The 72,089-nt window shown below is 38.3% G+C and overlaps 1 protein-coding gene across 4 annotated transcripts; it reads right to left on the reverse strand.

Annotated features, from left to right (window-relative positions):
- Positions 1-9,679: 9,679 nt before the first annotated feature.
- On the reverse strand, positions 9,680-51,939 carry LOC309876083 (cysteine-rich venom protein-like; the record flags this gene model as incomplete). Of its 4 annotated transcripts, none has more annotated exons than XM_082755990.1 (10): positions 9,680-10,612; positions 11,275-11,363; positions 11,898-11,992; positions 13,166-13,311; positions 15,206-15,293; positions 15,815-15,934; positions 17,319-17,369; positions 17,707-17,768; positions 20,930-21,075; positions 51,886-51,939. In XM_082755990.1, 8 exons carry the CDS (start codon positions 17,764-17,766, stop codon positions 10,485-10,487), a joined length of 777 nt encoding a protein of 258 aa, XP_082612116.1. In that variant the 3' UTR covers positions 9,680-10,484. The 4 variants fall into 4 exon arrangements, with proteins under 4 accessions (XP_082612116.1, XP_082612115.1, XP_082612113.1 ...); XM_082755989.1 differs by lacking the exon at positions 51,886-51,939 and adding an exon at positions 32,288-32,341; XM_082755987.1 differs by lacking the exon at positions 51,886-51,939 and having other exon boundaries at positions 20,930-21,104.
- Positions 51,940-72,089: the final 20,150 nt, after the last annotated feature.

Below are 72,089 nucleotides of genomic sequence, written 5' to 3' on the forward strand. Positions count from 1 at the left end.
AATTATTGCCACAAGCAAAACAGATAGCCTAGGGAGATTAATGTAATTTATTGTTTATTATTAGCAGACTACAGCAGTGAGGAAATTAAAAACACCTTCTCCATCTACCCTACTCTATGACCTCCCCACCAGTGGTGCAGGGGAACAGAGAATGAGGGTTGCAGTCAGTCTATAGCACTCTGTCTCTACCACTCCTTCATGGTCACTCTCTGCTCCTGCTCCATGTGGGGTCCCTCACATGGGATGCTGTCCTTCCAGAACTGTGCCTTTGGGGCTGTCCACAGGCAGCAGCTCTTCAAGAACTGCCCCAGTGTGGCTCCGTACCACAGGTTCCATCCCCCAGGAGCAAACTGCTCCAGCACAGGTCCCCAGTGGACGGCAGCTTCCCCCCCCAGACCCCCTGCTCCTGCGGGGGCTCTCCATGGGCCGCAGCCTCCTCAGGCTACAACCACCTGCTCCACTGGGGACTCCTCCATGGGCTGCAGTGTGGAGATCTGCTCCATGTGGGACCCACGGGCTGCAGGGGGACAACCTGCTCCACCAGGAGCCTCTCCACAGGCCTCATGGGAACTGCTGTGTGCCTGGAGCCCTCCTTCTGTACTGGGCTTGGGGGTTACAGGGCTGGTTCTCCCACATTTTCTCACCTTTCTCTGCCAGCCACTGTAGCATAACAGTTTTTTTCTCTTTCTTAAAACTGTTCTCCCAGAGACCCAACCAGCATCATTCATGGCTTGGCTCTGGCCAGCAGTGGATCTCTTTTGGAACCATCTTGAGCTGGCTCTAACCTGACATGGGGGCAGCTGCTGGGCTATGATTACAGAGGCCACCCTTTCAATCCCCCTGCCACCAAGCCTTTGCCATGTAAACCTAGTACATGTGTTGAAAATTTGTAATCCAATTCAAAATTCATTGACCATTTTCCAAGTCAACAGCTTCTCATAACTGTATTCTATACAAATTATATAGGGGATATTTCTATATCACTCAGTTACTTGGCTGAATTAAGGCTGAATATGAATCCTCAAGGTAGTTTAAGTCAGGTGTGTCTGGACTACAAAGCCTTACTTATACTACTGTATCTTATTGTGTCAGTTTGTATGCTTAAGGGCATGTACAATGTGAGGATAGCAACTAGAATTTATTTATTGCAGGCTTTTTCTTTGCTTGGTTTTGTTCCTACATGAATTGGTGTTTAAAACATCTTCTGGATATCAGGATTACAATATGAGTCATTTTCAGGTATATTATTCCATGGTTCATCGTACTGTGGGCTATGTATGCCTTAGTCATGTATTCAGGAGAGTTTGTTTGCCTTCTATTGGATATCAGAGCAGGGAACTGAAAGTTTATAAAACATGATTTGCCTGATTTCCTACTGGAAAGTGTATGAGCACTACCCAGAATTAATATGAATTTCTAGGGTCTAGCACTCTTCTCCCTTGTCCAAATAAAATCTGGGTTCTTCAAAATATGGGTAAGTTTTTGCTTCAAGGACTGGAAGAGGACTTATAACTACAACTAAGGCAGGAGGCAAGTTACCTAGGTCCTAGGATTTTCTGTTGGACCTTGTGGAATGGGATTTGGTTTGCAGATTAAAATACCGAACTGTAAGTGTCTATACGTGGATATGATCTGAGCATCTAATCTCCTATCACAATTAATGGAAAGCTCTGTCAATGTTCTCAGTGAAGCCTTCTGAGCTTTTAGGTGTATACAGAGTTTGTGAATTCACTGTCTCACTCAGAGACATCTAGAGCTAACTTTGATACACCAGAATGTCCTGTCTGTCCTTCTGCTGCTTTTCCAGAAGCACATAGTTTTTCTGTATATTCTGCAAAGCACCCATAGGCCCTATGTGCAGATCTTTGCCAATCCAGACTATCACATGGTAGGGATACCTCTGTTTAAGAAAAAAAATATTGATTTTCCTACGAACTGTTCCACAAAATTAGTGATTTCTCACTCTTCTAGTAAAGACCCTCAGCATGACTAAACTGGCTGCAGATGTCTAAAGTAAATCAAGATGGATCCCACACCCCATATTGATATTCCTGACATTTTAATATGTTAGCTCATTTGCATTGGTTGACCCAGATGCTGCTTGGTGCATCTTAGCTTACAGGTGTCTTCAGCACCTAGCCCATACAATCTTACTTATTAACTGCTAGTGGGTGGACTAGCTGGCAATACTATGGCTCAACAGGGGATATGTTAATCTAAGTGTTTGTTGTTAGTTCCTTAAATCCAGCAAAAAGGTAGTGCATCTACTGTGGCAGAATGAGCCTTCTGCTACCACCCACTAACAGTAAGGCAGGTCCGATGTTACTGATCACAAAGTGAACAAAGGCAGATTGGGCTCAAGGGAGATGCTTTTTGCAGAAGATGAGATCAGGTTCAGACACTGAGCTGCTTGGGGCGATGCATTATTAAATGCTATCTACTGATATGCTACTTTTGTAGAAGCTGATTAATGACATTTTATTTTATTATTCTTTATCTTTTATCTTCACCTTGTTTCACAGATGTAACTGGCAGTTCACGGCAATAACCAAAGACCCGTGGCACTCATTAGGTTGTGGCTGCTCCTCAGAAGTGCCATCAGGCATGCAATTCCTATTCACAATTTTGTTAATGATGCTGGTTAACATGTGTGTTACTGTTCAAGCTACTTAGACAGAATGGTCTTGTCAGTCTTAAACTAACTTATCTTTTAGTTATCATTTCCTTTGACACAGTCCTCTGATATACTGAGAGATAAATACAAGGCAGACTCTGTAATGTGTTCCCCCGGCAGTAAAATCTTAGCAGTAATGTTGTAGAAGGGTTTAATCTAACGAGTGTTTCTTTTGACCTGTTTTATATTTTATTAGAGAGTTAAAGCTGCAGGTCTTAAGGCACACTGAAACTAGAAACAAATTCTTTCTGAGTTGTTCCATGCTCCTTGGGAATTTTTTTGTCTTTGTGTGAAAGTGGGTGCTTAATCCTACCAGCACAGGACTGGTAGAGGATACAGCTAAATCAAATACCTTCAACTGCCTGAGATCCTGTTTTGTACCACTTTTGGGGTTGTGATTTGAGGAGAGGAGTAATCCCCTCTAAACAAAAACTAACCCAGCAAATAAAATGAATTTTTTTCTGCTGAATTATCTCAGCATGGGTTATTGAAAATTGACTATTGAAAAGTTAAAAGGATAAATTCAAAACAAAATGAACACAAAGAAGTCTATGTCCTGAGTGTGCAAGTATCTGAACCCAGTCAACCCAGGGTAAGCCGAAGCTGGCAATGAATAACTACCCACCGTCACTCCTCAGGTGTGTGATCTTTGCGTGTCCAGTAAAAAATAGGAGGCAATATGTCTCTTTTTCATTGTGGGTTTTGTTACTTCATGTTTATTACAGGATAAGAGCATGCACATGAGCAATTTCTGAAGAACATTTGATTTGGAAAGACTGTTGCAATAGGAATAGGATAATCTTCCCCTTATATTTATATGCTTAGGTCTTTATTCATACTGAGAAGTACCTCGAGAAGTACCCTGAGAGGGGTACTGAGAGGTACCTGAGAAGTACCTCGAGAAGAGTGTAAGCCTTCGATTGCATCCCTACCAACTCAATATTGACACTTCACCCTGGAAAGATCAGACAGCTGTCTTACTTTAGTTCCCAGGAAACTAATGGCTTTTATGGTGTTATTTAGTAGGTCATCTTATGAATTTTTCTTTTGCATGTACCTACTAGTTGCATGACAGCATTGTGCTTGCTAACAAAATCACTTTGCTGGTTTGGTAACTGACAAAGCAGCCAGAGCTACAGTGGTTTTCCATCATGAAGCATCAAGTGAAAATCAACCTGAGAACTACAGCCACCCACGTAAATTAAGTTCTGTTTCTTGAATTAGTTGCAAGGCTGAGATTCCTATGTGAGGGAAACCAAGGCAGAAGCCACATTGGCATTACAGAGTGGGATTGCAGAAGACCACTGAGGAAAGGCTTAACTTTCTCTGTCTTACAAAGGGCACTGAATGACTAGAAATTCTAGATTACATCTGAAAAAATACCCATGAGCTAGGCAAGACATAATATCAGAGCTTAACAGCTATGACAGGCTGAGGGAGTCGGGGGCGTTCAGCTTGGAGAGGAGAAGGCTCTGGGGAGAATTTACAGTGGCCTTCCAGTGCCTAAAGGGGCCTGCAGAGAAATGGGGAAGGACTCTTTGGCAGGGGGCATAGGGATAGGAAAAGGTGAGATGACTTTAACCACCTCTCTCCCACAAAGCTAATTTCTGCCTCTTTGCAGCCCCTTAGTTGTAAAAAAAAAGACTTGATATTGAGCTTTATGTTGAATTGTGCTAAGGAGCTGACCCAGATTAAAAACATACATATATTTATAGGGTATTTTTTATCATAGACCAGCTCCCCAATTCTTGACCTCCTCAAACATCCGGTATAGCAGAAATAACAAAATTTAAGGAAAAATGACAGAAATTGTTTGGTACAACACTGCTTCTAAAAGTCAAACCCAGGAAGATAGGGCTGAAGTATATTATAGACAGGGTAATAAGTATATTTACATCAAGGGACACTCCCTACCATTCGAGTCTGAAAGAGGTTGGTAAGACATTTATTCTTAACATAGCAAGATGCTCGTTTGTGAGGAGGCTGGGAACCAGATAAAAGGATTCTAACAAAAGGCTTCAGAGGGTAATATATACCTGGGGGAAATAGCCTTATCCACCTCTGATTGCTCTCTGCCATGCCAAGGGGCATCTGTAACCCTTACCCATGCCAAAACACAGAGGGTGGGGCAAGATTAAAACATGTCAGACCTTGTTTCCTTTTAAACTGAATTAGGCCACTCCTCACTCAGTCTTTGTTTGCAATTTGCATCTAATTTGGAGACACTTACCTCTCTCCTAAAATAGCATGCTGGGAACCTGGGTGCTAGACAGAAGGCTGCAGGTGCTAAGATGGGATCTCAGGAAGTAAAACACCAGGTTCTGCAGCATTTCTGGGGCCAGCTGAGGTCACTGAAGATCTCTGATAAAAGCCTGAGTACACACCCATTGTTTTCTTATGTGACTGTAAAATGGTAAGATGTTAATCTAAAAATGTGTAAAACTATCTTTAGATTGTTTCTCTTTTCTTTAAAGTTTTTCTTTCTTGCTTGTTCAGCACACTGATGCAGCAGAGCAGACAGGTACATAAGCAGTCAGGAAATCCACCTGAGAATGGCATAGAAAGAGTTACAACAATATTCATTTTTGATTGCATATAATTTATCTAAATGCTTGTATTTGGCTAATTATTAGTTAGGAAATTAATGAAGGTTATCTCCTTATAGGTGGAAAAGGCATGTTTCTGCTCAGATGATTAAGTTGCAAAATACAACAGTCATGATTTTTTTAAGGGCACTCTATTTTTTGATGACGTCTTTACTCTTGCAGAGCAGAATTTAAAATGTGGCTGATGCATAACATGACTGGACAGTTTGGCACTAGATATAACATGGTATGTAGAGGATGATGAGCTCAGAGTAAATCTGTTTGATAAAACCATTTTTTTGTATGATGAGGTAAAATCAAGACAAACAGTATGGAGGGACAAATCAGAACTGGAAGAAAAAAATGGATGGGAAAAATAAAAAATAGATATTTCTTTGTCTTGTGTAAGCTGATGATTCCAATTAATTTTTTTGAGTTTTCATGAGTATGTGAGAAAAGGTTAAGCCAAATCTACATGTTCCTACAAAACTGCAGCCAAAAATGCACTAAAAATCAATGCATTTCCCCAATGTAGTGATCAAAATCAGAAGTTTGAGAATTGTAAATACAACTTCATTATGGTGCTATACTCACAATCTTTGTTAGCTCACTGTAGCCTCCCTTTATAGTTATCATCGAGTTAGATTTAATTGAGGACCAGAAGGCTTTATCTACCATGCAATTTCAGCTACTTGTGAAAGCATTTCAAAAAGCTGTCCTTCCATTCAGTACATAGGATTTTCTTCAAGACCGTATTTGAATACTATGGAAGTTACGGCATTTTGGTCAATGCATTCATGTATTCTTGCTTATCAGGATGTTGATAATGACTGGAAAGCCTACGTTTCTTGCCTTACTCAAACATTACTATGTTTATTTTGAAAAAGAGGGAAAATTTGGTATATTAAAAATAGTGTGCAGGATGTTAAATTTCATTAGCATATTTTAAAAAAGTAAGGTTAGTGAACTTTATTATCCAATGACGATGCGTCTCTTGCATTAAGTATATTTTTGCCTTTGTGATACATGAAAGACCATCCTTTGCTGAAAGCTGTCAGGCAGATTAAAAAAATAGTTTCCTCTATTTTTCTATTCTTCTCTGAAGAAAGCACGGAAAGGAATGCACTGAAGGCATTACATTATCAGAAGTCTGTTTTCAACATTTTAGAATTTTATGAGATTTGTTGTTTTGTTGTGCCTGCTCTCAAAGATATAGCGTTCCTTATATCAAGCCCACTTGATTGTCTATTTCCTAGCTCTGTTGTACTGTGTGGAGTTTTTTCCTTAGATTTTAGTTGCAAAGAAATAAAGAGGTGCAGGAAAAATGAAATAAAAATAAAAGCTTATTAATGTGAAAATAGTCTTGAAAAAGATAATGTGGGGTCTCTTTTCTCTTGTTGTTTATTATGCCTGATATAGTTTGGAAGTTATAACAGGTCTAGCCAGTCTTTGGAGTGCATTGTCATTTACCTAAAATTTACTTCTCATAAATGTATTGCATGTGTTGTTAAACACTATTTTCCTGCCACCTGCCAGGTTATGGAAAGATAGCTCCTTGATGAAGGCATTATTTAAAAAATAGGGATTCTTCTTGGATATATTTTACTCCAATGAATTTATACTTTGTTTCAACTACCTTTCATGGAGAACAATTTTTATTTTGATGCATGCACAATATCTTTTTCTTGAATGTGGGGAAGAATTGTTGCATTATGCAGCCTAAGAGAGTCTAAGTGAGAGGCAGTCCTCAGTTTCAGGAGGGATTTTTCAAACCTGCTGCACATAACATGATTTCAACACAGTTTTGCATCCTCACCTTTGAAATGTTGTAACACTTCAAAGTGTCAAATCAATCAAGGCTTAGGCACACATTTGAAGGCTTACTGCACGTTTTTGCTTTGCAGGCTTCAAGAACATTTCTTCAAATTCTACAAATAAGTGAATCAAGGCCTACAGCACGAAAGGTTGTAAAATATATTCATCTTGCAGTTTTCAGAAGACTACGTGCATTCTGAGAATATCTAACATTATCATAATGAAAGATGATTCATTTTCAAAATGGCATTAAAGTTTCTGTTTCAGTGCTAAAAGGATGTTATGACTGTTGAATATAAAATATATAGAGAAAGCAAAATCACAGAATTTTTCAGCCTGTCTGCCATTAAAGGACTTTATTTTTGTAATGGTGGGATGCAGGATACTGCTTAGCTGAACTGTGCCTATGATAAGTTTCTGTCCATTACACCATTGCACAAGTGAGAGAATTGTTGTAGCTGGAATATGTCTTACTCTCTAAACTGTGTACTTGTCCACAATGAGCCAAAAAGGTCTATGATATGGGGCATACTTCAGGCACTGTTGTCCTAGAGCAGCCAGATGCTGGCAGAGAACTCCATCCGAAGTAGGTGAAGAAGAGGATGGGAAATACATGTAACCCCTTTCCATTGCTCCTTCCATGGCAGTTCCTTGTCTGCTCTGGATCCCTTGTAGAGACAGGAAGGGTTTTGAGGGTGCCACCTTGAAAGATGAAACTCCCCAAGAATGGGGTGTGGTAGGAGAAAGGCATGATCTGACATGGAGTCTGTAGTCGCTGCAAGGATCAGAGACAATGCACGCAGCCGCACAATCATTATGATGTATCTGTTATAATGGCTTTTAAGTCTTTTACTAGCACCAAACAAAAACAAATTAATGTCTCTGTATCCTAGCTCTGGAAGTCATAGGTTTCTTGCTCCTAGGTTTTTTTTTTATACCATCACTAATCTATCTACTAGTATTACCTCTCCAGATTTTGCCTCTTTTAAGTACCACTTATTTATTTTATACCAAACTGTAATGGTTTAAAATTCTGGTAAATTTCATAGAACAGAACTGGCTCTTAATGTGTTTTGGATGGAATCTGGGAACTTGGAGCTTATTTTTGTCCTAAAGAATGCCTTAAATGTGCTTATGGTAAATGAGAACGTAGGTCTGATTCTCTTGTACCCAAGGAAGTAATTCGGTGAAGGTTTTCCATATTGTGGGTGTTCTTAAGCCATGATTGTGACTTGAGGCTAGGAAAGGTTGTGGGCATTACTTGTGAGAACTGTGTAATTAGCTCCTGATTTGAGTATTGTCAGTCTGTGAGGACACCCAGCGGCTAGAGGTCTTGGTCCCAGCTCCCTCTACAGGAACATCATAGTTGTGTGTGTTCAACAGCATGTATGTGTTGTGTCTTATTACGTTATTTTGAACCACATCTCCCTAGTTTGTAAAGATCTTTTATGGGTTTGTCAAACATGCTACCAACGTCAAGACAACCTCCTCTAGATCTAATTCCTTGTTAAAGAAGAAAGTTGCACTGGTTGGCAAGATTAGCTTGTGACAAAGCTATGCTAGTATTTTATGCTCTACTGACTACAAAATGACTGGTAAACAATTTGGTCCATTATCTTCCTGGATATCTAAATTATGCTTATTGACCTTTTGTTCCATGGGCTCTCAGAGGTGAGATGAATGAAGGTTGATTTTTACCTCACTACACTACTTTTATTTCCTGTTATGAGTGACCAAGAAATCATTTCTTGTGTTTTGGCTTAAGACAGAAGGGAATAGGTCTCTAGTCCCCCTACTAAAAGTAAACTGACTTTGAGTGGGGTGTAACTGGTCTACCCTATTCCATGACAACCACTGGATTATACGTTGCATTGTCATCATTTTTATTTGGATCTGTGCTAACAATTTGAGAGTGCAGGCGCTCATGTACAGTGCTCATACCTATATCCCAGCATTGCTTAATTTGCTGGTAGAGAGGTACCCAAATGAGAGGGCAGTACAACATGGAGTGAAAAAGTGGTGGAAATGAATGAGGAAAAAAAATATCAGAAGAAACAACAAAACAATAAGCTCTTTGAATTGTGAAACCAGGCTTTGAACTTAGAGCTCACCTTTCAGTACTAGCAGAAATGCCACTGAAATTAATGAGTCAGAAATACGTACTGAAATTGCCACTACAATCAGTGAGTCAGGAATGTGTGCTGAAATTCTTGTGCCAAAATCTCTGGGACTTGAAATCTTAATTATGACAGGAGCTTCCTTATTAAAAGAGCATTGGAAGGTGAAACTGCTGTAAGGTAAGGCTAAAATAACACGTAGTCCTATTGTTGACTCTGCGGCAGAACACTTGCTTCCCAAAGGTCACAGAAGCAGGTATTGCATGTTATTTGTAGAAGCATCCATTCTCTCTGAAAGAGATTCTGAAGAAAAGCTGTTTGTCTGACTGCTCTTTTTGACTAGGAAACCTCCAGTTTCTCACATTAGTGGTTTCTGCTTTTTTTGCTAAAGAATTGAGTTCCTTTCAAGACTTCATACAGTCAAAAAGTTGATGGAAGTGAACTGTGTTTCATGGTAATAAAAAAGAATGAAAACCAAAATGAATTGGTGAGTGAGAAATTAACAATTTAATGATTGATACAGCAAAAGCAGTCATTCAAAAAATAACTTTGGAGGACACACTTACTTGTCATTAAAAGGAAAATTTTCAAACACAAGAACCATCCCCTTCAACAATTTCTTTTTGTGAATTAAACCATTTTATTGAGCTGCTCTTTCTGATTGTAGAGCAGGTTTGGTTATCTGTATTTATGCTAAGTGTAATCTTACATTATAAAAAGGATCATTAATAATAATGAACTATATATATATATATATTTTTAAGTAATAGATGTAACTTTTTTAAAGTACAAAGTAAGTCAGCAAAAGACACAATACATTACAAACCAGAATAGCATTAGTGGAAGCTGCTCTGCTCTCCTAATTTGTTTTATTTTACCTTACTTTGAGAATTACATATTTCAGGTAATGTCATTTATCTTCTGGTCCAGTTTACAATACATAAATTGAAAATGTTGATAAAGTTAAGATTAGTTCCATTAGTATGCTAAGAACATAAAAAACCATGGACCTTTATGGAACACAGTGCTCCTTTAGTAACATTTTCGGAAAACAAAGATGTGAGAAGCTGATCACTATATATGTCTGATATCCAAATGCCAAATTTCAATTAACACCTCCACTACACTTCCAGAGCATTATGTGAATAGAATATAACATTGGCCTGTAGCTCTTCCTCATATGTATCACCGTACTGAAGTCAGTCTTTCTGCATGCATGGGGAATGTAGGATATACTTTGCTTTTGTGAAAGAAGTTATGAAGGAAATGGATGTGTAGGAAGTGATGAGCTTTTTATTTTATTTCAGTTTTGCATTGGCAAGAAGCTGGGCAGTTCTGCTTAACAAAGTTATTGGCACATCCATAATCTTTTTCCAATTGAGGACAATTGGAATAAAGATCCTGAAACTTGCAAGGGTTGCCTGAAAATGAATAAAAACACAAAATCACAAATTGGACATAAAAATCTACAGTGTTACCTTTCAGAATAATTTTTCATTGATATTTCTTTAATCTCTCATTTTTTCCTCTTTGCTGTTTACTCCACAGCAGCAGCCAAGATTTTGACCACACCTACAGTATTCCTAGCTCTTTTCAAGGTTTGAACTTACAAGCTATTTTGACCTCATTGCAGTCAATAGATCTTCTTACACTAAGAAATACTTGTGAGAGCTTCCGTATGGAGATCTAGACATTGTCATCTTTTAAGGTCATATGAATATCTTGATATATCCCTGTGGGTCCAAAAAGTGGAGGGTATCTGCATCCCAATGTACATAAAACCAGCTACCATTTAACATTTGCCCACCCTTCTCACAGACTCCTTTTTTGGTTTCACTCCACAAGTTGTCCCACATAGGTAAAGCACCTAATGTGAGGAAGCCTGGGACTGCAATTGTTCTTCCATAAAACAGATGATAAATAGTAATAATATGGCAACCTATACAGCATGAGATTAATAGCTTTTCATTTGGCCTAACATTTGAACAAATCATTTTAAAACTCCCATTTGCGTAAAATAATCAGTTTTTTTTTTTAGAATGTCAACTTTACCTGTGTCACAATTAAAATGCTTAAAACTTACTGCATAATCCGTTGTCACAAGCATTAGGGCAGTCACCACAGGGTTTTCCTTCTTTGTAGGGTGTCTTCATTAAATCTACCCTATTCCCCCTGAAACATAACCATTACTAACATAAACTATAAACTGATTATAACATATCTGAGAGTAAAACTTAATTATATGGATGCATACATATATAAATATATGCTGAATCTTTATTTATAGGTCAAGCTATTGATATATATTAGAATGTGAATATGGAAATTAATTTTAGACAAAGTTTATAAAACCTCATTCTGCCTTAAGATCCTTCCCCCTCCCCCCCAGATAGTATTATGGTACCATTATGCCTTTCTGAACCAATGTTTCAAGGAGAATATGGAAAATATTTATCTGTGATCTACTATGATGAGAATTAGGGTTTGGGGCAAATTAAATTTAATCTGAAAATCAGTGTCAGCATTATGTTTTATGCTTTTACTTGCTTGAGGATTCTTTTGAAAGGTATGTTTCTGTCCATATTCTTACTATGTTCCTAAGACCTGTTCCTGCACTGTGAGTGATGCATTGTGTTACAAATTTCCTATGTCCTGTCTTATTTTGATAATATAATAAGAACTTCCAGTAGCAGAATCAATACATACGCAGGGCAGTACTGGCACACATAAAAGTACTGATAGGTACTTTTAGGACAGTAAGCAACTGCACATCCAATTTGGTAAGACTTGTACCAAACCACCTGCAGATATAAGAATAAAGATAATTGGAGAATGAAAAACAAATAGAATTGAAAATAATTGAAGTAAGTTATGCATTAAAGAAACATTTGCAACCAAGTTAAGTTCTTTATATCTAACCTTTATAGTAAATATTAGTCCCAACTTGTTGGTAAAGCATTTCTTTTTACCTGCTTTCACCCCTCAATCAAATAACATTTTTGGGTATAATTACAAAATTTTATCTCATATATACATACATATATATATATATAAAGTTTTAAGCTAAACTGTCTTGATGTAGTGTATTTTCATTTAATTACAACTGTTGAAAAAGATGCTGTAAACACAAAAGATGGTGTAAAATTTTGTATATGTAGTTGAACAGAGGAAGTTATCATAAGCCACTTTCCAACTGGGAACTCTCTGAAGTAATGGAACTCCATAGATCATAGCATAAGTATATATATATCCTTCCTGATAATTCAATAACCCTATTCTTCCAGTGTCTGAGAAATTTACAAAAGTTAAACAAACAAATGTTTTTTCCCATTTTATCTTCCTGAAGTTTTGAAATACTTGCATCTTTACTCCGTGTGCAAAAATAGTTGTGTGTCATGTCATATATGTGACTAAGTGTGTGCATGGTTGGAGACTTTGCTGAAGGGAAACAAAACCAAAGGTGATGTTGGCAGAATACCAATCCATATAGGAAGAACAGTAGAGCAGAATGCACAACAAATATTTACAAATTTTAAAAGATCAAAATTACTGAGCTTTCTCTCAGTGAACAAACTACTCAATATCTGCCATCAGAGTAGACTGGGTGGGGGGCACCATGACACGTCTCATGACAACCAGCCTTGGTTTCTGTGGAGTGGGGTGGTTTTGACGGCTATAGCTGTTTTAACTCCTTCTGTAAATCTATTCCAGATTCTCCATTTGCTGCACATGAACTCACTTAATACTTAACCGGATTTGGTGTAATCTAGCAATTTAAACTAAAGCATCGACTTCTAGTATATTTTAAGAAAAAATTGAAATGACACTTAGCCTTTTAAATTCTGTCTTTTGTTGGTGTAACTTTCGTATCTCTATTGTACTTGTTGTATTTGAATATGATGAGAGGGTAAATATTGCTTGGCTGACATGGATTTTTATTTGTTCAGCATAGAATATAAAGAGGTTGCATCTACCTGAGTGTAATGGCCAATCACAGCACCTTCTGTTGTTGCTCCTACTCCATATTTGAAATCTTTCACCTCATTGTACCAGGCCTGAATAGCATCTGACCATGAGGAAGGGGCAGTTGACATGTAGAGATTTTCACCACAATCTACATCTGAAAAGAAAAAGGTACTGAGAAATGAAGAAAACATGCACATGTGAGAACAAGTAAAAGTTGCTGTGAGATCCCTGGCAGCTTTCATTCCAGAAGGGATGGCAGGGATTTTTTTTCTGGTTCCATGACACCACCTTTTGTCAATTCTGAAGTCATCTGGCTGATTTAAAGCACGGCCAACCTGTTTGGCTGGTACTTTCATTGCTGACAGACCCTGTAGGTGTCAGTAGATACACATGCAAATGTGCACTATAACAGATTCATGACTGTATTTTTGATATTTGGAAGGTGGCATCTCTAATCATCATTCAGTTCACAGTCCTGTAATCTTGGGAAAATCACAATAATTCAAACTTTACTTGTGGTACACACTAAGGTGTCTACTGTGTCATGTGTATTTGCCTATTGTTTTTATTCAGGTCTAGTGCCCTGACCAACCTTCCTATACATGCATAACTTCTCATGTGGGGTTCACTTTAGCAAGAACCATTGGATTCATTTTTTTTTTTCTAGACAAAAAGCATGAGAACTGAAGGTCAGTCCACATTTTATACAGAAGCCAGCAGTAAATACCACACTGGGCAGTGATCACAGCTATTGCTAATGTGGTGTAGCTGTAACCTCAATATCCAATGACTGAAGTGTCATTGATGACACTTCAGAGTGTCATGAGCCTCCCAGATAGTTGTACATTGAAGCAAGGTGCCAGGGGACTTAAAAGTTTTGAATCTTGTCTTAGTATCTATGCACCTTACCACCTTAGGTTTTGGACCTTCACTCTCTTCCCCGTCCATCCCAGACAGTTAAATCCAGCCCTTGCAAGCTGGTTTAGGCAGAAAATTGGATCAAGATTTTCTTCTTTCTAATGGAGATACTGAAAGTGTATATTTTCTCACTATTTATTTATTTGTTTATTTCAGCCACTGAAGAAAATTGGATATGCTCATGTAAAACTGATGCAACTGAGATGAGAAAAGGACTGAATTCTTCTTACTTACTGGACAGATTTACATCTAGAAATCTATTTTTGTCCTATGCACTAATAAAAACATATTGAATGTAAATGATATCTCAAATGCTTAGTCAAATAATTTAAAAGATAAATTAAAACAAAAATAAAAATCTCAAAAATTGTTCAGTGCTTTCCATCAACTTAAAAGTTTGATAAGGAAAGTAGTGCTTGAGGAAGGCAATTAGTGGGAAATGCAAGACCAGAAATTTTACACGCTTTTTTTTTTTTTTTTTTTTTTTTCCTCAGAGACTGGTAATTTAACACAAATTTGATAACTAAATGAATTGGTGACAATATATCATAAAATTTCCATTGGACTTACCCAAAAATACTTGTACCAAAAAAGTGTAAGAGCTGTTTTGGGTAAAAGCTTTTTCTGAACAAAATCTAGAGCAAAAAAATCTAGAAAACAAATGTACAGCTTTAAGTTTCAGTCCATAAAATCCTAAAGATTAGGATGAATGAACCATGTCTTAGAAGATTTTTTTTTTTTTCCATTTGATTACATTTAATGTACAGGAATATGCACTGACCAATTCTGGTTTATGTCACATACTTAGTGGACATTTTCAGTTAGAAATGTGAATCACATCACCATGTTATGAAATCACAATTATAAAAATAAAGTTATACCAAAAAAAGTACATGAAATAATTACATTATAATATATATTATATTATAAGCTATTATAAAATTATAACATATATTTAGCTCAGTATGTAGTCATATCTCAGAAGATATGAATCTACAAAGATGAGAATAAGTAAATGAATTATTTCAGCTTCATTTTGATATCAGCTAATTTAGAAATCCCATGCTCCCAAATTGCTTACTTTAATATTGTATATGACATCATTCAGTGAGCAGTCATTCTTTACTTACTGGTTCTCCTTTGGCTTGGAGGACTGTGATTGAGAGAACATTGATTTGCCCAGTTTTGAGCGTTAGTTGCAGCTGCAAGGTTCCATTCCTTCATAAAAGAAGAAAGAATGTAAGAAGAAAATCTGAGTCATTCATGCATTAAGCACTGATGAACCCCTCTTGAAGGAACAAAACTTGGAAACTACACTTTGAATCAGAAAATTGTATGCAAACCCCTATTTTTAGCAGGGGTGGTGGTGCTGGGAGTAGAAATGGATTTACTGTGCACCCAGGAATTGACTAGAAACCGTGAAGAATGACAAAGAATATATCAGAAGTGAATGAACAATGTTGTGGCTCCTCCTTTTCCTCCCTTTTCTTTCTCCTCCAAAAGAAAGACACATTACTGTTTATACACCGCAAAATCTTCCAACCCTTTTTTTTTTTTTTTTTTTTTTTTTCCCATCTGTGCAATTTTATATTTCTCCTGGTGGTTGCTGTGCTAGGTCCCTAGGAAAGGCTTGGAGGGTGCATTTGTTGCTAAATAAAATAAATTGACCTTTTATACAGTTCTGTAGCTCTCATGCAGTCCATTCCTCAGTGACGATAGATTTACAGCACACAACTTACCATCCTCAACATGTTGCTGGCAGTTGGGTTTACTCCTCTCCTGAGCGTATTATGTTTGTCAACAATTAGCTTTTGCTGATCAACATTTGTAGTTAACAAAGCAGGGAAAGCGTCAGGTACCTACATTGAAAGCAAAAGTTCAATATATATATGTATATTTATGTGAATGTGACTAATACTGTATACTGTCTAGGAAATATTAAAATACCAAAAGACTAATATCAATGAAGGAGTTGATCCTTGTGACAGAGGAAGTACTTTGTCTCCTAAGTTTTCTAGGGGTGCTCCCATGCAAAGTAGCACTTTGTGTGGTTAGCAGTAATAAAAATACCACTGGTTCCTATCTGCCAGCCCTCTGGATTGGCTAGAATATCCTGGAAGATCTCTTGTACCATTTGTACTTCATAATGTTTTGGGGAAACAGGATCTAAAAATCATATGAACACATGACTCTATATACAATGTGTTCCTCTTCTTCAGCATTTTAAACTAGCCCTTTGATGGCTTTTGCGTTTGATTGTTTATTTATTTATTTATTTTCTGTTTAACCACAGGATCATCACAGACCTCTTCTGGTATTTTATCAGGCAATCCTAGAGCATAAAACATACTGTGTTAATATTTTTCATGCTGTAGATTTTCTTCCACTCTTGCTATAACTGATGGTATTTCTCATATATTATTATGTTTTCTATATATTAATATGTTTTCTAATTAAAAATAGCCATATGAACAACTCTGACTCTTCTTTACAATCCTTGCCATTAGTCTTCTAGATAGCATCATGGAAAGCAGAAATTAAAAATTTCCATCATATTTTTTAGGCTGTTCTGTATTATGTGTTATGATGTCTTACTTGCTTATGCTGTTTCTGTCATACAGCACTTCATACTCACCAGTGACTAACTTGATGAGGTAACTAGTGAACTGAGCCCATGGATGAACACCCACAATGTGTTTATTATTGATGATATTTTTAGCGGTATAATAGCACTGCCAATAGTTGTAACAAAAGCTCCTTTGTATGTATTTATTTTCACTGATCAAGATAATCCAATCATATTCAATATTATCTTTCCAGCATCTAGTAGTTCTTCTAGACACCAAAATTTAAAAGACATTTCCTATTAATGTTTTTTATTTATATTCTATTAAATCTCGTTCAGCCATAAGGTTTTGATCCTGTGATAACTTACTCTTTTGTTTAACTCCAGAGGGACTAATCATGAACAAAGCACATCATTTGCTCTCTCCACTTCATGTAGTTAAAAAAAGTTTTAGTGTTTACATAGCTTTTAGAGAAGCAAGATTTGTAGAAAGAAGTAGTAGTTTTAGTTGAGCTGTTACAGATAGGAAAAACATAGTCAAGCCTTCAGTCACATCTATATCTCTGAAGTAGAAATATCAAACTTCCAACTTCAGATTAAGCGTGGGTGGGGAGGAACTGCTAAGTGGGTGTTGAGTATGTTAGTCCATTTAGCCACTTGAGGGATATCAGTGATACCTGTTGAGAGGATGGGACTGTGAGCAAAGGGAGAGGCACATAGCTCAGGTCCTGTGGGATGAGAAACGGAGATTGTTAAGCAGTTGTTGTCTTTAAAATCGAGGGGAATTAACTGGAAGAGGGCTGGATCTTTGGAAAGTGTGTGGGAGATTCCAGGACATGCAGTTCTTGATGATCCAGCTCCTAGGTGATGACAAGCCTATGCAAGCATGGATGCACTCTGCTGCTTTGAAAATTTGACTTTGAGGATAAATGCTTTCCAGATCCTATATATCTCATCAGACTTTTTCTGCATATGATTGGTGTGTAGAGGAAAAAAATAATTCAGTCAGATCTGTAGTCCCTCAGGCCCCATCCAGATTTTCCCAGTACAAAGAACATATCCTACCTGTCCAGTGGATGGAGACAGCACAGCTGCAAGACACAGGAACACTATTGGCAGAATCATCTCTGAAAAGAGAAAACAGGATTTTTATGTTTTTCTTCTTTTTACGGAGCTTTTATTTCTCTGAACATATAACATATTTTTCTCCTGTGTGTCTCCAAGCTTTTCCACAACTAGAAAGGTAATGGATTCTTTCTTTCTTCTTTCTCTTCTCCTCTCATTTTCAGAATTTCTGTGAATCAGCTGCTTTGTGTCTCATACTTTCTGGACTAATCCTAGTTGAATACCTCCAAATAAATTCACAGTACAAGAGGACATTCATGCTTCCCTTTCTGTAGAAAAACTTCTGCAAAGCACCCTGCTTGGATGCTGCTTTTGGCTTGTATGTGGCTGTGTTAGTCTGAAACCCCCTTCTCCCCATTGTCTGCTTTGATTGGACTGCATTGGTGGAAAGGGTCATTAGACACAGCCCATGTGCAGACCTCTACATTCAGGTTTCCAGGTCTGGAGTCAAAACCCTTCCTAAATGACTTCAAAGCACTTCAAAAACTCACATGAGCTGGGACAGAACTGGCTGGACCAGAAATGGAACAGCACTACCATCCTGGGGAAGAGTTGTTTCAGAAAGATTTTTGCTTACTTTAGTAATTATTTAAGAAAACATTCAATCTGAGTGCATGTAGTGTGTAATCACAAAAGAAATGGGAGCTTTCTCTAAGTGAAAAAAGTCACCAGACTTTGGATTGACCAAAACTACTTGCTTAGGAGGGAGAGTAAAGGCTTCATTCTGTCCCATGACAGTGATCCAGAGGGTAATAAGGTTACTTTAAAATTTTGTTGTCTGATTGCAATCAGTCATAAGAGTTATGTTGAGCTGGTTTCTACTTAGCTACCCTTAGCTACCTTGGGCAGGCAAGCAGGTGACTAGAGTGGAATTTACTTATTTTGGCAGTTTTCCCATCTTAGAACTCCAAGAGAGTTTATAGGCATGTTGCCACAGAGATGTTTTATTAGGTTAACTTCTTATTTGGTCTTGAGGTGCTGCTGGGTTTAGTTTTAATTTATCCCTGGAGAAAGGCCAGCTGGGTTTGCTGATCTTTCCATACTCAGCAAAGCCCCTTTACCTTGAGGCAACTGCTTTATATAAAACACAAGGTGCTCCTGCTCATGGAGAACATGATGTGAGAAAACACTGCCCTTTTCCGAATGGTACAGCAAGACCCATTTTCCTCACCAGTTTGCTTACCTTGCACAGAAGGAGACATGCTGTCCCTAGCCTGCAGGCAGGGGACCTGCACCAGCTCTGCTGAAGAGCAAAGCCTCTCAGAGTGGGCTCAGTGGCCATGTCTGCACTGGGAAACTAAGGAGCTGCTTTGTAGCTCAGAGGACAAAATGCAGGTGGAATAACCACTTCTGTACATTCAAATTCACAGTCTCCAAAGCAGTGTGGCTTTGTCCAAGTGCTTATAATTTAGGAAAGATCCAGCTGATCTGGGAAATCTATGAGAACTATTCTGATAATCAACAGTATAAGTTATTGATTTCTTATTCTTGGTATTTGTTTATGCATTGTTTAATTTTGACATAACGCATGACTCCTCAAAGCTCTTTAGGATCACTGAAGGTTGTTTTTTTTTTTTTTTGATTTTTTTTTTTTTGTTAAACAAGTTATTTCTCAGAACCTTTACAAAACTTTGCAGTGCATCTAACCTATAAGTTTAACAACAGAACATTATAGTACCAATAACATGCAAAGTGATCCTTTTCCCTTGATTTCTAACTAAAAGTAAATAGATATGGGAATTATTTTCATCTCTACTCAAGTTAAAAGCAAAAATACTTTTTTATTTTATTTTATTTTATTTTTAGTGAAAACCGTGCTGGTATGCAAATAGAGAACAAACCTTTTTGCATGTAAAACATGCCATATTAAACATTTTGTTTCAATGGAAAAATAACCATTCATTTAAATTGCAAACCTTTCTATTTTGTGAACAAACTGAAGAAGCTAACTTAAAAAGATTGCCAAAATATTAATTCACTGTAATATTTCCAATGAATTAAGTCACAGTTAAATATAATTGGTAATTTAATGCATGATACAATTTTCAAAATGCTATTAGAATATTTTTTAAGAAGCAGTGGATTGATTGCTCCAAGATACCAACATACTTTTGGCAATCCCACTGGTTTCAACCAAATGCTTATAGCTTGAGAGATGTAAATTTAATTGCTCTGCATTAATTTCTAGGCACTGGTCCTAAAATCAGTCTCTCCATCCCTCTCCCCTGCTCCCCCTCAATCAGACATAAATCAGGACATGTGCCAAGTCTTACTGACTTTTCTGCAACTCCATCTGTGTACAGAGACCTGACACTGAAAGAAACTTGTGTGGATATGTTTTTTCCATCCCTTCTCTAAGTGTTCACTTCATGAAATAATAAAACTGTTATATCCTAAATTATTCATATAAATGAATTTATATTACAAAATAACATCCCCATTAATTTTTATTATCCTTGAAAAAGGCCTGAAATGGACTAACACAAGCTGTCATTTCACTTGTACAGCATTACTGCATAAAGTCTGACTAGAGACCAGTGACAGGACACAGGGAAAAGCCTTAAAGCCCTAAAGATAGACTTCTCTGTCTATCTGAACAGAGAAGTTCAGATCGGACATTAGTAAAAAGTTCATCACAGAGAAGGTGTTCAAGCACTGGAACAAGCTCCCCAGGGAAGTGGTCATGGCACCAAGCCTGCATGTGTTCAAGAAGTATTTGAACCATGCTCTTAGATATATGATTTAACTCCTAGGCTGCCCTGTGTGGTGTCAGGGGATGGACTCAATGATCATCACAGGTCCCTTCCAACCCAGAATATTCAATGATTATATGATTAGCAGCCACTGTGCACAAAAGTGGTAATGTACAAGGAGGTTATTTCCCCACTCTGAAAATAAGTGATGGTAGCTACACTTCTTTTTGGTTGTTCATCTGTTCACCTTTTTTATTTTTTTCTCATTTTTTTCACTCTTTTACTTTTTTTTTTTTTCAACTTGTATTACAGTATTGCCTATTGAATGACAACTTTTCATTGAATAAAATCCTATTTCTATAACTGCCCTAAATGGTTGAAGAGACCAGAAGCTTTTTGATAGTAGGTTGCATATTAATACATTATTAGAATTGTAATAATTTAAGCAAATAATTCATTATAAATCCTACCTTTGGTTTCCAGGAAGACTGGAAGCTTCTTCTGTCCTTCTGCAGGTGGTTCTGGAAGTGACTGGAGTTCTTCACTGGAGCATGATTTATAGTCCTTCTGTTTCCTGATAGGACCAGGTGACTCAGTGTCACAGGTATTATAAAATCTAAATGGTGACCAGAAGGAGCAGTGCATTTATCATGTGCACTTCTAAGAAGGAGGTTTCATTTATTTATTTGTTTCTTTAATTGTTTATTTATTTCCTTCAACTTCTTGTGTTGGAACAGATGAAATACTCTGAAATGAGTATTTCTATGTATTGCTACTTAGATACGAAATTTGAAGTCAATGCGAATACCAGGTACAAAGGCTCTCTGCCTTGACACATCCAGTTGTAGAAACACTTGATCTTAATTCCCAGCAATGAAATTACACTAAGTTAGCTACTGACTTGTCTCTAGATTGACATTGTTGTAACCAAGTTGGAATCTTGCCCATTAATTTTTCCATGGAAGTAAAAATATCTCGGGCCAATTTCCCGTTTGTGCTATAGCTTCTTTATATCAATCCAATAATGTAAAATTCAAAGAAAGAGAAAAGGATATTTCTTCAAATTATAGTTTTACCTAGTATTGAATAAAGAATAAAAGATTATTGTCTACACTAATATTAAATAATACATAGTAGCGACATTTCCTGGTACATTAGGTAAGATGAGAAAGGGTGGAAATACCGCTGGATCAGAAGGGTATTTGTGTATTTGACTGTTTCTATTCACAGTCAGTCTGGAGAGAGTACTGACCACAGCAGCTGCCATTGTCTGCATTTATATATAAATATTATTAGCTTTCTATTTAAATTCATGGTTTCCATAAAGTCACATAAATTAGTCCCTTGTGAAGTAAGTCTTCAAATTGATCTTTTGCCTTGCATTACCTGGAAAGACAGTATATTTGCAATACCAGACAAAATGGTAGTGTTGTGATTAGCTGCCTGGCAATTACATGGGAAAGAACATGCTGTCAGCAAGTTTGTGGTTGACACCAAATTGGAGGGAGCAGTCAATATGATAGGTAATAAAGCTGTCATTCAGATCTTGACAAACTGGAGAAGTGATGTGACAGAAATTATCTGAAAGTAAACAATTGGGAGAGACCAATTTGCTAGGGAGCAGCTCTAACAAAAAGCTACTGCTCTTGGGTGACAAGTTGCATATGAGTCAATGTTGTGCACTTGCAACAGTGAGGGCTAACCATGTACTGCACTGCAGTCTTTTTGGCGCCCAACGTGGGGCCCGAAAGGGCTTATATATATATATATATATATATATAGCAATGGCTTATGAGACGATAAGATATCTGGTCATGACTCTAACTTGGTATTTATACTCAGTAACATCGTGGACTCTGTACTTTGGAAACAGCATCTTGGGAACTATTAGCAATTATACCTATTGTTTTTCTCCATTAGAGAGTCAATCTGTGGAGGGGAAAGGGGAGGATATTTTTCCTTACTTGCTTACTCTCCCTTTCTCCTTCACCACCCCTGTATCCTCCTGGGTCACTCTGCCTTCTCCCTCAGAGAAACGAGCTGTAGCAGTGCAAGTTGACCCTGCAGAGGGCATTCCAACCCCTGTGGCAGACCCTGTAACAAAGTCAGAGAAACAAGCAGTAGCAGTGCAAGCTGCCCCTGTAGAGAAGGTGAAAATATGGTATAGAAATTCAAGTCGTTTAGAACGCAGAGAGTCTTCTGCCAATCCAGGTAAGGCTTCTGCCAAAACTAAGTATAGAGATGACGAAGATGATGACGACGCTGGGCCGTCAAGGATTCAGGAGGAGGAAGATGAGGATGCCGAAAGAGCAACAGTAACTACCCGAAGCCTAAACGAGCGCGAGCTACGAGATGTGCGAAAAGATTTTGGTCGCTGTATAGGTGAGCAGCTTGTCACCTGGCTGCTCCGGTGCTGGGACTCTGGAGCCAATTGTGTGGAATTAGACGGCAGGGAAGCCAAGCGGCTGGGATCCCTTGCTCGAGACGCCGGCATTGACAAAGCAATTGCAGATGGAGCACGACCCACCAGCCTCTGGAGGCGTCTCCTCTCAGCTGTGAGGGAAAGGTATCCCTTCAAGGAAGATATTTTATGTCTACCAGGCAAGTGGACCACTATGGAGAAGGGAATCCAGTACCTGAGGGAATTAGCCGTACGGGAAGTGATTTATGAGGATCCAGACCTCAAACAAACATCCACAGATCCAGATGAAGTCAAGTGTACACGACCCATGTGGCGGAAGTTTGTACGGAGTGCACCATCATCATATGCCAGCTCATTGGCAATAATGGCCTGGAAAGAGGATGAGGAACCCACAGTGGGTGAAGCGGCTAAACAACTCCGGCAGTACGAAGAAAGTCTCTCCTCTTCCTTACAGGCCTGCGTCTCAGCTGTGGAGAAACTTTCTGAAAAGGTTCACCAACTTGAAGAGAATCTATTGTCCCCCCCACCTGAACCAACCAGTGCCCACCGACCAAAGGAGAACACTTGGGAGAAACTTTCTGAAAAGGTTCACCAACTTGAAGAGAGATTATTCTCCTTCGCACCTGTACAAAGCAGTGTCTCAGCTGTCAGGGGTAGGCGTTCACCCACACAAGGAAGACGATATGGTGGGTACTCACCCCGTGCCACCCTGTGGTTTTACTTACGAGACCATGGAGAGGACATGAGAAAGTGGGATGGAAAATCTACCGCGACCCTAGAGGCACGGGTACGTGAGTTGCAAAAGAAAACAATCAGGAAAAAGGGATTCTCCGAAAAGTTTGCTGCTCCAACTTCCAGCAGACAGTCCTTCAAACACAGAAACGAGGAAGATTCTGACCAGGATTAGGGGGGCCCTGCCTCCAGCCAGGGGGAGGAAAGGGACAATCGAGTTTATTGGACTGTGTGGATTCGATGGCCTGGCACATCACACGCACAGAAGTATAAGGCTTTAGTAGACACCGGTGCACAATGTACTATAATGCCATCGAGCTATAAAGGACCAGAGCCCATCTATATTTGTGGAGTGACAGGGGGATCTCAGCAGTTGACTGTATTGGAGGCTGAAGTGAGTCTGACTGGGAATGAGTGGGAAAAGCACCGCATTGTGACTGGTCCGGATGCTCCATGTATCCTTGGCATAGACTATCTTAGAAGAGGATACTGCAAGGACCCAAAAGGATTCCGGTGGGCTTTTGGTATTGCTGCCTTAGAGACAGAGGGCATTAAACAATTATCTACCTTGCCTGGTCTCTCAGAGGACCCCTCTGTTGTGGGGTTGCTGAGGGTCGAAGAACAGCAAGTGCCAATTGCTACCACAACTGTGCACCGGCGGCAATATCGCACCAACCGAGACTCCCTGATTCCCATCCATAAGCTAATTCGTCAATTGGAGAGCCAAGGAGTGATCAGCAAGACTCATTCACCTTTCAATAGTCCCATATGGCCAGTGCGAAAGTCTAATGGCGAGTGGAGACTAACAGTGGACTATCGCGGCCTGAACGAAGTCACGCCACCACTGAGTGCTGCAGTGCCGGACATGCTGGAACTTCAGTATGAACTTGAATCGAAGGCAGCCAAGTGGTACGCCACAATTGATATCGCTAATGCATTTTTCTCCATCCCTCTAGCAGCAGAGTGCAGGCCACAATTTGCCTTCACTTGGAGGGGAGTCCAATATACTTGGAATAGGCTGCCCCAGGGGTGGAAACACAGCCCTACCATTTGCCATGGGCTGATCCAGTCTGCACTAGAGCAGGGGGAAGCTCCTGAACACCTGCAGTACATCGATGACATTATTGTGTGGGGTGACACAGCAGAGGAAGTTTTCGAGAAAGGGAAGAAAATAGTCCAAATCCTTCTGAAAGCCGGTTTTGTCATAAAACAAAATAAAGTCAAAGGACCTGCACGGGAGATCCAGTTTTTAGGAATAAAATGGCAAGATGGACGTCGTCAAATCCCAATGGATGTGATCAACAAAATAACAGCTATGTCTCCACCAACTAACAAAAAAGAAACACAGACTTTCCTAGGTGTTGTGGGGTTTTGGAGAATGCACATCCCAAATTACAGTCTGATTGTAAACCCACTCTACCAAGTAACTCGTAAGAAGAATGAGTTTGAATGGGGCCCTGAACAACGACAAGCCTTTGAACAAATCAAGCAGGAAATAGTCCATGCAGTAGCCCTTGGGCCAGTTCGAACAGGACCAGATGTAAAGAATGTGCTCTACACTGCAGCCGGGGAGAACGGCCCCACCTGGAGCCTCTGGCAGAAAGAACCTGGGGAAACTCGAGGTCGGCCTCTGGGGTTTTGGAGTCGGGGATACAGAGGATCTGAGGCCCGCTATACTCCAACTGAAAAGGAGATATTGGCAGCATATGAAGGAGTTCGATCTGCTTCGGAGGTGGTCGGTACTGAAGCGCAGCTCCTCCTAGCACCCCGATTACCGGTACTAGGCTGGATGTTCAAGGGAAGGGTCCCCTCTACGCATCATGCAACTGATGCTACATGGAGCAAGTGGGTTGCACTGATTACTCAGCGGGCTCGAATAGGAAACCCCAGTCGCCCAGGAATATTGGAAGTGATCATGGACTGGCCAGAAGGCAAATACTTTGGGATATCATCAGAGGAGGAGGTGGGTCGTGCTGAAGAAGCCCCACTGTACAACCAGTTGCCAGAGAATGAAAAGAAATATGCCCTGTTCACTGATGGGTCCTGTCGTATTGTGGGGAAGCATCGGAGATGGAAGGCTGCTGTATGGAGTCCTACGCGACGAGTTGCAGAAGCTGCTGAGGGAGAAGGTGAATCGAGTCAGTTTGCAGAAGTGAAAGCCATTCAGCTGGCTTTAGACATTGCTGAACGAGAAAAATGGCCAGTTCTCTATCTCTACACCGATTCATGGATGGTAGCAAATGCCCTGTGGGGATGGTTACAGCAATGGAAGCAAAACAACTGGCAGCGTAGGGGCAAACCTATCTGGGCTGCTGCATTGTGGCAAGATATTGCTGCTCGGGTAGAGAACCTGGCTGTGAAAGTACGCCACGTAGATGCTCATGTGCCCAAGAATCGGGCTACTGAAGAACATCAAAACAACCAGCAGGTGGATCAGGCTGCTAAGATTGAAGTAGCTCAGGTGGACCTGGATTGGCAGCATAAAGGTGAATTATTTATAGCCCGATGGGCCCATGACACCTCAGGCCATCAAGGTAGAGATGCAACATACAGATGGGCTCGTGATCGAGGGGTGGACTTGACCATGGACGCTATAGCACAGGTTATTCATGACTGTGAAACATGTGCTGCAATCAAGCAAGCCAAACGGTCAAAGCCTCTTTGGTATGGAGGACGATGGCTGAAATATAAATATGGAGAGGCCTGGCAGATTGATTACATCACACTCCCTCAAACTCGCAATGGCAAGCGCCACGTACTTACAATGGTGGAAGCAACCACCGGATGGCTGGAAACATATCCTGTGCCTCATGCTACCGCCCGGAACACCATCCTGGGCCTTGAAAAGCAAGTCCTATGGCGACATGGCACCCCAGAAAGAATAGAATCAGACAATGGGACTCACTTCCGAAACAACCTTATAGACACTTGGGCCAAAGAACATGGTATTGAATGGGTGTATCACATCCCCTATCATGCACCAGCCTCCGGGAAAGTTGAACGATACAATGGCCTGTTAAAGACTACCTTGAAAGCAATGGGCGCTGGGACGTTCAAAAACTGGGATACGCATTTGGCAAAGGCCACCTGGTTAGTCAATACTAGGGGATCTACCAACCGAGCTGGACCTGCCCAATCAAACCTGTTACGTACTGTAGATGGGGATAAAGTTCCTGTAGTGCATGTAAAAAATATGCTGGGTAAAACAGTCTGGGCTACTCCTGCCTCAGGAAAAGGCAAACCTATTCGTGGAATTGTTTTCGCTCAGGGACCTGGATATACTTGGTGGGTGATGCAAAAGAACGGAGAGGTCCGGTGTGTACCTCAAGGAGATTTAATACTGGGTGAGAATAGCCCATGAACTGAATTGCACCATGTTAAATAGTATATTATACTGTATGTTATCACTACCATGATTACTATAGGTGACTAATTAGAATGTATGGAAAAGAGTGTAACCTGAGCATGACATAAATGGTATGGAATAAGGGGTGGATAGATGTCCTGGTTTCAGTTAGCACAGAATTAATTTTCTTCCTAGTAGCTGGTGGAATGCTGTGTTTTGGCTTAGAATGAGAAGAGTGCTGATAACACCCCGATGCTTTAATTGTTGCAGAGCAGTGCTTATACTAAGCCAAGGACATCTCAGCCTTTGCTCTGTCCTGCCAACGGGCAGGCTGGGGGGTGCAGTAAGAGCTGGGAGGGGACAGACCCAGGACAGGTGACCCAAACTAGCCAAAGGGGTATTCCATACCATCTGACGTCATGCTAAACAATATATAGGGGTGGCTAGCCGGGGGGGAGGGGGCCGGACTGCTCGGGGTTAGGCTGGGCATCGGTCAGCGGGTGGTGAGCAATTGCATTGTGCATCACTTGTTTGTACATACTATTATTACTTTCGTATTATCACCATTGTATCATCATTATTATTATTGTTATTATTATTTTTGTTATTTTGTTTTCCCTGTCTTATTAAACTGTCTTTATCTCAACTCACGGGCTTCACTTTCCATTTCTCTCCCCCGTCCCAGAGGGGGAGGGGGGAGGGTGAGCGAACGGCTGCGTGGTGTTTAGCTGCCGGTCGGGTTAAACCACGACAATTAGCCACTATGTAGTAAGAGTACTGAGAGCAGTGATTATACCCAACTTTTCAGCACTTCTGAGGCTGTATCTGGACTACTGTGTCCAGTTTTGGGCTCCTAAGTACAATTAAGACATTGGCAAATGGCAGTAAGCATAGCAAAGGGCCATTATGTTGGCAAAGGGAAAGACAGATCCAGACTATTTTGCGACATGAACGTGAAGTAAAGATCACAATTTGCGACTCTGACCAGGTAATAAAAATGTATATACTCTTTACACTGAATTTTGCTACGAACTTGAATGAGGTGATGATCAATGTAATCTATCCTTCAAGCTTGTGATGAGTTTAGAGCAGATGAAATTCAGGGGTCCTGTATAACCAAAAATATTCTATGATTGTGTGATTTTATTTTGCTTACTTTGCAAAGGCATCAAATGAGACTTGTCTTGTTTTACTTGTTAACTAATATGACAGTTTAATTAATAACCATGGAAACTTTGTTTTTGAATTGAATCACATCGACTCAAATTGACTCAAATCTAGGATAGGATAGGATAGGATAGGATAGGATAGGATAGGATAGAATAGAATAGAATAGAATAGAATAGAATAGAATAGAATAGAATAGAATAGAATAGAATAGTTATAAGGGACCTACAAAGATAATCAAGTCCAACTGCCTGGCCACTTCAGGGCTAATCAAAAGTTAAAGCTTTTTTTTTTTTGATGGCATTTTCTAAATGACTTTTGAACACTAAGAGGCATGGGGCATAGGGCATCAGTCACCTCTCTAGCACATGAGAGGCATCAATCACCTCTCTAGGAAGCCTGTTCCACTGTTTGACCATCCTCACAGTAAGGAAATTATAATCAGTGCTAGTGAAAAAAGTTTCACTCAGGTGATCAGTGAACTGTGGATCCTAAGACTAAGACTAGCTGTTATGCTCATGTCTCTAATCTCTCTGCCTAATACACTGAGAACTCCTGAATCAACTTCAAGTGTAACAGCTGCCTATAAACATGAGTGTATGATTCAAAATAACCTTATTATAACATTTATCTGAATAGAAATTCTGTCATGTTATTTCATATATTCCTATAAATTAAACTGTTATCTTAACAGTCAAAAACATACATTTCATAATTATAGGCTTAGAAAGTAACTCTCTTGCTCTAGAGTTCAATCTCCTAATAGAAGATTTTCATTTATTTTCATAAGAGTTCTAGTTTGCATTTCCATGCCTCCCATTTCCAGGCCTCGGATCTCATTCATCTTCAGCTAAATTTTTCTGTCTCAGAGCATATGGTTTTTGGTGGAAGCCTTAGATATGTTCATCTCAGGATCACAAAAAAACTGAGGTTGGAATGGAACCTAATGAGATCATCTAATTCAGTCCTACTCCTACAGTGGTTTGCTCAGTGCCATGTCCTCTTGGGTTTTTATTGACAACCTATTTGAGTAAGCTGTTCCAGTGTTTGACTACCCTTACTGTAAAAAAGGTTTTTATTTATTTATTTATTTATTTATTTATTTATTTATTTATTTTTCTCCCGCAGGTTTAAATGGAATTTCCAGTATTTCAGTTTGTGATGACTGCCTCTCATCCTTTCCCTCAATACCACAGGATGGAATCTGTCTCCATGTTCTTTGCATGTCCCCATCAGGCATTTGTATATACTGATAAGATCTTTCCCAAGCATTATCTGCATTATCTTCTCAGGCCACACTGGGCAGACCTGAACACGGCACAGCACTACAGGTAGTAGAGCAGAGGGGAAATATCACCTCCCTTGACCTGCTGGCAACGCTTTGCCTACTACAGCCCAGGATGTTGTTGGCCACCTTTGCCACAAGGGCACACTGTTGGCTCATATTCAACTTGATGTCCACCAGGACCACCCAGCCTTTCTCTGCAAGGCTGTTTTCCAGACAGATGATCCCAAATATGTACTGATGTATGAGGTTATTTTTCCTCAGTGCATGGCTAGACATTTCCCCTTGCTTAAATTCATGAGGTTCCAGCTGACCCATTTCTCCAGCCTGTTGAGGTCCCTCTAAATGGCAGCACAACCAGCTGGTGCATGAGCCACTCCTCTCAGATTTCCATCATATGCAAACTTGTTGCCAGTGTACTCTGACTTATCACCCAGATTAATGAAGATATTTCAGTCCACGTGCCCTTACTCTCACACTCTCTGCTCAGAAAGAATGGAGAAAACAAATGAATAGGATAAGGACTGAGTCTCTGTCACTCTGTTCATGCAGTGACCTTTATAGCCTTATCTCATGAAACAATCACTATTCAAACACTGCAGGATGCCCATAAATATTGTGTGCCTTCTCTTTCTATGAGCTCCTTGTATTCAATCTTTTGTCCCAATCTCCTTTTTTTTTTTTTTTTTTTTTTTTTTTTTTTTTTTTAACTTTTATGATAACTATTGGACTTCTATTATGGTGCTAATTAATATTGAGCTTTTTTGTACTTCAGTCTGTAGTGTGATAAGTACTGAAGCACTTCTATAATATTACTTCTTTCCACTGTTCTGTTCTTGGTATTTATGTTAGTATTACACTCAACTGAAATGCCTTGTTATTCCTAATCAGAAAATCCAGTATTAGTCTTACTGTTACAAAAAATATTTATGAAAGATATATGCATTCTTGAATGTTTAATAAAAGTTGATTTTCCTCTTTCCCCACCCCCTTGAAAATATCTAATTTTTTATGTCTGGCTGTTTATTTTCATTAAATATGGGGAAAATAAATTCTGTGATTTCCTTGACGCTAGTCAGGTGCAGCTCCCTTGGTGGCATATGGAGAAAAATGGACACTTCCAGGATGCAAAACATTTCATTATCTATTGCTTATCCAAAATAAATTATGTTTGTTGTACTTCATTTTCTCTACATAAAGCCCAGAGCAACTAACTCAGCTGTAGACTTCTATAGTGAAGATGTCTAAATGGAGATTAAATAAATCACATCCACTGAAAAAGCAAAATGGTCACACACACAGAAAACACGATTATCTAAACTTCACTTCTCTTGTACATTGCATTAAGTATCTGGCATTTATAATGGGTCTGTATGTATGGCATTGCTAAATTTCTTATCATTTTTAAAAATTTCTTGCCAACTCCATCTCATCAGCCGAAGGGTACTTGTTTTCATTTTTAAAAATATGTAGAGTTCCTCTTTGTCACCTGACACCTGTCTTTCAACCAGTTTTTGGATCCTGACTTTGACTTCCTCAGCCTCCAGCGCTGACTTTTACCTTTTCACCTTTTCACCTCTTCAGTTTTGTTGAAGGAAGGTAGCTAGTAAACATTTGCAGAGTTATCTCTGGATCTTCTGTGTAATCTCTTCTTTTCTCTGATGCCTACAAAACGTTTCATGGCAGGGAGGTAACTTTAGTCTATAGATATTGTTTTACAAAATATTTTGTATTTAATAATTCCATTTATTCTCCATATTTATCTTTTTTTTTTTTTTTTTTTTTTTTTTTTCTTGTCTGATAGCTAGCATACTTCCTCTAGGAGGAAAATAGTTCATTTGTTCTCATTTTTACAGAAATTTCTAAAATGGTCTCTCTGCCCAGAACGGAGTCCCAGAAACCATCACAATATGAACACAAATAAGCTATATAAAGCAAATCCCTGACAGGCTGCCATGAGAGGTTGTGGAGTCCCCTTCCTTGGAGATCTTCAAAAACCATCTAGATGTGGTCCAGGACAAACTGCTTTGGGTATCCCTGCTTGACCAAGGGTGTTGGAACAGATGTACCTGGAGGTCCTTTCCAACCTTAATCTTTCTGTGATGCTGTGATTCTGTGTCTTTAGATGTCCAGATAATGCATATCTAGCACAAAATAGGTTCCTGGAGTCTCAATAGTCAACACAGAGACCTTTCTCCTTTCCTATATTAGACACCTACCATAATTAAATTACCTTCTGAAAGCATTGTTCTGTTGGCTCGGTCTAGATGTTGCTTAGGTCACCAATTGTATACTTTGCAGGAGTATTGCAAAATATCTTAGTAATTTTCCTGAAACAATATATTGTGGCACACCTATGGACTGTGAGATCACTCTATTACCTGTGCTTACACATTTCTCTCTATGTAATACCTAATAGGAGGTACAGTAGATGAAATCTTCAGTAGCTCTTAATTCAGAGTTTCTGCAGGCTGGGTTGTCATTTTTGGGCATTGTATGCACAAGGTACATGAACCTTATACATGCAGGGAAGAACTGAGAGTGGTTGCACAGAGTGAGGAAACCAAGGAAAGAGATGTATCTGTAGCATGTTCCCAACATCATTGTAGCTCACCTATGGAGAACTGCTATTTTCAATATCAGTATTTTATCTTCACTAAGACCCTGGGCCCAAATTTGGAAGGAGAGCATAGAGTTGCCTTTTGAATGTACCTGATTTTGGGATCTATGTGCACTTATCATCTTAGGACATGAAGTTCACAGGTATTAGATATGTGACAGGAATGGCATCTTGGCTGCAGAACACTGGCACCACAGCTCTGAGAGGAGGTTGTAGGAAAAACAAAACAAAACAAACAAACGAAAAACCTCCAAACCTCACTCTGACACCAGAATATTCCTCTGTGTGGAAGACAGTCTCCAAATATCTGGATGCTCCTGGTTTTGTGTCAACTCGTGTTTCTAGAAAAAAATAGATAAGGAACCAGTGGAGGAAAATAACCATTGCTACCATAGATTAGGATTAATCTCAGCTAAATTTATCAGTTTAAAATTTAGTTTTTAGTCTTTAAAGAGACAGGTACCTCCACTTTCATCCTAGAGACCAACCTAGGCTGACATAGAACGATAGAAAGGTTTGAGTTGGAAGGGACCTTAAAAGATCACCTCAGTGTAATCCCCTGCCATGGGCAGGGACATCTTCTACTAGATCAGGTTGTTCAAAGTCCCATCCAATCTGACCTTTAACACTTCCAGCGTGTACAGGGTCTGGCTGGGATGAAGTTAACTTTCCCCACAGAGGCCCATATAGTGCCGTGCTTTAAGCTTTTAGTTAGAACAGTGTTGATATCACACCCATGTTTTGTCTATTGCTGAGCAGTGTTAGCACAACATCCAAACTCTCTCCAAACTCCACCAAAGCCAGTAGGCTGGGGGTGGGCAAGAGGTGGGGAGGGGACATTGCCAGGGCAGCTGACCTAAACCAACCAAAAGGACATTTCTTACTGCCATGCTCATTTCTTATATTAAGATGTTAAATTCACCAATAAAAACTGGGGGAGCAGAAGGAGAAGGAGGGGTACTCTTGTTATGAAAGTGTCTATGTTTCCATGCAACTGCTGCATATTGATGACCTGTTTCCTAAGATGTGGCTGAGCATCACCCTCTCCCGGGTGCCTGCACAGCCTGTTTTATTCTAAAGATGTTTCTGAAAGAGGTGCAAACAACACTGCTCATTGGCTCAGCTTTGGCCACCAGTGGACCCCTTTTGGAGCCAACCCTGCATCCTCTTGCTATGAAAACCTTGCCATGTAAGCCCAATACATAGGGACAAGGGATTTATAGACTCTCTGGGAAACTTGTTCCAGGTCCTTGCCATGTTCATAGCAAGGAATTTCTTCCAAATATCTAATTTAAATCTTCTCTTCTTTAGTTTAAAGCTGTTACCCCCTGTCCTATCACTACACACTCTGGTAAAGACTTCCTCCCCATCTTTCTTGTAGGCCCTCTTCAAGTACTGGAAGGTCACTATAAGGTCTCCTGGAGGTTCTCCTCTCCAGGCCCACCACCCCCAGCTCCCTCAGCCTGGCTCCAGAGCAGGGGGGCTCCAGCCTCTGTTCATCCTCGGGGCCTCCTCTGGGCCTGCTCCAGCAGCTCCACATTCTCCTGGTGCTGGGCCTGGAGCTGAGTTCAGGGCTGCAGGGGGGATTCTCACAAGAGTGGAGAAGAGGAGCAGAATCCCCTCCCTTGCCCTGATGGCCACACTGCTTTTGGCACAGCCCAGGATAAGGTTGGCCTTCTGGGCTGTAAGCATGCACTGCAGGGTCATGTTGAGTTTTTCATCAGACAATGTCCCTATGTCCTTCTCCATAGGGCTGCTCTCTATCTACTTGTTGCCTAGTCTGTATCCACATTTGTCATCGTCCTCACCCAGGTGCAGGACTTTGCACTTGGCCTTGTGAACTTCATGAGGTTCACATTTGTCCACCTCTCAGGGCTGTCAAGGTCGCTCTGAATCCCTTCCCTCTGAAGTGTCAGCTGCACCATCCAGCTTGGTGTCAACTGCAAACTTGCTGAGGGTGCCCTCAATCTCACTGTGCCTATCACCAATGAAAATACTAAACATTCCTACTCCCTGATTAAAGCAGACACACAGAGATGGTAAAACATCTGAGAGAGAAATTTCACTTGCCTGGTCATACAACCACTTCTGTTCAGCAGTCCGGCATCATGAATGGCTGGAGTTGTCTCATTTTTTTGCATGACACAAAGTGAAAGCCCAAATACTCATCTGGAGCTTCATGCCTGTTGCACAGATGGAAAATTCAATAAATGCAGTGATTTTTAAGGGCAAAGAGGCTTTCTGGCAGTTTTCCCACTAGTATTTTAGACACAATCAACCCTATTCTTTTCTCATGCTCAATATGACTAAAAAGACCTCAATTATTCAAGGATATAATTTTTTTTTTTTTAATAACCCTGAACAAAAGTGTGTTCTTTTCTATGTATCATCTACATTTATCTCAAGAAGGCAATTACTTAGTGATCAGCATAACCTCAGATCACATGCCTGATACGTATTTTGAGGCCATGATTGAGATTACAAGGTATATTAATACTCCTGAAAGAAATATGATGCCTCAGTTTTCATTTTTGCCTCGCTTCCCAAGGCCTCAGTGTTAATGATAAACTGGTGGCAATAGTGTCCCATTAAGCACAAACTTTGGGAAACCGCAGCCTGAAGGGTCCACTATGTATCTCTAGGAATAGGTTGGTTGCACAGTCAATCACCAAGACACAGTGATTCCATCCTAGAGAAGATACTGGTTCTTTTACGAGCCATTATATCTTTCTTCCTTCCTCATCATCCCTAACTTATGCATGGAGAGCACAAAACACAGGCTCTTCTGTAGTTCTTCCCAGAGTAATAAAGTCAATAACTCTAAATAAGCATAACTTAGAAAGTTAAACAACTCCTTTATTTAGTAACTTTAGAGCTCTGCCATAGCAAATGCATTTGGCAGCAGTTATTTGGAAGCATGTTTCAAGGATGTAATCTATTAGGCATTTACACAGAAAAATGCAACTGAAAATGAAATCAAATTTCCATGGTTTATCTGAAAGAAGATTTTCCATATCACTGCTGACATGTGTCTTTACCAAAGTCTTATGAATATTTGTTATCCTTCACTGAACATGGAACACTTTAAGGAAACAGTAGGTTCAAAGGATTGTTCCAAAATTCAGTGTCTGCTACATTTCCTTTCTTCTCAAAGTTTTTTTTTTTTTTTTTTTTTTATGTTCAGTCTACTCTTTGGCTTTATCAAATCCTGAGGTAGTCTAAAGGGAGTGTCTGTACCTGAAATAGAAAGATCATAGAATCTTAGAATCACAGATACACAAAATATCCTGAGTTGGAAAGGACCCACAAGAGTCATCAAGTCCAACTCCTGGGTCTGCATAGGACCACTCAGAAAATCAGACCCTATGTCTAAGAGCATTGTCCAAATACTTCCTGAACTCCAGCAGGCTCAGTGCTGTGGCCACTGCCCTGAGGATCCTGTCCCAGTGTCCGACCACAGTCTGGGTGAAGAACGTTTTCTTAACATCCAGCCTGACCTAGCCCTGGTGCAGCTTCATATCACCAGATCTTGTGTATCATTTAAGACTAGTAATGTACTAGCCTAGTTAAGAACATAGATTTGGACTTAAAAATAATTATTTCAAAGAATCTGAGTGGAAGAAATTTTTATTGCAAAACTGTATTTTTCTTTCTCTATATCCCTGCATAAGTTTGTTTATATCTCCATGGCTCTGAATAAAGAAGTGGTCAAGGAGAGTTTTGCGATCAGTGCCAGTGTTTTTTGCTCCTGCATCTGTGGTTCCCCAGACACTGCAATGCTAGATCAAATTTTCAGGTCTTTTGTGCTGATTCGAGACAACTTCATTGGAAATTCAGTCATTATCTCTTTGGCTGTGGTGGTAAACATGTTAACACATGAAGGGATTGAGACTGAGACTGTCTCAAAGCCAAAGCCAGAGTCTTCATTCAAGCCTGAATCACAACATCCTATGTGCAGTGTCTGTGCATTTATGACTCCTGGCCTTTCACAGCAAGGGAGAAGCCCCCAAATCTTTTTTACCTGCCTCCCAGAAAAAGGCTCTGTCTTAATACCATGAACAGGCAATGTTCAGGCAAGAACTTGCCACAGTCATAAACCTTAGTAATCATTTCTATCAATAATGTGCTTCCAGTTTTATTAAGAAAACTCAAAATCCTTGGGAATAATTTCTTTTAATTCTATGGGTTAAAAATATAGTACTATCAAGTACCTGGGCATGATTCCAAACAGCTTCTGAAGTAACATTTTGTCCATCAGCACACTAACTCCTATGCACATAAAGGTAATAGAAGCTGAACTTTTTTTTTCCCCATATTTTATTGTAATAGACATACAGAATACTGGAAACTTTACATATCTACCTGCACATCTGATGAACTGCCATGCCAAAATTAAGTCAAATGTGATGACAGCCTAAGAAAGAGATATAGACAATGTTACCGAGCTGTGCATTGTGTTTCTTTTTAAGAATTATTTGCACTCAACATTACAACTATGGTCAACTTGTGTATTAGTGGCTTGTATAGCTACACTGCTTTTGAATTCACTTAAACACAAAGTTTATTAAGGAAGATGACCAGTGCTGAAGAAAATATTACAAAAACTATTAGACTGCATTCACCAAGGCATTTATGTACAAGAAATGGATTTAACTGAAGGATGTGCACAAGCATCTACATTTGAGCAATGCTCCTTTCATAGACTTTGAAAATTAAGGGGTATCTTTGGGATAAGACTCATTTCATCTCAAAGCTAACATCTAAACAAAATCATATTGAATACTTACATCTCTCACAGCTTTTGGATGTCCATATTAAAATCTCATACATTTCTTATTTCTTTATTTCTTATTTATTTACTTTTATTTTTACTAATTAATTAAAGTTATATAAAATTAGTGTTGTTGTCGAGATAATAGAAATAAACTAATAGATATGGGTAAAGGAAGTTTCCTTCCTTCATGGGAAAGGAACTATGAAGGTGTGCACTAGCATCTTCATATGTGTGTTGGTACAGTCATGAAGAGTTAATTTAATAAACCTGTCCTTTTCTTCTCTTTACAGGGAATTTGTATAGTTTCTCTATGTTTTATGTGCAATTTTCTCTGATTTCTCATGCTGGCAAAAAAAAATTACCCTTACGAAAATAGAGTGAGAAAAGGCAGAATCCAGACAGAATCAGGACAAGGGGAAGATAATGCCAAAATATGGAAGTGAAAATAAAGTCTTTGTCATTAGAAGAAGGATGAATATTTGCAGATTATCAGTGTCTTTTTGGTGGTCATCAGGGAGAAACTAAAAGGGACCAAAGGGGCTGAAGAAAAGTGAAAAAGTTCAGTATTGTCAGGAGGTAACTATCTTGCTAATTGTTATCTTTTTGGCAAGGACCTGCGAGGATTTTAAAAATTTCAGTGGTAAAGATATTTCCAGACCTCTTTGATAAACACCTATGTATGTGTCCACCCATATCATCTCAGAAAAAGTAACATAATATTAATTACAGGATATAATAGGAAATGAGGAAAACAGTTGTTTGTCAAATGCAGGGAGTTTGTGGCTCAGTCACAATTGGAACTTAATTTCTATATCACAAAGCCAGCCCTTCTCTTTTTATTTATTTTTATTTTAATTTAATTTAATTATTTAATTTAATTTAATTTAATTAATTTATTTTATTTTTCCCTTAAAGAAAAATATTTGGGAGAGGCCTGCATTATCCAGATTTTACTTGTATGATCCACCAGCATGGTCTGACAATTCTATTTGAGATATCATCAGTAACAAATATGGATAAAGTTGAGTAAGCTTGGATTATATACATGAAGAAACACATCTCTGTTCTTGGAGACATTGGCACTGCCTGGGAATGAAGGTTATCTGCCTTGGATTGCACACTGTACTACATGGATGTGATTATATTGGCCTGTGTCTCAGACTGCTGATACTTGCAGTTCTGTGCTATTTGGGTGATGACTTGCAAGGTTGTATCTACACACAATCAGGGAAGTTTGAAGTGAAGACGAAGAGGAGAGGATTTTCTTGCTGAAACGTGGATGTCTGTTGCCGCTTATGATAAAGCATATCTGAAACATATGCATGGTGCTGACAGGTATTACACAGCACTTAGGGGACAGCATCCTTCTGGAATGTCAGAGGGATGCTAGGTGGGGCATCCTGTAAAATAGCCCTAAATATCCATATATAGGCAAATGGATCACATTCCTATTATTTCAGACATTGTGAGTTATCTTGCCTGGCTTCAGCTGTGCTTCAAAACTGTGGATTTCCTAAAAGTTATCTTTCATATCTGCATGGCTTCTCAAATGACACTAAATACTGAAGTTTAGGCAGCTGAATATTTGGCTGTCTTATTCAGTCTCTTTCCTTCAGATGTTGTCTCAACTTCAGTGTCTGACACTGTCTTGCGATGCTGCAAGATATCCTGCCTTAACTTTAGCTACTGGTTCACAAAGTTTGAGGTTCACATTGATCTTTTGTTATATCTGACAGCCTTGCGCATCTCAGATTTGCCAGGACATTTTACTCGGCCAAGAATAGCTAACCTGAGGGAAAGAAATGGAGACTCAGCTGGGTAAACATCAGGCATTTAATCCAGTTTACACCTTAGCACTCACTCCATACTCAACAAAGATAAAAAGTCAGACTCTTTTATCCAATTTTTCTTTAATACCTTTTTTCTCTTAGACTTAGAAAAATATGAACAAGCCTCTACAGGTGTTTGTGTATCTCCAGTTACAGGTGTTAGTGTATCTCCAGTTACTGACAATAAGGCCAGATTCACTTTCACACACCTAATTGGAGGTATCCACATTTGACCTGAGTGTTCTGGCTCTTGTAGCTGGCTGTTGTCCACAGGGGTCCAGAGGCATTAAAAGTACCTTTGATAGAGATATCAAAGAGATATTCATGGGAGACATTTTGTTTGTTTAAATCAGCAGTAATAGAGTCATGAAACCTAGTGGATCCAAAATATGTCTGAGTCACAAGGAAACCAAGGAATTTCTTGTCATTTGCATGCTGCAGTCCAGAAGTTTAAACTGGTCAAAGTTTCTTGAAACAAACAAGTCTTGTCAAAACCTAATCTCAGACTGGACCAGCTGAGATGTTTCCATTAATTTCCCTGAATGCTGCATTGTGTTTGCAGGAAGGATTCAGCTAGTGTTGGTAGGAGATAACACCTTCTTGTTATGGTAGAAGACCCAAAGAGGCTATTTCACTTGGAGCACTAGCAGGTTGGATAAATACTGTGACTTCACAGCAATGTGTCTTAGATTGATGCGGTAACTTTGCAACATCCCAACAGCATGGTGCTAACCACGCTAAAGTTATGAAAATCCAGGTGCTTTGTAATTACCTGAATGAGGGAGATTATGCTGGGATGACTTGAAGTTCATACTCATTGAGTGAGCCTGGGCTACTCATCATTCATAGGCTTCTCATTTATTAAACTATTAGAGAGCATCTAAAAGAGGGAACCAAAGGTGGTGAAGGGTCTAGAGGGCAAGAAGTATGAGGAGCGGCTGAGGTGCCTTGTTTTTTTCAGCCCAGAGCAGGGCAGGCTGAAGGGAGGCCTCACGGCGGCCTGCAGCTCCCTCATGAGGGAAGTGGAGGGACAGGAGCTGAGCTCTGCTCTCTGGGGACAGTGAAAGGACCAGCCCAAGGGAATGGCATGGAGCTGGGACAGGGGAGGGTCAGGCTGGGGGTTAGGGAAAGGTTCTGCACCCAGAGGTGGTCAGGCACTGGGACAGGCTCCCCAGGGCAGTGGTCACGGCACTTAGCTGCCGGAGTTCAAGAAGCATTTGGACAATGCTCTCAGACATGATCTGGTTTTGGGATGGTTCTGTGTGGAGACAGGAGCTGGACTCCATGATCCTTGTGTGTCCCTTCCAACTCAGGATATTCTGTGATTCTGTGATCTAGTCTTCCATTATAGTTGTCTCATCAGTAGTATTAATGGAAATAGTTTCTAAAGTGAAAATCTCCACCCCAGTGAATACTATCAGAGACGAGTTCTGGGTATAAAACAGAGATACTACTAGCTTTGCAGATAGAGGTTAAGAAACATCCCTTTGAGTTTAGATGTTATACAGTTAATTTTAATGAAACCATTAAACATGTATTTGTATGTGCGAATTCAGGCTTATATAGGAGTGCTCTCTTATTTATTTTTTTCTGTACTTGGACTTGAGCAGTAGTCAGTGATGCCTCTCTCTCTCAATCCCTCTCTCTCTCACTCTCTCTCTGTAAATGTGTGTTTGTGAGCCCAGTGCCATATTTGAAGTCTTTCACCTCATGCTTGTCTGACAGCTGACCAAGTACTGAGAGTGTCTGTTACAGACAGATTTTCACTGCAGTTCGCAGCTAACATAACAGAGGGAGAGGGGAGGGGAAAGACGGTTCACAAAATGTATGAGGAAACATGTTGGGAAGATGCAGGGATCTCTATGCAGACAGAGTGTCTTTTGTCTCTCAAGCAGAATGACTCCCTGGCTTGAAGCCCGCAGCAAAGCAAATAGCAGAGCAGATTCATTATGCCCTAGTGCTGCTACAAGACCGTACATCTGGGAATTAAATTATAGACAAAGGTGGGTTCTCTCTCTATTATTTCTTGTAATCCCAAGAAGTTGCCATTGTCTCACCGCTCAATAGCTTCTTTGTATTCACTAGATCTGCAAAGCCCCAAATTACCTTCCTCAAAGGAAGTTACAGTTGTATTAAAAATGTTTCCTTATATTTTCACTCAATTTCTAAAAGAACTAGGGCCTGTTATTGTTCAGGATTATACAAAGCAGATGGTATTTTCCTTTTTTTTGTATAACTGTATTTAGATTTGAATGGTGAGATTATTTTTTTACAGTTTTTGTGTATTGAAGTCTGTTGTCTATATAACTAATGGTATAGGTGCCCTATATTGTGATTAAAGTGAAAAAGACACTAACGGAGCATGATTTATCCCAGCTGAGTAACTTAGGACAAGATGCATTGCATTCTGGAAATGCTTGTACTGCTCCATTGATTACAGAGATCTAAGACAGACATCTGTCTTACAAATCACTAAAGTAAAGGAACTTAAATTCTTCTGAACACTCAAAAGTTTCTGAATTTTCAATGATGATTTTTGTTCCTACAGGTGGTCAGCTCAGATTTATTTAAGCATTAAATAATTAATTAATTAATTTTGAAAACAGGTGTAGATTATTTATTTATTTATTAAGCAACTGGCTAATTAAATAAAACTTTAAACAAGGTTATATAAAAATGTGTACATAAAAGAAAAAAAATACCCCTAACCTCCCCAAACATTTTAAGGCTCATTTTAAGAAGCAATGACTCTGCTAGGAAATAGTTTAGTGTTTCAGTAAGATAAATCTAAATAAGGTGTGATATGTCAAAGAGAACGTACTTGGTGTTACACTGTCTTCAGATGAGTAATTCCTTCGATATCCAGTCAAATCTCAGTAATTATCATTGATTCTTTATTGACTCCCATAGCACCTGGAATTTTTGCAGCTGTAGACTTCTCATAAAGAATGATCCCAAATGGAGCCTGGAAAGTAGTCTGGAGAAAGTACTGTTAATTTTGTTTATAAACTTGTGAGCTATATGCTAGCTCCTTATACAGTATTTTCCTCCTCTCAAACAGCTAGTTTGTGTTTAGAATTATAGAATCATAGAATCATAGAATATTCTGAGTTGGAAGGATCCTACAAAGATCATTGAGCCCAACTCCTGTCTCTACACAGGAACATCTAAATGTTTAAAAGCATGGCATTTTCCCAATGTGTAAAATGAATACTAAATGTAATTTACAAATTTTGGTTTTGCACAGTAAGCCCAGAAGAAAGGCGCAAATATGGTAAACAGACAAATACGAACCTTAAGTGCTTACAGATAAATTACGCTGTTACATGTCTACAGAATTACAGAATCTGAGAAGGCTTGAGATTGAAAAGAAGTCTGGAGGTCATCTTGTCCAAGCCCCTTGCTCAAGCAGGGAAACCCCGAGCAGGTTGCTCATATATTCCCTTAAGAATAATTAAACAAACAAACAAACATAAATGTTAGAGGATATATTACTGAAGACAGATAGCAGAGATGCATTACCCACCCATACACTTCTAATTTAGAGTATATTTGCCTGCTATTACCAATTGTACTTAGCTCTGTGATGACTTTTATGATCAACCTGTCATCTGTAGATTGACATGACCAAATGGATTTCACTTGTGACCTAATCAGAATGTAAACAAAAGTTTTAGGAGATTAAAAGTTTAAGGGGTTATCTCAGTCCATAGACTAGGCTATCTTCAATGTTCACAGCTTGACACAGCGTTCCTTGCGCATCAACCCCAGCATCAGGACACTGGATATTGTAAGAAAGACAAAGTAAACAGAAATTTCTAAATGGAAGAGCTGGAGTTAAGGCCTCATCTGTCTATCCTCTGAGTCTTTATCTTCTACAAATATCTACTGTATGTTTGCATATATAAGCACTCAGACTATCAATTCCCACTCCCTCTCTCTGTGTATACATACATAAATATATATGTCTATATACATATTTACATTTACATGCATGTAAATGTAAATGTAGCAAATAAATCTGTGCCAGGGCCTGTTCTCTGCCTCTGAGATAGTTTGGTAGCTTGCTCAGCCTTCAGACTGGGTGACTACATTTAAATTGCCTCCTGGGGATGGTCTCTGACCCATGATAACACTTGATGTATACCTGGACATTGTTTGGGACAGGGTTTTTGGGACAGGTGTTGTTCCACCTGTTAAATGTCATAGACAAACGGTTTCCAGTGTCCATACCCTGGCATTGTTTGTTTACTGTGTGGACATATTTTAAGTCTCCCTAAGCTACTAAAAATAATCCTCCTGAACTCATGCAATACTAGTGCCTGGAAATGCCAGCATTGCCCAGGGTTCACAGAACCACTGAATAGCTGAGGTAGGAAGTGATCTCTGAAGGTCATCTGGTCCAACTCCTCTGCTCAGGCAGGGACACCTACAGAAAGTTGCTCAGGACCATGTCCAGATGGCTTTTGGATATCTTCAAGGAAGATCAATTTTTATTTTACAACTGTAAAACAAATACTGCTGAGTGAACCAAAGTCTGCAGAGCTATTCATTTTGGCTATGCTTACTTGACCCTCACTCACTGTAATGGTAACCTAGGTATCTCACTTGATAATAGATACTTCTGTATGTATGCTCAAATGCGGATAAGTTGAATTGCACTTCAGTTCTCTGAAGACAATTATAAAAGTTGAAAACTCATGGGTAGGTTGATTTGCTTAGACTTGTAAAGAGTTTTCTAAATGAATCTTTTCCATGTGTAATTTATTCTTGAAAAATAGAAATTTTAACAGGCCATTTTGAATGTTCTCTAACAATAGAACAATATTAAAAGACAATGTAGAAACTCTCCGAACAGAAGAAGCAGGTACTTCCAAAACCCAAAAGTAATGTAGTGCATTTAAAATCCGTGCTTTTCCACTCCTACTGGTATTCATCCTGCACCAATGAAGTCTTCTGTTGATTTTAATACACACAAAGTAACAGATCTCTCTTACTTTACTACAATCAGCATGAAATTGTCTTTATACTGACTGACTACATGTACCTAACCTGGACGCTGTAATCATAATGGATTATAATTTAAACAGTGTATCTGCATCTATTGTAGAGGTCCTGCTTAAACTGGACATACTTCTCCCTGTTCATAGCAGAAAGCTGAGTCTGGCAGGCCTGTACAACATGGTGTTGCATACTTTTTTTTTTCTTTTCCTTTTCTACTTTTGCAACAGTATTGCCTATTTACAGCAGACTGCTCAAACATGGCCTTTTATCTTTAACTTTTGCAGGAAATGACTATGACTATCTAAACAGATATCATTGGCTCACCTTCTCATTTGCTTGTATGGTTACGCTGTTTGTTAGGAAACGGCAAAATCTAGATGTATTTTAGATGTTTCTTAGTCATGAGGCATAGAAGACAAGTATTAAAACTATGTTCAGCAAACAAAACTTCAGAGATTTTCAAACTTTTAAATTCTCCCAGAACATTTCACCAAGAGGTAACTTTTATTTAGATAGCTGCACCAAGTTCTGTAAAGATGAATGTGAGCCAAGCTGATGTTGCACGTGCAGCCCTCTATACAAATAAACATATGTATGTGTGCATGTGCATATTTATAAATATGTATAGATAGCCACTAAAAATATTTTCAAATTGATGTGTATGATACATTATAAGCTTCATTAGGATTCATTTGTGTATTGGGATTGCATGACAAAGTTTTGGGGGGGTGGGGGGGTGGCATAGGTGTGGCTTCTGCAAGAAGAATCCAGAAACTGCCCCATGTTAGATAAGGGCCCAGCCACTGGCCAGAGCCAGGCCAATAAGCGATGTTGTTTGTGCCTCTGTGAGCACATATTTAAGAAAGGGAAAAAAATCTGCTGCTCACCAGCAGCTGGGAGAGAGAGAGAGGAGTGAGAAACAGCCTTGCAGACACCAAGGTCAGTGAAGAAGGAACGGGAAGAGGTACTTCAGGCAGCAAAACAGAAGTTCTCCTGCAGCCTGTGGAGAGGCCCCTGGTGGAGCAGGCTGTCCCCCTGCAGCCCATGGGTCCCACATGGAGCAGATCTCCACGCTGCAGTCCGTGGACGAGCTCCCGGTGGAGCAGGTGGATGTGGCCTGGAGGAGGCTGCAGCCCATGGAGAGGAGCCCACGCAGGAGCAAGGGGTCCGGGGGGATCTGCCACCCATGGGGGACCTGTGCTGGAGCAGTTTGCTTCTGATGGATGGACCCTGTGGTATGGACCCATATGGGAGAAATTCTTGAAGAGCTGCTGCCTGTGGGCAGCCCTTGCTGGAATTTGAGATAAGATGATAGTTAGTAGAAGTAACGGGCAAAAATATGTGCAGGATGATTGTTAGGAATGTACAAGTTGTGAAGAATTAAGAAAGCAGTAACTGTGATATGTTAGTGTGGTGAAGGGACGAGGGGTGGTGTGTGTGTAAAATGTCCACCTTGTCGGTGCTGTGATGATGTTATGTTTATTTTGGTGTGGTGAATTCTTTTTCGTTTTGATTTAAGTGAATTTCGTGAAGGTTGTTGTGATAATTGTAAAGTAAGAGTATGTTGTGAGTAGTCTTAAATATGCTTTTAACAGAGGCGAGGGGTGGAATGTAGTGGGTTTACGTGGCAAGGTTTTGGTAGCAGGGAGCCATAGGGGTGGTTTCTGTGAGAAAGATCTAGAAGCTGCCCCATGTTTGGGAAGGGCCCCATTGTTTTCCAGATCCGAGCCAATAAGCGATGTTGTTTTGCGCCTCTGTGAGAGCATATTTAAGACAGGGAAAAAACGCTGCGCCACACAGCAGCCGGGAGAGTCAAGGGAGTGGGAGAACAGCCTTGCACCAAGGTCAGTGTAGAAGGAGGGGGAGAGGTGCTCCAGGCGCCGGAGCAGAAGTCCCCTGCGGCCTGTGGTGAGGACCATGGTGAAGCAGGATGTCCCCCTGCAGCCCATGGAGTACCACGGTGGAGCAGGGTTCCACGCTGCAGCCCGTGGAGGAGACCACGGTGGAGCAGGTGGCCCTGCACCGACGGAGGCTGCCGCCTGTGGAAGACCCCTGCTGGAGCAGATTCCGGGCCGGACCTGTAGCCCGTGGAGAGGAGACCACGCAGGAGCAGGTGATCTGGCAGGAGCTGCTGCCCGTAGGGGAGCCAGGTTGGAGCAGTTTTCTCCTGAGGGATGGACCCCGTGGTACGGACCCATATCTGGAGCAGTTCTGGAAGAGCTGCTGCCTGTGGGAAGCCCACGCCGGATCAGTTCATCAAGGACTGCATCCCGTGGGTGGGACCCCACAGCACAGGGGACGAGAGTGACCGAGAAGGAGCGGCAGAGAAGAAGTGCTGTAGACTGACCATAACCCCCATTCCCCGTTCCCCTGCGCCGCTCGGGGGGAGGAGGTGGAAAAGGGTGGATGGGGGGGGAAGGTGCTTTTGTTTTTTTTTTTCCTTTTTTTTCTCACTTCTCTCGCTTGTTAGTTGTAGGCAATAAATCTTACTATCTCCTTATGCCGAGTCTGTTTTGCCTGTTACAATAATTATTGCGTGATTTTCTCGTCCTTATCTCAATCCTTGAGCCCTTTTCACATATTTTCTCCCCATTCCTCTTTGAGGAGGGGGAGTGAGAGAGCGGCTGTGGTGGAGCTCGGCTGCCCACTCGAGCGGAACCACGACATGGATCAATTCAGGAAAGATGACATCCTGTGGGAGGGACCCCACATGGATGGCAGAGAAAGAATGTAGAAGGAGTGGCGGAGACAAAGTGCTATAGACTGACCTCAACCCCCATTCCTCTGTCCACCTGTGCTACTTGGGGGGAAGACGTGGAAGAGGGTGGATGGGGGGAAAGTGTTTTTTTTTTTTTGTTTTTTTTTTTGTTTGTTTGTTTGTTTGTTTGTTTGTTTGTTTCTCACTTCTCTAGCTTATTAGTAATAGGCAATAAATCTTAGCGTCTCTCTGTTTTGAGTCTGTTTTGCCTGTCGTGATAATTGTTGAGTGATCTCCCTATCCTTACCTCAGCCTTTGAGCCTTTTGTGTCCTATTTTCTCCCCCTTTCCCGTTGAGGAGGGGGAGTGAGAGAGTGGCTGTGGTGGAACTCGGCTGCCCACCCAAGTAAAAATACCACAGTTAGCTACTATATACAGTAGATATAAAATCCCCACTGAAGCAATTGACAAATAGTTGACTTTATTTGTAAGATACTGAAGACAGAGTAAGCTACCAAGCAAAACTGGAGGACTTCCAGGCTATTTTGGCTTTAATCTGTGTAAAACATTGTTGACCAAAAATAAACAGACCAAGACTCAGAACAACCTATAAAAAAAAGGTTAAAGAGTGTGACCCTAAGCATCTGGGTTCATGACCACTGTGTTCTCATCAGTATAAACCATTAAGAAACTCATACAGAAAATTAATATGTAACTAGAACACCAAGTACTGATTGAAGACTCCTGCTGATTCATCCAGCAAATGGTGCAACAGGAAAAATGAAATGTGTGTATATAATATGTCTGTTTTCTACTTAGAACATACAGAGAAGTATTTTTAGGCATGGAATGAAGAATAAATAGGCACCACTATATATATATATATATATATACACGTATGTATCTGTATGCATGAGTGCAGGTGTGTGTGAGTTTTCAACTTGATTTTTTTTAGCACAGAATTTCTGTCTATCCTGTATTTTCTCAGTATGAGTGCTTGTTGACTTGGTGCACACATTACAAGAAAGATACTTGCAAATTACAGCAAATTCAGCAGAAGTCCAAGAAGATGACTTGGGGCTGGAATGCATGACACAACTAGAGTTACTGACAGAGCTGCATTTGTTAGCCTGGAGAGTAGAAGGCCAGTGAGGAGGATCCAATTACTGTTTCAGTAGGGGTTATAGAAAAGACAGATTCAAACTCTTCTCAGAGGTGCCAGCAAAAACACATAATGGAATGGGCATGAATTGTAAATCAAGGTGGGTTGATGAGGTGAGGCTAAGAGAAAGTCATTTTTAATGGTTTTTACATTGTGAGAATATACTCTTCATTTTTCTGCCTTGTTTACTGACGGTCTGTAATAGCTTTAGTTATACAAGGTAACCTATCCTGCAGTGGCTTTTAGTGGTGCACATATAGTCCATGATGGAGACTACAGGTTTATGTTGCTGAAAATTCCTACAGTTAACATTTCTAAGCTGTGCCCACCTCTATTCTATGTAAATCTTAAATATTTTCATTTCCGAACCAATGGGACAAATTACTTACTGAAAAACCTGTTCCACCAGTTGTCACAGTGTGCAACTGACAAACAGTGAAGTTGATATTCTGAGGACTACTCAAACCTTAATGTTAAATATTCCTTGCTGAGTCAGTTGACATTGACTATAGCTATAGCTGACGAATATATAATATATATATTGTATATATATCATATCATATTCATATATCAAATTAGTCTAGCTGACAAATTTCCTATATTTTCCAAAATTTTCTCCTGATCATTCCCCCTTACTTTTTTTTTTTTTTTTTTTTTTTTGTTCCTGTCAGAAACAATTTCACATGTGCAGACTATAACAGGTTGCTATTGTGGATCTGCTGCAATGCTTCCAGGTGGAAGCATTATAGCATAATATTGTTTACACTGCTAAGTGCAGTGAGGGAAAAAACATTGAACTTAAGGGATTATATTCTGCTAAAGCTGGTTAAACAGTTTCTTCAGTTCATAGAGTTATGACAGAAAAGCTTTTACACAAGAATCAAATTATCCAGGTTGTCTGTTAATGAAACAGATGTCAGTTTGCTTAAATGTCAGGCTTCTTTTTTTTTTTTTTTCTGTAGTTCAAATCCTTGAATTGTTGCCTGAGCAAAAGTTAAGAGTGTGCTTCTGCATAACATTTGCACATATGATAAGAAATTTCCTTAATTTGGTTCCTCTAGAATTGAAGTGGTGATATGAAAAGAATATGATACAATTGAAGTGATATGATAGAATTGAAGTGGTAGATATGAAAAGAAAATGTTTGAGAAATTGGATCTCATTACTTTTTTTTTTTTTCTTTTTCTTTTTCTTTTTTTTTTTGGTTTTCATCTTGTATTTGCTTCATTGAAAATGAAATTGTAAATTAGTGTAACAGAGGGTAGAATTCATCTGACTTAATTTAATCTTCTCACCTAAAGGATCTACTCTCACAGGTTATGTAGGTTTCCTGTGTAGAAGACAGATGAAGATGGAGACCTGTAAGAGGGCTATGCATTACAGGTTTGTCTCTGAAAAGTGGATTAAGACATTGTCTGAAAGATATTCATTTTATTCAGTGGTAATACACAGACTATACCGGATCAGATCCTTATAGTTCAGAGGCCCAGGGCTAGGCAAGATACCTTAAGATACCTTGATTAATAAATAAATAAATAAATAAATTATTTTTTGTATGAATGTATAGAAAATCAGACTGCAGGTTCTCTGATAATTATATTGGTAATGAAAAAAAATGAAGCAACTTTGCAAAAATAGTATCTTTCCTGATTTTTTTTTTTTTTTTTTTTTCAAACTGCAGTAAGGCAAATAGTGCTGAGAAAAACAAGATTATGCTGTGACCCAGTATCCTCATACTTGCAAAAGCTGGCTTTAAGGAAAGAGGATATGTAGTTAGTACGGATTACTCTGCAGTTAGCATCAGGTATGTAGTTTAAGTCTCTAAGGTTGTGTCTTTCCTGAAACCCAGGCTTTTGTTCAGGGCTATGTTCACAACTAAGGCAGGAATACCTGAGATGATTTTTATTTGTTTGGTTTGGGTTACAGTCAGGGCTTTGATGTGGAGGAGCATATTCTAGGGTGAGTTCCCTCAGAAAACTACAGGCTTACACAACTGGCTGTCCCTTCCTGAAGGCTGTGCTGACACATCTTCACTCTATTGCTCCCAGAACAGGTGATATTAACACTTGTTCAAGAAGGCTTATGTACGATTTGATTGGATAAATATTTTGTCTCTTACACAAAAAGCTGTTCAGCCAGACTACCTAGGCTGAACTGCTTCCTCTCTTTTCCAACATGCGGGGGGGAAAGCACCCCGGTAAGAAGACTGATGGTACTCTCTGTGGATCATACTGAGTATGTGTTTCTTAATTTGGGATTTCTTCTGAATGAATGTCAGAGCAGTTACGAAAAGCTTCATGAACCCAGCAGTAGTGTAAATGGCTTATGATAGGATCTGGGCTCACAGGTTTGACAGGTGATATGAAACGTGGCCATGTTAAGTGAGTTCCTGTTTCAGGTCTTCATTTGGGTGACTGAGCAGTCCAGCTTTTATTGCTTACCACACGATGATGATATTTTTTTCTTATGAATTATTTCTCTCATTTTGATAAACTTTTTTTTCCCACTCCGCTTCTTTTCTGTCTGCATTGATACACTTAATTTGTAGCAGGACTACATTTATCATACCAACATCTTCACACAGGCTCAGGTCTCTCTATAGGTACCCAACAGAGGTGTCATACGTATTCCCATTAATCACATTGCACTGAAGAGAAAGATGACTGATTTAGCATCCTTATTTTAAGGGTTATGTCCATGGTAGGTGTGCAGGGCTGTTAAATCATCGTGTCCTGGAGGAATGGTGCCATAAACCCAGTCTGTCTTACTGATGCTTTCATTTAGTAAGGGAACTGTGAGTGGATGTCACTGGACATGTTAAGAACTGGTTGTCTTGGAATGGTGTTTCTGTGTGTTTCAAGGTAAAGGGCAGTGTCAGATAACAAGTGCTGAAAGAAAAAGGCAAAAAAAGGGTTTGGCATTTCCAGCTCTTGCTCAACAACAAGAGCCTGGTTTCCTTCTTCTCTTCCTTCTTCAAGCTTTACCAGCTACTCAATTAAGTCATGAAATTCTGTTCTGCCAACCTCACTAGCCAAAATGTCTGCAGCTGTTCCAGTGATATCAGCTTATTTGACCCTGATTTTGTAAAATTACCTTTGGACATTGTGAAGTCCCAGGTATATTATTTACTACTTAGCCTTTTTTTTTTTTTTTTTTTTTTTTCTTTTTAAGTGATATAAACAAAGCATTATGTCCTTTCTCCCTGCTTTTTATTTCTTGACATTTGAATCAAACAATATCATATTCACAGACACAGATGCATTGATCCAGCACATCACCAAACATGGGATGGGTGAGTGAGTGGCTGCACTCTTCTTTTGCATCTGCTCATTGAGATTAGTGAGGATAGTCCCATAATAATAAGACTATCCAGAGATATAAAAGGAGCTGATCCTTTGTCATGGATGCCTCTTCCAGAAAGAGGAGAATAGGACTCACTTGCTTATATTTGGATGACTAGAATATAGATGCCCATGCCTCACATGGTAAGCTTCATTCTCCTTTAAAAGACAACAGAGAACAGTGGCTTGACAAGTGTCAAGTCATTTTAAGATGCATCTATACCAGGGAAGATGTGCCTATTGCTCTTCATCAGCTTTAGCCATGGTCAAGACTATCTTAGGTGAAGACATGAACACTGTGGACAGAGGTCCTTGTCCATACTTAGGCATCTAGAACCATCTGAGATGCCTTGGGGCATCTAAGACACCCATGGCACTGGCAAGGAAAGGAGGCCTACAGAAGATCCAGAACTTTCTAGAACAGCAGCTGGATGCTAGGTAATACAATTCTGAGCACTTAAAATGACATTACTTGCATATATTTAATCCTGTCACTGTTCTCCATTGGTAACAACAGTAACCTGGTCACTTTGCTCAGAAGTACACACTACTTTGTAGATACTCAAATCTACAACTAACCAGAGATTAATACCTTTAAAATCAGATGAGTTTGATCTCACCCTTACAAGTGTATCTGTATTCAAGAGACTAAGATCATGATGATATGCATTGAAAGCCATGGTTACAAGACTCAAAATTCTTCCATAGTCTAAAATTGAGGTACAATTTTTTGTTCCATGTGGGTAAAACAGGTGTAATGCTCTATTGACTACGTTGACCCATTATCCATGACAGATAATATTCACACTACTTTACTCATATTTGTTCTGAATTTAAAAGACCATAACAGTTAATCCCATTTTGGGTACCATTGCAAGTAGTTAATTACATACTGGATGTGAAAATATTCTGTAATACAATTACTTATTGTTTAAGGCAAACATACAAGTCAAATCCCCTTGACTGAACATGGACTGGATTAGCTAACTCAACATTACCAAACCCCCACAAAATCTTGACAAGTATTGCTTTCATCTATTCACTTACCACACAGTCCATTGTTGCACGTGTGCATACAGTGTATATAGGGGATTCCTTTTGGTAAGGTGTATAGGTAGAGCCTGTTAAATTTCCTCTGAGATTTTCAAATGACTTAGCATGAAAAAAAATATTTTCTTCGTATTTATTCCAAAGAAGACAGGAAACCTTACTCTCTGGTGCTGCAACTACTGCCCAGAGGGGGAAATATTTAGCACCTGCAGAGGCACTGCTTGCTTCTGTGTTTAAGTGCATGGCATGACTGGCTGACTGCAGCAGAGTGACCCTGAGCAAGCAACCATTGGCTTTTGGTGGCAGTTCTGGAGCTATCTGGAATTTTAGTGCTGATTTAATCAAACTTTGAGTGGCAGCTGAAGGCTGTTGTGATATCTAGTATTCATCTAATTTTCAGTAAAGTGGATTACATCTTTTAAAAGTTCTAGGACTGGCAGATAAACACTGGTCACACTTATTTCCCCAGCCTTATCTGTTGTATGAAGAACTTAACAGTAGTGAAATTTAATAGGTTCTGAAATGGGGCACATGTACTAGTAGCCATAATTTTCAGTGTTTACCTGTTTTAAAGTAATAAGATGTTGGCACAGCATTGGTAGATACTACTGCCATTTGGCAGTGCTACACAGCAAAAGGTTGGTTCTCCCAGTGTAGCATAATTTTATATCTAAGTAGTACCTGGGATTCTTATCCCACCACTGTCCTGGATGTTGTTTTTCCATTAAATTTAAAGTTTTAGGTTTCATCAAACCACGCCTGTAAAGAGGAAGATCACGAGGTGTGTGTACTTGCAAAATAGGGATTTTTACCATAGGAAAAGTACAGACCGTACCAAGTAGGAAAGTTTTCTTGCTCTTGTCAAGGAAAAAACATTAATCCATTCAATCATCTCCAGAATTAAAGAGAATGACATATAAATGGGACAAAGCAAGTGTTTCAAAATAACATAAATGAAAACCCCTCAAATATCCGTATCAACAATAAGCTGTTTCTACTTGCGTGCCTACATGTACATTAAACACATAAATCCAACTTCCATTTATACCAAGGTTTCTTTGATCTGCTTTGACAGCCTAAAGGGGACTTAGAATGTGAGCAAATGTATTGCAACAATCTTATGACACTTGTTTGCATTGCAAAGACTTTGTGAATATGAGAATCTGACTCTGTATTTTAGGGTGATTCACCTGTAGAGCTTTTTGTATGAACCACAATAAACCTTGACCCTTTCCTGAATTCTCTTACCAATGCTCAGAGTCTTATGAGGTAGACTACATTATTTTGAAAGGAAGGTTCTTCTTCATCTTTTCCTATTCTTCCTTTGTCTTAGTGTCCCATTTCTACTTCACCTAAGGACAGCTAAAATTCTTGCTTATAGTTGATGCAGAAAATTAACTTTCATAATTGATTGGTGCCATCAGATTCAGATTTCCATGTTCCTAGTGTAGATTTTACCATCTTGGGTAGCTTACTGCTACTTTAGACTACGTGTTCCAGTGCATCAGATAGTTCAGAAACCTTGGGCTTTTGGAAACAACTTGGTTATACTTCTGCCAAAACCAACCAACCAAACAAAAACACCAAACTTTCCTTTTGCATTGTATTCCAGAATTAGGAATGTAAGGTAAAGGTTGTTTGTTTAAGTTTTAGCATTCTTTGCAGCTTCCTCATTTCACACATTAAAGAAATAAGGGATAAGGCACACAATTAATAAAATAAAATACTGAAGATGGTTTGTCTGCTTTGGTGGCTTTGACTAAAGTTGAATATACAAGCTAATATTTTTAATACCATTTACTGAGAACTATTTCTAAACTCCTAGGGCCTCTTTAATTTATCAGCCTAGAGTACACAAGTGGTATAACTGTCTGCAGAACAAGTGCTTAAAATTACTTATTTCTCTCATGAGCATTGTTTTCTGAATCTCTAAAAGCTGGCCATGTAAGCAGGTTTCTCCCTAATTAGATCTCTAAATATATGTATCTAATCTTTTAAAGGAAACTTGTTCTCACTTGTTTACTGTATCAAATGCCTCTTGAGATATAATGATAAACTTTTACCTTTAGCTAACTGTTTGAATATAGTTAATAAATACTGATCTACAACCATGTGCCACTGTTACTTGTCAAGCTGGTTGTTGATTTCAACTCAGTAGTACTTGAAAAACTGCCTACTGAATAAAGAAAACTTCCATACTAGCACAATTTTTCCTGCATTACTGTCTAATTAAAGCTTTGTCTGCACTGGCAGCTGGGGACTTTAGGCAATCTAATGCCCATATGCACTAACCATTTACATTGTAAATCTTTTGGCTAGGTCTTAAGTGACAGTCTTGCCTGATGCTGAAAAAAATGTTGGCATGAGGTTGATGTGACCCCTTCATACCATGTGCTTTGAAATTATCTGGGCACACAATCTGTAAGCACTAGAAATCGATCAGCTGCAATCCCACAATCCACCAGTTTTAACTTCCTGCAGTTCTTGCAAATCCTTTCTTTTCTTTTTGCCACCAGTAAGTACAGAGAATCTCAGAAAAAAGGCAGACAATTCTCAATCAATTACTGAAAGAGTTCAACTTTTTTATGGTATAGGGTAATCTGTGATTCATTTTAGCCCTTAGACAGGTGATCTGAAGCATCAAGTACATGATTTATGATCTTTTTTGGGGGGTGGGAGTGTTAAGTGCATTGTGAACAATTCAAGGTTGGTCATAAATATTGGAGGTGATTTCCCATGTGCAACATCATGAAGACCATGCTTCAAGGTGTTTGGAGCTGAGACATAACATTTAGTAGGATAAGCTAAAATTTACAGGGCAAACATGATACACCTTTTATGCATGGATTTTTTCTTGAGTCTTTGTTCTTGTGAAGCTCTTGCTTTCATTACACAAGTGCTTAATAATAAATTGAGCCTTTGACTAATATGCATGATCAATACATATTGAAGAAAAGTATTCCCAAGACTAATAATGTATAAAGTACAAGGAATCCTGGATTATTTTTTTCTGATAGCTCAAAAATCAACCTATTTTTATTGATTCTGAAACAAGGCATTTTTTTTCCATCCTTGGCATTTGTTCAGGGGCTAACAATAGGTTCAACCCTTATTTTCTATGTTTGCCTCCCTTTTTTTTTTTTTTTTTCCTCCAGATGTTCTTCATTTCTCAGTGTTATCAGTACTAGTTAGTCTTCGGATTAAAAGGACAGATGACAATTTTTAATATCTGCCTTCATGGTCTCTTCACAACTTAGTGCATAGATATGTTACAGACAGCCTAAAACCTTCTTAAATCAGAACTAGATCTTAGATTTTTGCATAGTTTCCCTGTTGCAAAGCAGAAATACATGTAAATGTCACTGGAATAACTCTTAGTAACTGTGCATGCTTGTAATTTATTTATTTATTTATTTTACTTATTTCCTTTTCTGTTTTATCTTAGAGTTTCCCTACAAGAACAGGGGGGAACAAAAGTGGAGTTTTAGATTCTGCTCCCTGAAATGGTTGTTTATTCTATTATATAGTCATCGGAAGAAAGGCAGAAATAGTCTTGGTAGCACAGACCAGAATCCCTAAATCTTCCTTCATATGAATATTCTGCAGCTGGCTTTGACTGATGTCTGCTTCATCTGCTTCAGATCCCCCAAATCTTCCATTCTTTCACTTCTTCAGAGAAGAGTTGAAAAGCCTGTTTAACCATGATAGATTACACCCTGTGAGAAGGTTTCCAACTTACCCAGCAAGGATACAAGCTGGGAATGTCATATCCCCATTCCTGGGTGGTCTGTCATGACTTGGCTGAACCCTGAATTGCACTGAGCTCCAAGAAGAGTGATCCATTTTACCTCAACTCCCTTCACTCACACTGAAGGAAGTACTTACATTAAATGAGTGGCATTTATATTAAATGAACGTAGGATAAGCAGACTGGATCTGCCTCTGCAGAGGCTTTCCTTATGCCAAAGGGTGCAAAGAATTTCTCTCCCTGCAGTCCAGATTCCGCCCAATTTTAAGAGTTGAGATCATTGTTATTGCTTTATAGTAAAATACAATACAATAAAAATGAGAAGCTCAGTAATTTGTTTTGCATGACTTGGTGGTCTGGAAGTTGCAGTTCCTGTTGCACCTGGTGACAAAGATGAGGTGTCAAGACATTTCAATGAAAATGGTTGCAATCTTTTAATTGTCCCCACCAGAAGATCAATAAAAATTGACTCTGCAAGGCTTCTGGTATTAAAGCATTTGAAAACCACTGTTCCAGGAACACATGCAACATCTTTAACAAATGTGTCATCAGCATTTTGCTAGCTGTTATTCATCATAGTAGGTCAATGTGTTTGCCAGTGACCTCACCTTGTTATTCTTGCAAGTCAATAGACTAAGCAGCATAAACTGCATCAGAATCCTAAAATGCAATTAGAGCTCTATTTACATTTTCAGAACTTATGTAAAATAAGTTTTTTTTTTACTTATTTTTCTTATTTTACTTATGTAAAATAAGTTCTGAAATATAAAAATAAGTTCTGAAAATAAGTTCTGAAAGGGTTTCTAAGAAGTTCAGAGGGTTTCTAAAAAACCTGCAGCTTTCTGTGGGTACCTCAACTTTTGAACTCATACCTGTCCAAGGCAGCCAGAAGCCAGCAACTGTTCAGATGAGCACAACTGGTAGACTCATCTCTGAAAAACAAAAAACAATTTTGAATTCCCTGAATATGTTTAATCATCTTGAGTGTTCCTGTAAAACTATCTTGCAAAAGACATAATTGAAGGATCAAAGGGTGTGACTTTACTGAATGACTAAAATGCATGCAAATATAGGAAGGGATTGTCTTAATCTTGACAGCGAAGGTTGGCTGTGGGTATTCATTTTGAAATGCTCAAGACAAAGATACCATTTGACTGACTAGAGTTGAACACAAAATCTGATTTTCACCCCTGTAAGAAAAGTTAAAATACATACTGGAGAAGTCTGCTCGGTAAGTGTTTTGGCCCAGCTGCACATGAATCCCATACTATGGAATGTTTTCATGACATTTTCCATCAACTCCAGCTTTTGCAACTTTCTAGTTAGTGAGTGTCATCCTCTATATTTATATTTGTACATTATATAAGGAAAGAGCATGATCCCAGACAGTGCAGTGCAGTGCACTACTTGCTTAAACTGTTAGCACGGGCTATATCTGGAGTTCAGACAGATAAGCCTTGTCTAAACAATTCCAGTGCATAACTCAGGAGTTACCATAGGCCAAGGACTGTACCCCACACATAGTTTGGGATCCATCCATGCTGTGTGGAGTGTAACAGCTGTAGCTGGGCCCAGTGATTTGGCCTTAAGGTCAGAAGACAGGCCTGGCAACATTTACATCACTTATACAGATATAGCCTCAGTTATAGCACTGATGGACTGTATGTTGTAGCTTATGTAGATAAAGTAAGATACCTCACTTTACAGTGTAAAAACTTGGGGCATGGAAAACTCCCTTGATGATTCCTGGATATGTTGGCTTTACTGGGAATGAAGTAGTCAGTGATAACCCACAGCTTTGGGCTTATGTTACATATACTATACAGTGTGTGTACACAAAAATATTCCTTCCTTCTCCTAACTGTTGTGTCATGTACTCCATAACATGTGTCATGGTAGCAGCTTGGCTGTAGGCAGAGTGGATTGCAGACTAGGCAATTGTAATTTATCTTGGTATCCCTTTTTTTTTTTTTTTTTTTTTTTTTTTTCTCCTGAGGCATCCATGTTCTGTGCATCAATTAGGCAGTGGACTGCTGGGGGAGGATATATAGAGATTATTAGCAGTTTCTAGTTCCAGTTAATAGTTCTTGATGTATTTACAAGCCACAGGTTGAATACTACTACTGCAAAACATCCCCAAAAGTTGAATAATTTTACTACCTAAGGTCATATTTACTACTGATTTTACTATGGTGAAACACGAGGAAAGCCTCAAGTTGACAATTAAATTCAGTGTTTGTTTATAGTTTGTTACCAGTTATGCAACAACAAAAGACCAGTACAATTTCCTTGAGCAACTGCTGTCTCACAACATGAACTGTCACAATCTGAGAGTCCAAATACCCTGTGTGACTCCCAAACTTGGCATCCATAACTAGCTCTTGCTCCTCACCAGGCTAAAGGTCAGTTCTTGCTGTAGAATAAGGACAAGTCATCAGCCATCACACACTGTGATACCTTAGGTTGATATATTCTTACTGGCAAAAAAGTACAGAAAATTTCTGTGTATCATGTGGAGAGGATCCTCTTCTCACTGGGCCACGAATATGAGCTGAATACAGGTCTGACTGAAGGAGACATAGGAGGTCTGCAACATTACAGTAGATACTCGTTCACAACTGTCAGATAGCATTTTCAGGCACTTCTTATAGTTTGCTTTTATTTACTCCATTTATTATTATTATTATTTTAACAAAGAAACCAAAGCCATATTTATAGCTCTGCAAAGAACTGAAATGTGTGCTCCAGTTCATCCTCTTTCAGAAAAAGGTGGGAAAATTGTTACTTTTAACATTTTTCTCACGCTTTTCTGATCATAAAGGGATTTTAATGCATGTGTTTTCTCAGGATTTTTTTAATGATGTTTTGAATATGAATAATTTTTCAAAGAAGGTCTAATCATTATTAAAGGGACGACTGCTTACATAGGAGGAAACAGAGCTATCTTGATGTCCAAATCATGGGATAAATAACACACTGTACAAACTGTCTCAGTCCTACATCAGAAACAGTCCTATTGCACAAGCTCCTATAAAAGAAGTGGTGGAATGCTAAAATAAATATTTTGGTGGGTCATTCAACCTTTCTGCTGTTTATTTTTATTTTTTTTTTTATTTTTTATTTTTTTATTTATAGATTCAAAACACCTAGCACTCACAGAATTAAAGCCTCTGGCTAAGGATGCAAAATTGAGGCACGTTTTGAACTGAAAAACCACATCATTGTCACCTTTGCTCATATATTGCTGGGAACTGCAATCTTATATAAACATAAGGATAAACTAATTTGTACAGAGATGTGATTGTGAAGCTTCTGAGCTTAGCATCTTCAACTGTGTATGTGGAACAGAAAAAGGGCTTGATGTATATTTAGATTTTGGTTCTGCAGTTACAGATTATTCAAAATAGCCAAGATAATTGAATGTTACTACGTCACTACCTAATATATTGAAGTAGTATGAGAGAAGTTTGTAACATTCTCTCACTGGGAGCTGATACAGGAAAAAAAGACCTTGCCATAATTTTGACAAGTAAAAAAATATTTTTATTATAATGTTCATTAAAAAAAAAATAAAAGAAATATATTTTTAATGAAAGGAGTGAAAATTCTTCATACTCTGTAGGAAACCTGTAGAAATAACTGGTGTCATTCATGACACTTGTCTTTCCTTTTACCTATTTTGACATTATATCTGAAGCAGTATTGGAAAACATCCAAGCTGAGAAACCCATTCTGTCTTTGTCAATCATGTTTCCAAGTGGTATAAGCAATATTTAGTTTTTACATGGCTGTTACTGTAGAAAACGGTAGCACTCAATGTGAGAAATACAGTCAGAATATGAAGTTATCTGTGGTTTAATTTACTTGCTGATATTACAATAAATTAGCATGGTCGTAATGGTACTGGAGGCTTTAGGACTTGAAAAGTCTTGTGTGTATTCTGAAGGCATTCTTTGCAATAGCTATTCTTCCACATTTTCGTCTATACCACACCTGTTGCAAGTTCTAGCTAATCCCTGCTATTTACTTAGGCACTGCCTGCCAATTAAAATCAAATATACACCTACAATCAGCAGTCATGATCAGCTCAGCCTGGCTTAACACTGAATGGCTCCCAGCATCTCCAAAGGGAGTGTCATATTTAAATAATCCTAATGTTTAATGTCTATTTTAGTGGACAAATAGAAATGGATTAAAAGTAGCATTACCTTTATCTTTTATGGGATTAAAAGTCAATGCAACCTTAAATTGTCCTTGACAAACAAATTCTACATATGAAGTTTGAAGAACAAACAATAAGGATCCACTTCTTGGTTTTGGGGCCCTTCTGTGCTAATCATTCACATTATGACAGATTTGTGTAGCTTTGGTATATGTGAAAGTATAGCTAAAGAATACGAGCCCTAAAAGTCACTTTGCCAGCTGGGGTGCACAGTTTACCAGCTGTGCTTTGTGTACTATCTATCTTTGTATTCTCTCCAATACTACATGCACGTTGGGAGGGCAGGTTTTTTTGTCATGTTGACTGCTTACCTGCTAAAGACACTCTCGTAGTATGACTGTTCCCAGATAGCTTTAAGGATTTTACTTGCATTCTCCAGAGTTTACATCTCAACAAGACTTTCAGGCAATTTGTTAGCCTCAGTAAAATTTAATATAGTTTTTCAAATGACAGCTGATAGAACTTTAAATGCTCATGGTCTGGCACCATCTGAAAAGCAGGATGGAAAAGAAGAACTAAGAAAAGAAGAAGAACTAAGCTGAGAACAGCTGGTCTGAAAAAAAGTAGAAATATTAAGCTGTTAGGCTGTCTGAATGAAAAGACATCTGATAGTTGTATACTGTAGGAGGATATTAGTGAGAAAAAAAATACATTACCTTTTAGGACATCAAGTCAGCAGGAAAATTCTGGGGGGCACTAGAAGTAAGAGTTCCAGAAACAACAGGGACATACTCTCTGCAAGAAAGATAATGGTAGCAAAAATCAGTAGCTGCACTTGAGAGAACTTTATAAGTAAAAACATGCAATTTTTAGTGCTGAAACATGCTTTGTTCTTTTCCTCACGTGGCTGGCATTTGTTTAAGTTCATGCATTTTTTGCTTTGGTGAACTATTTGTGTTGATTTAGGTAAATCAAAAGAAGAACAATGTATACAGCAGCTTACTAATAGCAATCACACGGTAGAAGTTTCAATCTGAACAATTTTAAAATGTTCAGTGATGCACACAAAAAAAGAGATACACAGTATCAGCCTTTTTTTCAATATAATCAAACAGATTATATTTCCTTCTGAAATACTAAAAATAAACTTGATGAGTTCGATTTCTTATACAAACAAGGTGTTTTTTTTTTTTTTTTTAAATATATTTTATGTATTTTTTTAGGAGTAGAAGTAATTTCTCATGTGGCTCATATTAACTGGACTTTTATCAGTAGTTTTATAAGAACTCTGCTGGATAGTAACAAAGTGAAGTTACAGCCATAGAATGGTTTGAGATTGATCAACCTCATGATTTTGGTGACTGTGGGTTAATCTCTTTAATGAGATCTTATTGTAGAAGAAAGAGGTCTTATACAGTAAAAAAAATTGTGCTACATCATCCAGAGAACAAGTAAATGTGAAGTCAATAACATCCTGAAGTGACAAAGGTTATCCTGTATTCAATCCATGAAAAAAAATTCTAGAAAAATATGTTAATATTCAACCATGTATAAACAACATTGTCTTTAGCAACATTCACCTTTATTGGTATCTTTATAGAATGGACATAGAAAGGCACTGCCATTACTATGTAGCTTTTTTTTGTCTTCATTTGTTGTGTTTAGAAGTGGCGATGCTGAGAATCAGGTTTATGGACAGTACCTCGAAAGCATTGAGCAGTTTAGACACAGGTCCATAGTGGAAGATGGAATTACATGAAACTGCAAGAGTGTCATAGACTATACAGCTTGTCATGAGCTGAAAGTAAGTCTAGAAGACCACAGCAATCCCATTGGGACACTAGATCTAGGAAATGTTGTTTGTTTTTTTTTTTTTTAAACTGCACTGTAATACTTAGCAAAAAAGGGTAATTTACAGTTTTGCTAAGGTAGACTGTGATAGCTTGACTTTTGAATTTTTTGGACCACAATTTCAAAGCCATGTTAGAGTAAGGCAGCACTACCTTACCCAAATACTAGAAAGTTCAAAACCTAGTCAAAGGCTTGTAGGTGGATCACATGTTCTCTGCTTGTTTAGTTCAAAGGAGCTGCATGATTTACATATACTTTCTCTTGATTGTAAACAGGGGACTACTTTGGAAGTAATAAATTTGCAGTACAGAAATGATAAGACTAAGACTATGAGATCACATGCACTTGGTATAAACAGAAGACCAACTTGTTGCATTTGTTCAGTCATGAAGACGCAATGTACCTTTTGTTTTTTAATGGCATGATATGCGGTTTTAACCTGAAATTTGACAAGAGAAATAAGTAATGTAAAAATTTGTATTAATGAAGAGCTACTATTCAGAGTGTAACCATAAAGATTTAACACATATAGTTCAAATGCTATATGCATTAATAACATTAATAGTAAAGGTCTATTCTACCTTCCAATCTGCCCTAGCATTCCAGCAAAAGGACAATACGTGCTGAACAATGAAGCATAATTCCAAAACAAGTGGCTAACTGGTATATATTTTAAAAGGAAAGGCATCTAAAGAAGGCTTCTGCTTGCCTCAATTAGTTCCCTAGAAACTGAAAAACTAACATGAAAAAATCTAGTTTACTAGCTCAGTTTCAGTTATAAAAATATTTCAAGGATTTGCCATTGGATCACTGTTTTAAAATGGAATAAGACTAAAGTGCAGTAGACCTTAATGGTGTTATAATAAACGGATCTACAGGCATTCAAGTGATCTGTTTTCTCTTGAGACAAATTAATTGTGCACACAGTTCATAATCAATATATACTTAACAGAAATCTCTTTTCATAGATCATGGGACATTCAACAATGTTTCGTTGAATTAAACCACTTGTTCTCTGGTCTAGTTTCTTACATAACATGTGCTATAGGATTTCAGATCTTATTTCCAGCTTTAAGGACAAATAATTTATGGAGAAACTAAGATGTTACACTGGATAAGTCTAATCTTTATAGCAACTCTGCTGGCACCAGATTGCCATACATCAATTTGTTCCCCTGAAGACAGAAACTGCCATGACCTGTGCTGTTTTACAACCAGTTTTCCTGAAAGTGGAGGATAATCTCATATTTGCATTTCCTCCTCAGGAGAGGATGAAGCAGGAACTGTGAAGCCTAACCCTGACCCACGTGAAATAAACCTGCAGGGTAGCTAGAGGATCCTTCCCCCTTCCCTCTCTGCCACTCCCCAGTATTTTTCTTTCTTTGGAAGGCCAAAACAATCTTTTGCTATTTTTATTAAAAGTGTTCTCAGATATAATGTGATATAAAACTCTACTCCAAAATACATGGGTATGGATTTTCCGGTATGGTATATATTAGTATACAATTTATTGTATGATAATTACATATATTTTCTTGTTTTTTTGTTTTGATTCCTCATTTTTAAAGGTATTACAAGACACAGGTATTTATCAGTCATATCATCTCTTATAATATTTCAAGAAACTACTGACTGTTCCCAGAATTAAAATATTACTGCAGTGATTCATCATAGATTTCCTGTAGCTGGCACTGAATTATGATTATACAATATGTGACCATTTCAATGCTTATAAATATTATACGTGCTTTTACAGAAGTCAGTTTCAACACTGTGTCAAAATATTTACTTACCAATGATGTATTTGGGCTTATAATAGGCTAGAGGTTCCTGCTTCATTCATCCAAAGTAACTGAAGGCATAATTAACTGAAAGCAATTTCTATCCACTACTTGCATGAAGGAACATTTGTTAAACTTGCTATTGCCCTGCAAGCAACTATCAGATTTGTTATTGACAGTATCATATTGAGCTTCATTAACCGACAGCTCTGGCATCCTACACAGCTGCATGATCAGAACATGTTTAATTATAATCCCAGCCTACTATGCTAATTATTACAAATGCTTTCTAACTGTAAGAATGAAACCTAGTATTGCTGAATGAAGCAATAGCTGAGTTAGCTTTTTCTAGGTTGCATTTGACATGCAGACTGCATGGTTGAACAGAGGAACACTATAATTATTAATGACTGAAGGAAGGTTTTATCTAATTTGTAATATCTCTGAAACAGAGGCATAATATATTGTGCTCATTGATGTGTTACCACAACTTTATACTGCAATGATATCACTACTAAATGTTGTATGAACAGTGGAACTACTGAAGCTGTGGTTGGTAGATTAATATATCTGTACTTAAGTAGCTACATACAGGTGTATGCTAGATTTTCAAATTACATTGCAGCCAACGGAGCTCAGCCAACAGAGGGAAATCTACAGCAGTCCAGCTGACCAAGTCTCTAGATAGCTGCAAGATTATCATCATCTTTCTCCTGTTAGGGGCACAAATTTCCATTTCTATTCTCTATCTAGTCAGTAATTTTCATATAATTTTAGAAGTTTAATACCTGCTATCAGCTCGGTGTCAGGAAGCAAAGCAAGGCTAGGGAATAGACCTGAAATCTGGCACTGACAGATGTGTTAGCATTGCTCTTGTTCTGATGTTGGCCTGAGACAATTTGTACCCTTCTACATTATTCCTGGGTGTGATTTGAGAGCTAACATGGACCAGTGACCAGTCTTGAGAAGCCATTTATGTGTAGCTGCCTGGTTTTGGAAGTCAAAAAAGTTTTCATAGTATGGCATGGCTTGTGCCTACAGGTACAGTTTTAAGTATAACTACAACCAGTAAAATACTTCATTTTTGGCAAGTGCAGTAGGTTGGACAGTGTGTTCAAGTGTTGTTAAGGGGAATATTGACCGTCAAAGAGATATACAGATGAAAATTGACTAGCTATCATGACTGCATGGAAACCAGGCTAACAGTATGCTAGCTGAGATGACCATGATTCAATTCTCCTGATCTGAAATAATTTTAGAAAAATATGGGGTACAAGCTCATCCTGTCCATTAGATTTCTATAAAAAATGTGTTACCAAAGCTGCTTCTTGAAGGTTATACCTAAGACATTTCAACAACACCCTTGCACTGGGACTTTGGCATTACATATATTATCTGCATTCTATCATATCTACAGATGGCATGGTCATGACAACAGATCCCTCACTACTGGAAGACTAGCTGAGTAAGCTAAGTATTGTCCATTCCTATTCTGCTGCTGTGAGACCAACTACCACAATCTGCCCCATTCATACTCTGAAAGGAGTGTTCAGACGTGATCTGGTGTTGCTCCTGAACACTGCCTAGGAACTGTGTGTGACAATGCTCATAGATTCAAGCCCAAACAGCTTCAGAGACTTTTCTAAAAATTCAGCAGCATAAACCAAAATCAAATTCTAGTGCAAGGTCCTGTGCCCCAGCACTGATGTATTCACTAGTACAGCTGCAGATTTTGGGAATGTGTTCACTCAAGCAGGAGACACAGTCTTTCACTATCCCTCTGTTCATGGAGTGTAATGTAGCTAGATGTGTAAAGGAGTGTAATGTACCCAGAGCACAGCCTTTAATGTTGCATGAGGTGGAACAGTACATCTTGTAGGTGGAGCTCAGAACCCAAATATTTGTTAAAACTCAAATGAAGTGTTAGGAAATGACCTTTGCTCTGAGGACTTGTAATGAATCATTCTATTCTCTAACAAAATATGCAACTTAAAAAGAGTCTATTTTAGGGAGAGATTAAAATGCTCAGTTTATGTCTGCACCACAGAGAAACACCAGCAGGTGTAGTACGAGTTAACCCAGAACGTGACGTGATAAAAGGAAATTTCACACATACCCAAGTTAACATATCTGTGCCAAGAAGCACTAAACAATATGTACTTACTCTCTCAAGTTGGCTCAGTTTTGATGGTTCTTTGTTACTCACCATTTCATACAGTATATAGAACATTCCTTACTTTGCATTGCAGAACGTTCCCTGAATTAGGCAGCCCTAATTTTCAAGCAGTATAGTATTGAAAATGAACTAAGAATTTAGATTTGACTTCATTATTATTATTATTATCATTATTATTATTATTATTTTGAATCTAAGTCCCATTCCCTGGTCAAATTTGATTTATTTCTTTATATTTTTTATAGATTTTAGATCACTCACTTTAAAAAACAGTTACAGAGGCAATCCCTTAAATCAACAGTGCTCTTTTTGAAGCACTCATATCATTCAGAGTACATGTATTGCGGTGAGGTTTTAGTAGCAGGGGGGCTGCAGGGGTGGCCTAGTCATAGGCTGTAATAATCTTTTCTTCAGAATGCTAATTAGTGTCAGACAGTGGGAAAAAAAAAAAAAGTTTTAAAATTAATTTAAAACAATTAAAGTAAAATGAAACATATAAATATACCCGGAATTTGTAGATTCTAATTCTACTAGTCATTTTCTGCCCATTACAGAAAATTGTACTGAACATAGGATTTAAGATGTTAGACATTTTCTATGAAAGCCAAAATTTAATGTCTTCAGCAAAGCCCATGGGTTTGATGGCAAAGCAGTTAACCACAGTTCAAGTGAAATGACCTGATTAAAATCTGTCAGATGTTTATTGAAAGCTTCTAATAATTTTGAGAAGCTTTTATTAAGAGGATCTAATGATTGTACTGGCTGTTTTAACTATCTAATAAAGATAGATTATTGTAATGTAATTCTGCAGTGGAGTCCAGTCTCATCTAGTACCGAATCCATCTTCTCTAATTGCTTGAAGGTGAAATTGGGTGTATTAAATCTTTGGATAAAATAAATGTAAAAGTTAGTGCATTGTATTTTTTATTATGGTAATTACAGCAGAAAAAGTTCTGATTCTTTCACAGACAACAAGGAGTGGAGGAATCTTGTTTGGCAACAATTATGTTTCAAATCAAAAGGCTCTTTTAAAGAACCACTTTAACTAGAATACTGCTTATAATAAAAATAATGTTTTCAATTGTCTTCTTTCACAGAAATGTCAGTAGAAGATCCATAGAAAAAAAAAATAAACTGTTATTTTATAACATTATTTTTACTTTTCAAAATGCTGAACTAAATATAGTAAAGAAACAATCAGTGAAATGTTTCTCTGATTTAATTTGCTTGTAGAACACTCCATGTGGTTCTAGTTTACAGATCCTAAATATAGGATGCATATTTTATCAGACATTACTTTTTGAAATCTTTTCTCTGAAGAGTGGCAATAATTTTTCTAAACTCATGTTGCTGATATGACATACTTTATACCCAGAATTAGTTATGTCTTCTCTTAGTTATCTCCTCGGAGTTCAGTCCCAATCTGACTTTTTTTTTTTTTTTTTTTAAAGATGATCAACAAGGTGTTAGTAGTAATGAGTCTTTTAAATGTTGATTCTCCTTTGCACAGACACAAAAAATACATTAACCAATGTCAACAGACAGATCATGTTTTCAACTACCTGCTGTCATTTCTTAGCTTGCTTTTCCTTTTTAGGTATCTTTATCAATACAAGCAAAGAAGTCAATCCATGAGATCAGTGTCTCTGTGATGAGTTTCACCTTAAGTTTCTGGTTTCCAAAGTGACAAATGAAGATTAAAGAGATTTAGCTTGTCCTGACAATATCTTTACAACTCACATCATGTATCCATAAAACATTCAACAAACCTAAGCCAGTGGCACCAGACATCTCTTCCTTAAGGTGTTTGCAAAGAGCTCTTCACCATTTCTTTGGGTTTTCCTGCTTGTTGCTCCACTATGCCGTTTCAAAATACACCATTCATTATCTCTTTGGAGAGGATGTTGCTTCATTCTACTACGCACCCTGCATTCTTGTGCCATAATCCCTCACAGATGTCTTTGGACACTATTATCATGTAATAATAATTGTATTTGTAATTAATTAATTAATTAATTTAATTGCCATTAATTATCACTGAAAGAAGGCTACCTATGGATTGTCAAGTATGTGATCCAAAAATAACAACCCACTATTTTACAGTATTATGTGAAAAGAAATGTAAACACACTTAAGAATATTCTCACATAAGAAATGTGACTTAAATGGGTAAAACCTGAGATTCACTTTTTTTTTTTTTTTTTTTTGGCAAGGTTATATCTGTGTAATATATTCACGTTTTTGATTTTGATACTACAGACTAAGATGAAATACCTGTGGCAAGTGAATATTATTGCAAGTTTATCTGTGTAAAGTGTAGCCATCATCACAGATAAAAGGAGTGGTATAAAATCGCTTGAAGTGGAGCAGGACACAGCACCAGAACTTAAATTGTGTTATCACAGAATTCTAGTAAAAATAGATGTCTATATATCAACCAGTTACTTGAATTCACTTGAAGTGAATGAGAACAATTAGGCATTTTAATGACGTGATGCATACGTGAGATCTTAGTATTTACTGTTGGATGAAATGAACTGAGATCTGGAAACACCCATTTCCTTCTACTAACTACAATAGGGAAGTTAGTAGACTTTCAAAGGGATTTTCAAAAGGGCAATCTTCGCTGATTGCCAGAACTGAAAGAAATATGACTTCAGGACTTACTTCAACTCCCTACTTTGCATACAAAAAATTTGAAGATTAAAGAACAGAAAACAATTGCTCTCTTGTGCTTGCATCTGGAGCACTGACAAAAGCTTAAGGAACTTTTTTTTTTTTTAAATATAAGATAGAAAATTTATTGAATATCAACTTACAGTTAATAAGAAATTGAATATATCATAAAATGTTTTATATGCATGTATATTTATACATACACACATATAAGAATTTATTTTTCCTCTTTACAGACATTTTAAAAGGGAAATTGTCCTTTTCATCTAATTTTTTAAATCTCAAATATTTTATTTTGTTCACTAAATGTAACCACAGAAAATGACAAAACAACAACAGCAACCAAAAAAGTCCAAGAACCACTTAAATTTTCAATATTATTATTGAAAAGGTCATTTTTCCCTGTACGGTTGACTACCACCCTTACATGCCTTAATTTAGAAAGTTGTTCCCCAACTGTTCTTTGGAAATAGGTTTATTTCAATGCAATGCTATGTGCAGCATACACCCTTATGACAATAAACTTTTCCTGATTTGGGAATCTTTTTAATAAACATGTGCCATTATTCAGACTCTTTATTTATTTATTTATTTATTTATTTTGTCCATCTAGAAGTAAAGATAAATCACTAAGAAAATGTCACTGTTGATATATACTCTGCAACAGCTGGTATAAAGAATCATGAAGAACAAGGAAAACAAAACTAAAATGAGTTATCATTAGCTATTTCAGTAATATAGTGCTCTTAAGACATAGGAATAGGTACAAAGTAGGAACATTAACTAAATTAACAGTGTACTGACTGAAGTGGAAAAAGTACTTCAAATATCCTGCTTGATGCCTTGCTCATTTGGATGAACAATTTACTGAAATGTTGTTATGAAGGAAGACTTTTGAGTCATCTAATCCAGCCTCCTGTTCAACGTGGGACTGAGAGGGATGCAGTAATAAGAAAAGTCAGTCTCTGATCCAACTCTAACCATGATTTTAATAAGACGTTTATGAGATATTAATAAGGGACTATGTTCATGTAAAAGGGAATTTATTTAATACGAAAAAGGTGTTACATTTTCCCTATTTCTACACATACAGAGATCTCATCCACATATGTAATATCTGAAGATTTTCTAAAATATTTAATGTCTTCATTTTATGTAGATACCTAAATATGATAGAAATCAAGTTTTGATAACCCAAGTAACAATGTTTAAAATGAACAACCTCTTCTACCTGGATAAGTGTCTTTAAACCTTTAAGCAATTAATAAAAAGAAAGTGCAATGGTACTTCTGGTCTTTGTTTTTAGCTGAATTTAGCATGTTTTCAAGTATTGATGAATCAATTACTTTTGGAGAGGAATATATAAGATGAATAATAATTTTAAGTGTAAACTCGATATCTGCATTGTCAGTGCATGAAAATGGAGTCTATCCTCAGTCACCTAAGAATGTTTTTAGATAACTTATGCAGTTATAGACTGCTAACACTTATACAATAAGTGTTAGCAGGTGTTTTAATGGTTTGGTCCACTATAATATATTGGTCCATATGGACCATACACAACAAAATGCCATCTGTGTTTTAAATTAAGTAAGCGTGTTTTGGTACACATTTTGTGTAATTGTGAAAATATTTGCAAATGTAAAACAGAACTTACAGGGAATTAGGTGCTAGATTTTAAAAGCTCATTCCTCCAACTCCCCTAGTTAATTTACAGTTATTGCAGAACTGTAGCAGTCTCTTATTTTGCACCAGTACAATTCCCTAGAGCTTAGCACGTCATTCATTTCCTGTCCAGGTTCAGCTTTGACTCACAATGATGATGTTCCCATCTCTGTGTCATTTGAGGAAGCAGTCTGTATTGTCATTCTCTGAAAATGTTATATGTTCATTATGTAAACTGGACTCAGTGAAACCTGGCTATCATTTTGATGTAACAAATTTAAATATCACCAACAGAAACCCATGAATGGAGCTCCGAACATTCCACTTCCCTATGGCACTTCAGTGGCTAAAATAGGTACAAAAACTGTGAAAGTGCTGGATTTCTTTTCTTCCTCAATGGAAATTAAAATGGTTGGTCTTCTCAGGCAGGACCTCAGCATGAACAACTTTTTGCTTACTACTTCTGATTTTGTTTCCATCCCTATGTCTTTTTGGAAACCTGTTTCTTTGTTGCTTGTTCAGTGCATTACTGAAGTGAAAGGTGCAGTGAGGTTCCGTGCCCCACAGCACTGCAGTGAGGATGAATAAATTAATATCAATAAGGTGCTCAACAGAATGTTGACAGATATTAGGAAAGAAACTGAAATACAGATCATTAACGAAGGCTTCCCTTTTAAGTGTAAAGTTTGATTAATGTTTAACAATCTGTCTCCTTTCTGGAAGAGGTGTGCTACTTATGTAATTATGACCGTTACCTCCATAGTCTGTAGCCATATTCTCCTATATATCTATATACCATAGGTATATTACCTTATATAACAACTACCTACTGTATATACAGATTGGTATGGGAGAGAAAGAGGGAGTAACAACTAATTAAAATAGCTAAAATGTTTCTTCTGGACTCGATGACCTTGAGGTCTCTTCCAACCTAGAAAATTCTGTGATTCTGTGATTCAGCATTATGCAGTCTGGTAGAATGATTGCTGGAGTTAATTTTTTCTAGAACAGCTAAACATCTATAAAACCTCTATAAAATATAAGCAATAGTTTTTATCCTGGTAAAAATGAACATTAATAGTTCATTCATGAATAAATTCAAGATTAAAAGCTCAGTGAAACTCCTTATATTGGTATTTCTTCCATATCCTGTTTTTCTCCCATTTTGATATATCTATGCTATAGCTTAATTTTGACTCATATTTTTGGAGCATAACTTTGCTATCCTTCTGACACAGGGTCTGCAGTGAGGTCTCCTCAGAACCTTCTCTTCTGCAGGCCGAAAAACCTCAAATCCCTCAACCTGTCTTTGTAGGAGAGGTGCTACAGCCCTCTTATCATCCTCATGGCCCTCCTCTGGACATGCTCTAATGAGGTCCGTGTCCTTATACCAGGAGCACCAGAGCTCAATGCAGTAAATCAATCAGTGCCATCATTTGAAATTGTATCTGTGTTGAACATTTTATCTACTTATAACTCACTTCTAATCAAATACCCTATAGTAAGAAAGATTTTAATGTCCCTAAAAATCCTGTTTCTCATTGCCTGTGGCTACATATTTTACTACCAGAAAACACTTAACTAGTTTAACACATACAACTTTAGGACAGAGAATATAATGACAGTGTGCTATAAATTTACTTTTGAGGTTCAGGGCTGCCATTAGCTTTGATATATCTCCACAGAGCTCACTGACTATATGAATCCTACCAATAAGTGGCAGCTTTGAAGCATAAATTCTTTGGTCATGGGTAACTAATTTTAAATTGAAAAATCATCTGTAGAGAAGGAAGGTGATAATTAAGCTCTGAAAAATCTCAAGATCCTTTGTTTTTAATCATGCAGTCCAAGGTCCTGATGATGAGAAAGCATTAGAATGGCCATTGAATGTATGTCATTTCTGCATCAGAAAATAACTATCTGAAGAAAATAAATAAATAAATAAATAAATAAAAACTAAATCCCAAGTAAATATAAGCATATCTATACATGTATGACACTGGAGAAGATCTATCTGAAAATAAATAAATACATAAATAAATAAAACATGAAAACCAAACCTAGGTAAATATAAGCATATCTGTACATTGTATGACACTGGGGAAGATATTTGGACTTCCAAGAACATACTGTTTCTTTAGA

Source organism: Aythya marila (assembly GCF_965140915.1).
Source record: "Aythya marila genome assembly, chromosome: 3".
Taxonomy (NCBI): Eukaryota; Metazoa; Chordata; class Aves; order Anseriformes; family Anatidae; genus Aythya; species Aythya marila.